We start from the raw sequence: 72,089 nt of genomic DNA, 5'->3' as shown, positions 1-72,089 counted from the left end.
GTCAAACTCGACAAGACATCGCATCTCGTGCCTACGTATCTCATCTGAACATGAGAATCAGAGTTGCCGTAGTTCGGCTGGCAGGGAAGAAGGACTCGATTGCAACTAGGGCAAGAGAAAGGGAAAGTCTCGATCGCAACGAGGGCGAGAGAAAGGATCGCAACGAGGGCGAAAGCAAGCAAGGATTAGCTGTTAGTTGTTAGTCAAACTCGGCAAGACATCGCGTCTCGTGCCTACGTATCTCATCTGAACATGAGAATCAGAGTTGCCGTAGTTCGGCCACGGAGGGAAAAAAGACTCGATTGCAACTAGGGCAAGAGAAAGGGAAAGTCTCGATCGCAACGAGGGCGAGAGAAAGGATCGCAACGAGGGCAAAAGCAAGCAAGGATTAGTCTAAACTAAACCTAACTTGCACAGGAAGCAAGTCTAAGCTAGCCTAAGAAGCAAAGCAATCACAATCACAGATAGCGCACACTATATACATACAAGAGGCTCACACAAGGGTTAGGTTTTAGTCGAGGGGTCATATCAACCTCAACAAACAAACCTCTGGAATGGGGTGAGTGTTGCTCTTAACCTTGCCATCAAGGGGCTAAGGTGAAGCAGATGAAAGGAGATGAGGGGTGTGCCTCATTGCTTCTATCCCTGGCCTGGGAGAGCATTTGACAAGAATGTGTGGGTTCAGAAAGTGGGAACCCTTCTACACATTAGATACTGACTCAACTGTGCAATTGCACAAGATCTTGGGTTTTTATCTGAAATGCATCAACACAGTGGTGTGAGCAAGACAGAAGACACACTGAATAGCAGGGGATAGATTGCTTATCCCTTGGTTCTGCCAATTGCCTCTTCACTTAGGAGGTCTTTGACTCTGTACAAGGACAAATTAAACATACACAGGCATTGCCTCTTAAGGAGGACTTCAGACAGTTTGCCCGGCCAAATAACAAGCCGGGTCTCCAGACTACATGAAGAAAAAAGAATTATACCTCAAGCAAGTCGCTAAAAAGCAAAGCAAAGCAAGTTCAGAGAACTTAAGCAACTAAGGGTACCTGAAAGAGTCAAACTAATCAGTAAACGTTTCACAAGTCAAAGCAAAAGGAATTGAATCCACAGACAAAACAGATGATCAATTGTGCAAAGCACAAGACTCAAACACATGAGTCAAACCTACAAAACAAAGGTTAGCATATGATATGTAACCACACTCAATCACATTTGTATGATCTTTGAAGCATTGGTGCTTAACCTGAAACAATGAGCTCAAACATAAGCCAGGAGACCACTAGGATTAGCCTAGGGTCAAGGATGAAAGAAAAAGTCAAAACAGCAAAGAAAAGTCAACCAAAGTCAAGTTCAAACATTTAGGAATCTATCTCAATTGGTCTCACAATCCCATCATGCATTATCCTCATTTCACAAACAAAAGAATGCAAAGCATGGCAAAAGAAAGCATATAGAAGTCAACAGCAAGACTCTATCCAAAACCCAACATAAACAATTCCAAAAATTAAGAAATAATTCATACTCAATCACAATTCATAACATAGCATGCATATGAAATTTCAGCTCAATTGGATCATGGGAAGATAGTCAAATAAAATCAGGAAGTCAAACAAGTTTCAAGTAAGCACAAAGAAGATCAACAATCATGGCTCAACTTCAAAAAATCATAACAAAATGAAAACAGATGAGAAATGGATGGGATTAACACCACTGCAAAGCTCAAGATGTCTAGTATGCACATATGAAATTTCATGATCATACAATAAGGTATGAGAATTTCCCAAATGAAATGGCAAGATGTATCACACAAAGTCAACAATTGACTAGGCAGGGGAGAAAATTCACAAACAATTAGAAAATGGCATGATTAATTCCAGGAAAAATCACACATCAATTAGACACATAAGAGAACAATCATGCAAAATTTCACACTATTTGGAAGCCAGGAAGCATGTGAACAAAAATCATGAATTTGCATATCATTGGTGTGACACAAATTGTCACACCCTACTTCAGAAAATCATATCTCACACACCACATATGATAAATGCACAAACTTTACATGGAAGCAAAGGTGAATGAGTCTAGTTTTACCACAAAAAATTTCAGGGGCAAAGGATGCATCACCATCATTTCACAAAAGGAATGGCAAAAGGTGTCAAATGAGCATACATGTTAAGAACCCTAGAGCCATTTAAAATCCAGCCAATCAAAAATTCAATAAAAATCACAACAAAATAGTAGACATTCTCATGAACTTGATGGAAAAAATTTCGTGATTTTTGGAATTGAAACGAGTGAAATATGAATTTGGAAAGATGGTGAACAAATTGTAGCAACATGAGCAACATAACATGGTTTAATGGTCAACCAAGTTGACCGAGTGGCAATGTGGTAATTCCTGCAGTCACTTATCAAAACGCACAGCTTAAGGCAAAGGGAATGAAATGTTCTCATTGGCTGTTGCCAATGGAACAGTAAACAGGCCAATGGATGTTCAAGTTTCTGGGTTCAAAAACCCTTAGGGTTTATGCAGCAGGGCATCATTTCAAGTTCATGGTTCATCATCAAACAACATATTTCAAACAACATATTCAAATAGCATGGCAATGATATTCGTGCAATCATCAAACATCAATAAATTAAACACGGTTCATGCAAACTTCTGGGTAGGCTTTAGGGTTTAACATGAACAGCATGTGTTCATCTTCATCAATCAATCATGGAAAAAATAAATCGCCCAGAAACATGAATCAATCATACCATTCGAATCTACACATAACAAGCATGACATATCCAGCAAACATAATCACTAAAACACAACAGCATCCAAGAATCGATCAAAAATTATCATGAACAAGAAAAATCAGATCCAGATATCTCATGCATTTCTTAATCATTTCATGTGATTTAAGTTGTAATGGACTCAGCCAAGCAAGCTCTATCTAACACATGGCATGGATTAGAGAATGAAGATGGTCGAAATCTTACTTGGCTGTGAAGAAAATCGAGGGACAGTTGTGTTTTGAGTGATGCAAGCTCAAACAAAGGTCCACGATGCTTGGAAATGATGAACACTTGAAGTTGTTTGGCTCAGCAAAGTTTAGAATCCTTCAAACCTCGACTTGCCATTGTTGGTCCATGGAAAAACAGAGCTTGAAAATGGAGTTCCAGCTGGGATTTTACACTTGGAAGCAGCTCACAATGATGATGGATGATGAAGAAAACAAAGGAAAGCTCGAGGGTTTTGGAAATTTTGGCAGAAAAATCCAATCGATCCAAAATGCAAGAAGGAGAGAATCAGTGTTGTTTGGTCTGTTGTAGGCTGTGGCTAGGGTTCTGAAATGTCAGAAAAGGAACTTATATAGTCTGTTTTAAGTCTGCTAATCCAATGCTAAGCTGGTTTTACTTTAATGCAGCCATTTGCAAATTTGCTAAATTTGAGCATATGGAAGTGGAGGTGTGAGGTCTGCCACGAATTGGGCTTCAAAACAGGCTGCCAATGACCCTTATTTCTGCTGTTTTGTGTCTGTTCATGAAATGCTAAACATTGCTTTTACTTATGAAGCCATTTGCAAAAATTACCAAGTTTGCACCTTTGGCCAAAATGGTGGTATGATAATAGCATGAGCACAAATTTGGGCTTGGAACATGTTGCAAATAGTCTTCCAAACAATTCCCAATTGGCCAAAAGTGTTGAAGACCTTTAATTTGAAAAGTCAACTATTGGTCAAACTTGAATTTTAATGAAACAAGTCAAAAAATGCCATTTTGATTGGCAAGGTTTTGGGGCATGAAACTTATATTTTTGGAAAGAGGAGGAAAAATGTGGTTTGTAGGAAAAAACCCCACCAAATTTGGCCTTATGGTTCATGAGATATGGCTTGTTGAAGTTCACAAATTTGTGAAAATGAATTGATCATATCTTGCTAACCATTCATGGGATTTGGGTGTTCTTTGACTTTTTGAAAATGGGAGAACAAGATCTTCAACTTTCATGTTGGGCAAAAATTCATTTGAAGCTTGTATCATGATGTAAGTTTAAGATCAAGAAGTTTCCATTTTTGGCAGTTAAAATTACAGGTCCAGTTTCTATTTTTGGAAATTTTCTGATTTTGCTTCAAATTCTTCAATGAGGTTGATTGCCATGATATATGAGGCCTATTGGGACATGAATAAGCTCTCTCAACCCAAATCCATCCATCAAAACCATAGAATCAAACACAGTTGACCAACTTTGACTTTTCTAGGGTTTTGGACTGACTGTGCACTTCTGATGAATTCCAAACCCTAATTCCTTGAGACCTTGATTTCAAGTGATGACCCAAGTTGTGTGGACTCTTGATTATTGATCATGGTGCCCAAATTCCACAAGAATGGCCACCATTCACTGCAATGACTGACTTTGACTGATTTTGACCTAATTGACTGATTGTGCATGAACTGATGCCCTATGAACATCCAACCCTTGACTTAAACACTTCAAAAGGACTCCCAAGTCATGTGAACTTGTTGGACAAACCCTAAGGCCTTGGCTCCTTGAGAAACAACCTTGCTTGATTGGTTGACTGATCTCCTGATCAGTTTGACCTAATTCTTGACTTGCTTGCTCTTGAGGCAACTGGGGACAATGCAATGCTATGCAATGGACCATGATATGCTATGACCTAATATGAAAATATATGTACAATGATAGGTGCAAATTTGAGGTGCTACAGCTGCCCCTATTCAATCAGCTGGGAACCCGAACGGATGATAGCAGTGGCTGTCAGACTTTCAGGGTAAACAGGGATTGAATACTAAGAACCATAGAAATTTGCACCGATTGGATATAATACAAGAATGCCTGTCAGGATCGGCAAAGAAACAGTCTTGAAAGAAAAATCCGTCTGGAACGGAAAAAGAAAATCGGCCTGAATACCGAAACAGAAAACGTCGACCTGGATACCAAAATAAATGGTAACACAGGGATAACCACGGCCTGAGTGTCGTAAGTACATCGACCTGATCGTCGGAAACTTCTTCGGCCTGAATACCGGAAAAACATAAGTACATCGACCTGATCGTCGGAAACTTCTTCGGCCTGAACACCGGAAAAAACAAGTACATCGACCTGATCGTCGGAAACTTCTTCGGCCTGAACACCGGAAAAAACAAGTACATCGACCTGATCGTCGGAAACTTCTTCGGTCTGAATACCGGAAAAACACATAAGTGCATCGACCTGATCGTCGGAAACTTCTTCGGTCTGAAAACCGGAAAATTGGCCTGAGTGCCATGAGTACATCGACCTGATCGTCGGAAACTTCTTCGGTCTGAATACCGGAAAAACATAAGCACATCGACCTGATCGTCGGAAACTTCTTCGGTCTGAAAACCGGAAAGACATAAGTACATCGACCTGATCGTCGGAAACTTCTTCGGTCTGAAAACCGGAAAATTGGCCTGAGTGCCATGAGTACATCGACCTGATCGTCGGAAACTCCTTCGGTCTGAACACCGGAAAGACATAAGTACATCGACCTGATCGTCGGAAACTTCTTCGGTCTGAATACCGGAAAATTGGCCTGAGTGCCATGAGTACATCGACCTGATCGTCGGAAACTCCTTCGGTCTGAATACCGGAAAATATAAGTGCATCGACCTGATCGTCGGAAACTTCTTCGGTCTGAATGTCGGAAAAAACATGAGTCATATTATCTATAGCCGTCAAAACGTAGATAATACACTCGCATGGAAGATTATCCATAACCGGGTTGTAGGTTGTTAAATGGATAAACGACAGAAAAGAAAGGCATCAGGGTACCAGAACTAGGTATGCAAAAGATGACCAATCAAAAGAGGATAAAGTTGCTTACTCGGAGCAAGTATCCAAAAAGAAGGTGAAGACCCAATGGGGACAATACTGCTTGATCAAGGCAAGTATCCAAAGGGGACAAGACCATTAATACCACAGAGAGGGGATTACATCTACCGGTTTATAGGCAGAAAACCACGGAAAAGTAACCAGTCATCATCGGGATGAGCACAAAGGGTTAATTCCAACAAGGGGAGGAAAGTGGGATTTTACAACTACCAGCTAGTGGGTAGAAAACCACAAAGATAGGACTTACAGCTACCGGTTCGTAGGTAGAAGCCAATGGAAAAGTAACCAGTCATCATCGGGATGAGCACAAAGGGTTAACTCCACCAAGGGGAGAACGTGGGATTTTACAACTACCAGCTAGTGGGTAGAAAACCACAAAGATAGGACTTACAACTACCGGTTTGTAGGTAGAGGCCACTGGAAAAGTAACCAGTCATCATCGGGATGAGCACAAAGGGTTAACTCCACCAAGGGGAGAACGTGGGATTTTACAACTACCAGCTAGTGGGTAGAAAACCACAAAGATAGGACTTACAACTACCGGTTTGTAGATAGAGGCCAACAAATTCCGCTGAGGATGAATGAGTGCCGGTTAGTGAGCGACTATTCATTTATGCCCCAGGGAAGCACAAGAGACAACCAATAGGAAGCCAATTCAGGATCGATCCAAAAAGGCGGACTGAAACAAGACTCATCCTAATGAGGAAAGAACTCAATAGGGAAGACCCATCCCGTGTAGGGAGGGAACGGAAACAACCGTCATCCACGAGGATGTATCTCAGTGGGGAAATGTCAGGAAAGGATAGACACTATCTGCTTAAGGGGTTGGCTCTACATGGAGAGATCAGACACACCCACATCTGCTAGGAGGAAAATCTACTGGAGAGATCCGTATTACCAAACAGCAGGAGGTAACAATCAACAGATATCCGGCAACAGCTGCAACATGAGTATCTGAATGCTATGATTATGCATGTATGCATTATGCATGATGAATGTATGATGAATGCTGACAAACAGACATGCTCAACACGCAGGTCCGGGAATCAACCGTCCGGAGGGAAAACCAAAGTTACTGGAGAGCAAAGAAAATCCACTGGGGACTGGGATATCGGGGAACACTCATCCTGCAGGGGAGGAAGGCCACCAGAGGCTTCCGGAGGGATCGTCGGTCACAACCGGAGAAAAGAGTTCAACATACAGGCGTATGCGCCACAACAACTCGTGATGAAAATCTGAGATACCGAGAAGCAACCAGATCTCTGATGAGGATACATAGGCATTGATAAAGCTCATCATGCCAATAACTTTGCTGGGGGATCCATCTGAGGGCATGACATAGTACTGGGATGTTGATCTATAAAATACCGAATCTTCCAAAGAAAGGTACCCATGCTGGGAGAGGAAGACTACTCTGCTGGAGAGAGGAAAGTTAAAATCTTCAGTACACCTACTGCTTGAGAACTGGCCCACGATAATGTCCGAAACAACAAACTTGCTGAGGATGCCCCACGATAGGGCTCAAACAGCACTCTACTGGGGATGCCCCATAATAGAGCTAACAGGGATTTGGAGGAAGAATCTGTACTGCCGGGAACATGAAGATGAATAACTTCAAACGACACTGCATCGGGCAACTTCACTGAGGAGAGACCATACGAGGTTCTGCAGGACAAAGATACAGTCATGCTCGAGATACGAACAATTGTCTTACCTGTTGGTAATCATACCACCCCCGGGAGAGCACTGTGGGTCTCCTAAGTATCCTTCCATCATTGTGAATGTTCACTTTGTTTAAGAACAATTTTTTTTGAAAAATTTGTTTATTTTGAAAACAATGATACTTTATCAATTAAACATGCAAAACATTTGTTGAGTTAAAACAAATAAGAGTGCAAATAATTGGGTAAAAGCTCAAATAGATGTAATGGAATGGTAGTCTGCAAAGGGCGAGACTCCATAGATCTGTACAAGTTTGAAATCGGTGATATATATTGGAGAGGGCTACATTGAACATAATGACCTTTCCTCTACCATTCTGAATTTTCGATGTATTCAAAGCTTCAGTCGATGACGAATCGAGAATCCCTGACGGATGACAGATATAGAGCACAGTCTTGTCAAGATGCAGTTACTTGCCAAATCCCTAATTTTGCCTAGATTGCCCCAGTGTGAGGTGCTCAATCTAGCGGGATGCAAATTCTTTTTTCAATGTCTCTAACTTTTGCCTGGATCGCCCTTTCGGGTTTTCAATCCACCGAGACGCTCCTTTTTGCCTAAGTCGCCCTTTGGGGTGTTCGACTTAGCGAGCTATTCTGCTTTTTTTGTTTTTAGGCGAAGTATTTCTTGACTGCATCAGAATTCACAGGACGAGTGAACTTTTCCATCCATTGTTGTAAGTGTCAGAACATTGCCTGAAGAGGCTCTCTGGACAATATATGGACGTTCATAGCTTGGAGTCCACTTGCCCCTGGAATCGGGCACGAAAGACAAGACTTTCTTGAGTACAAGGTCCCTCGGAACACACGAGGCTTGACCTTTTTGTCGAATGCTTTCATCACTCTCTGCTGATATAACTGACCATGACACATGGCAGTTGATCTCTTCTTTTCGATCGAATTCAGCATCAGTCAACTTGGGACTTTGAGGGTGCTATTTTCTTTTGTTTTCTTTTGATTTTGCTTTTGATTTCTTTTGATTTTGCTTTCTTTTGATTTGGATTTCTTTTTTTTTGATTTTGCACCCTCTTTTTTTCCTTTTTCTCTTTTTTTGATAAATGCCCCAGTTGGCTGTTCTGCTGATTCTCGAGATGCAGCTGAGTGTGATCTTCTTTTCTTGCTCAAGAAGTCGGGAAATCTCGTCAGGAATCCCTTCAACACCATCTTCTTCCGCTTCGAATACAGGGAATTCAAAATTGGGAGATGACGTCCGATCATTATGTTCAATGGGTTTGAGAAACAACCTGCATAAAGATTTTGAGTATAAAAGCTTTTTGAAAATCAAACAAGACAATCGTTATGCAGATGAAAAGATTGCTTTTATTCTTGTTTTTTAGAGGTTTTTTGTGATCACCAATTTCATGCAAAAAGCGAAAAGGGAAAACAAATGGAAAAACAAATGTTTTAACATGAATTTATTTGAATGAAAATATCATTGCACAAAATGTTGCCAACAATGCCATCACTTCTCCTTTTGGCATGGGAGAAGGGTTTTTAAACAAAGTGATTGTTACTCTGACTTATGAACAACTGTAGGAACGCCCACAGTGACCCAATTGTGACAGACACCACCAGGAATGATGAAATTGTTCAAGTCCTCTGCGTCCTCTTTCAAGATAGCAGCATCCTCTTCTTCAGGTTGATCGTCATGGATGAATCCTCCACTTGCAAACAAACCTTGCTCATTGCATGCCCCAGAACAGTAGCCAATGCTAGCCCGGGATCGGCTAACCAGGAATAAATCCATCAACAGTACAAAGTCTGGCAAATATCTCTCTGAGTTCACAATTCTCTTGCTCGGGATGATCCATCAATCTGGCAGAGACGGCTCTGGTATAATACCGGCAAAGTGCGTCTTCAAAATAAATGAAGATCGCAGGGTCAGACCACAGGACGGGAGACCGGAACAAAACACCCGCTGATGCAAATGATGCATGAAGTATTTATGCATATGCTTGTTTTTATTTCAAAGGAACTCGAGGGTTTTATTTGCAAACTTTGAAATATTTAGCATTTTGATCATATATGAGGGTATCTCATCAGATATATCAGGTGAAAAAATTTTCCCGGTTTTTTCATGTTTTGAAAATTTTTGCAAATAAACTCCTTTGAGTTCCTTGAAAATTTTCTTTCTTTTTCTGATGATATGGATGCAGATGAATGCATGAATGCATGAATGCAACAAACACACTCAAGGATCAAGCAAAGCACGCCAAACAAAGGTCGTGGGAAAGCTCTATGTATCCTTAATATCAATCATCCATTTTGGTGGATTTAGGTTTTCACCTTATCGACACCCAAGTTCCATTGATATTAACGGTACATGAACCAGCTCAAACGTCCTTAATATCAACCAGCCGCTTTGGTGGATTTTAGGTTTTACCCCTGATCCGGGATCCATTGATATTAACAATGTTTGAACGACTCAACCACGAATCATGGGTTTGTTGAGAGTCACGAGCATGGAGTCTCGGTTAAGAACCACCCAAAGGGAGTGTACTAGGGTTTAAACCTGCCAGACATGTTCTATCAGAGGTTCCCATAATCATCGTTCCATCTTTCGAATATTATCGGAGGAACGAATACTCGTATTCCAAGAATATTCTCAAGAGAAACTCTTATGAGTGTAGTATCGCGTGACAATCGCATCAGAACTGACATCTGAACGACCTCCGCACTACGGTCCTAAAAATAGGCCAAGATGGGTTTGGTAAACTAAGGTCCTTGGCTTCTGCGGCACATGATTGAAAGAATAATGCCTAACCACAAATAACTTGTGTGACATTATTAGTCCAACATGACCTCCACCAAGTGAATGGACTCGCGAGTCAACTGGCTAAGGAATACTCCACACCAGTCAACAAGACTATGCCATTCTCCTATCCTAGAGTGCACTCGAGTTCGGGTATAGAACTCATCTCACAAAGGAAAACAGACAACCAGCCAGGCAGAATGAATAATGAACATGAAGGCAAACATTAATGCACACAATCAATGCAATCAATAAATGGAATGAACAAATAATGAATGCAAAAAATAAACACAGCACAAAGCAACCAAAACCCTAATCCTAGAGAGCGCTAGGAGAGACTCGCTCAGGGAAGATGGACCAGCAAGAGGTCAACTTCTCCACATCCCCAGCAGAGTCGCCAGCTGTCGCATTACGCGAAAAACCGGCGGGAAAAGAAAGAAACAACAGAGCCGCCACCGTGCGTTATTTATCCCAAAAGAGGGAAAGGAAACGCTCAGAGTAAACCTAGGAAAGAACATGGTCTCGCGACCAAAGAGAATGGGTTCGGGAGTCGGTTATGCGAAGGGAAGGTATTAGCACCCCTACGCATCCGTAGTACTCTACGGGATCCACGCACTAAAGGAAGGAATATTGGTTGCTAAACACTGCTCAAACACACGCACACTGGCTGAAAAGAGACAAAAGAAACTGACTGAAACTGACTCGGCAGGACATCGTATCCTGGGCCTACTTAGTCTATCAGGCATAGACATCAGAGTCGAAGTAGTTCGGACTGGGGAAACGACACATGCTCGCTAGGATATCGCATCCTATGCATACGTATCTTCTCGGACGAGAGAAGAATCAGAGCATTCGTAGCTCGGCTGACACGCACACAAACAAACACAGGCAAAGGCAAACGTGGAGCCTGAATGCCAATCACTGGACTTACATCAGCATCCGAACCAACAAACACACGCAGGAAACCAACTGCCAATCGATGGACTTACGTCGGACTCCAACCAGAGCACACACAAGGGTGGTTAAGACACAAAGGGTTGAAAAAGAAAAAGGGCGCCCGGAGAGATCAGCTCAATCTCCTGCCTACATACTTCATCTGGTATGAAGATCAGGGCGATGTAGTTCCCCTACGCAGGGACAAGGATCTAGCCTAACCAGATAACAGAGGGAGACACAACTCTAGGGAGACTACGACTCGAGCCTAGATGTTGTCATGCAAAGTCAACCCTAAGTTAAGGTTTCTAGCTAAATGGCACGAGGGCCAACCTATCCTAGACACGGCTTGCACAGGAAGCAAGGGTCTCGATTGCAACTAGGGCAAGAGGAAGGGGAGGTCTCGATCGCAACGAGGGCGAGAGCAAAGAAAAGATCTCAATCACACAGGGGTGAGAGAAAAGAGTTAGTGTTAGTTGTTAGTCAAACTCGACAAGACATCGCATCTCGTGCCTACGTATCTCATCTGAACATGAGAATCAGAGTTGCCGTAGTTCGGCTGGCAGGGAAGAAGGACTCGATTGCAACTAGGGAAAGAGAAAGGGAAAGTCTCGATCGCAACGAGGGCGAGAGAAAGGATCGCAACGAGGGCGAAAGCAAGCAAGGATTAGCTGTTAGTTGTTAGTCAAACTCGGCAAGACATCGCGTCTCGTGCCTACGTATCTCATCTGAACATGAGAATCAGAGTTGCCGTAGTTCGGCCACGGAGGGAAAAAAGACTCGATTGCAACTAGGGCAAGAGAAAGGGAAAGTCTCGATCGCAACGAGGGCGAGAGAAAGGATCGCAACGAGGGCAAAAGCAAGCAAGGATTAGTCTAAACTAAACCTAACTTGCACAGGAAGCAAGTCTAAGCTAGCCTAAGAAGCAAAGCAATCACAATCACAGATAGCGCACACTATATACATACAAGAGGCTCACACAAGGGTTAGGTTTTAGTCGAGGGGTCATATCAACCTCAACAAACAAACCTCTGGAATGGGGTGAGTGTTGCTCTTAACCTTGCCATCAAGGGGCTAAGGTGAAGCAGATGAAAGGAGATGAGGGGTGTGCCTCATTGCTTCTATCCCTGGCCTGGGAGAGCATTTGACAAGAATGTGTGGGTTCAGAAAGTGGGAACCCTTCTACACATTAGATACTGACTCAACTGTGCAATTGCACAAGATCTTGGGTTTTTATCTGAAATGCATCAACACAGTGGTGTGAGCAAGACAGAAGACACACTGAATAGCAGGGGATAGATTGCTTATCCCTTGGTTCTGCCAATTGCCTCTTCACTTAGGAGGTCTTTGACTCTGTACAAGGACAAATTAAACATACACAGGCATTGCCTCTTAAGGAGGACTTCAGACAGTTTGCCCGGCCAAATAACAAGCCGGGTCTCCAGACTACATGAAGAAAAAAGAATTATACCTCAAGCAAGTCGCTAAAAAGCAAAGCAAAGCAAGTTCAGAGAACTTAAGCAACTAAGGGTACCTGAAAGAGTCAAACTAATCAGTAAACGTTTCACAAGTCAAAGCAAAAGGAATTGAATCCACAGACAAAACAGATGATCAATTGTGCAAAGCACAAGACTCAAACACATGAGTCAAACCTACAAAACAAAGGTTAGCATATGATATGTAACCACACTCAATCACATTTGTATGATCTTTGAAGCATTGGTGCTTAACCTGAAACAATGAGCTCAAACATAAGCCAGGAGACCACTAGGATTAGCCTAGGGTCAAGGATGAAAGAAAAAGTCAAAACAGCAAAGAAAAGTCAACCAAAGTCAAGTTCAAACATTTAGGAATCTATCTCAATTGGTCTCACAATCCCATCATGCATTATCCTCATTTCACAAACAAAAGAATGCAAAGCATGGCAAAAGAAAGCATATAGAAGTCAACAGCAAGACTCTATCCAAAACCCAACATAAACAATTCCAAAAATTAAGAAATAATTCATACTCAATCACAATTCATAACATAGCATGCATATGAAATTTCAGCTCAATTGGATCATGGGAAGATAGTCAAATAAAATCAGGAAGTCAAACAAGTTTCAAGTAAGCACAAAGAAGATCAACAATCATGGCTCAACTTCAAAAAATCATAACAAAATGAAAACAGATGAGAAATGGATGGGATTAACACCACTGCAAAGCTCAAGATGTCTAGTATGCACATATGAAATTTCATGATCATACAATAAGGTATGAGAATTTCCCAAATGAAATGGCAAGATGTATCACACAAAGTCAACAATTGACTAGGCAGGGAAGAAAATTCACAAACAATTAGAAAATGGCATGATTAATTCCAGGAAAAATCACACATCAATTAGACATATAAGAGAACAATCATGCAAAATTTCACACTATTTGGAAGCCAGGAAGCATGTGAACAAAAATCATGAATTTGCATATCATTGGTGTGACACAAATTGTCACACCCTACTTCAGAAAATCATATCTCACACACCACATATGATAAATGCACAAACTTTACATGGAAGCAAAGGTGAATGAGTCTAGTTTTACCACAAAAAATTTCAAGGGCAAAGGATGCATCACCATCATTTCACAAAAGGAATGGCAAAAGGTGTCAAATGAGCATACATGTTAAGAACCCTAGAGCCATTTAAAATCCAGCCAATCAAAAATTCAATAAAAATCACAACAAAATAGTAGACATTCTCATGAACTTGATGGAAAAAATTTCGTGATTTTTGGAATTGAAACGAGTGAAATATGAATTTGGAAAGATGGTGAACAAATTGTAGCAACATGAGCAACATAACATGGTTTAATGGTCAACCAAGTTGACCGAGTGGCAATGTGGTAATTCCTGCAGTCACTTATCAAAACGCACAGCTTAAGGCAAAGGGAATGAAATGTTCTCATTGGCTGTTGCCAATGGAACAGTAAACAGGCCAATGGATGTTCAAGTTTCTGGGTTCAAAAACCCTTAGGGTTTATGCAGCAGGGCATCATTTCAAGTTCATGGTTCATCATCAAACAACATATTTCAAACAACATATTCAAATAGCATGGCAATGATATTCGTGCAATCATCAAACATCAATAAATTAAACACGGTTCATGCAAACTTCTGGGTAGGCTTTAGGGTTTAACATGAACAGCATGTGTTCATCTTCATCAATCAATCATGGAAAAAATAAATCGCCCAGAAACATGAATCAATCATACCATTCGAATCTACACATAACAAGCATGACATATCCAGCAAACATAATCACTAAAACACAACAGCATCCAAGAATCGATCAAAAATTATCATGAACAAGAAAAATCAGATCCAGATATCTCATGCATTTCTTAATCATTTCATGTGATTTAAGTTGTAATGGACTCAGCTAAGCAAGCTCTATCTAACACATGGCATGGATTAGAGAATGAAGATGGTCGAAATCTTACTTGGCTGTGAAGAAAATCGAGGGACAGTTGTGTTTTGAGTGTTGCAAGCTCAAACAAAGGTCCACGATGCTTGGAAATGATGAACACTTGAAGTTGTTTGGCTCAGCAAAGTTTAGAATCCTTCAAACCTCGACTTGCCATTGTTGGTCCATGGAAAAACAGAGCTTGAAAATGGAGTTCCAGCTGGGATTTTACACTTGGAAGCAGCTCACAATGATGATGGATGATGAAGAAAACAAAGGAAAGCTCGAGGGTTTTGGAAATTTTGGCAGAAAAATCCAATCGATCCAAAATGCAAGAAGGAGAGAATCAGTGTTGTTTGGTCTGTTGTAGGCTGTGGCTAGGGTTCTGAAATGTCAGAAAAGGAACTTATATAGTCTGTTTTAAGTCTGCTAATCCAATGCTAAGCTGGTTTTACTTTAATGCAGCCATTTGCAAATTTGCTAAATTTGAGCATATGGAAGTGGAGGTGTGAGGTCTGGCACAATTTGGGCTTCAAAACAGGCTGCCAATGACCCTTATTTCTGCTGTTTTGTGTCTGTTCATGAAATGCTAAACATTGCTTTTACTTATGAAGCCATTTGCAAAAATTACCAAGTTTGCACCTTTGGCCAAAATGGTGGTATGATAATAGCATGAGCACAAATTTGGGCTTGGAACATGTTGCAAATAGTCTTCCAAACAATTCCCAATTGGCCAAAAGTGTTGAAGACCTTTAATTTGAAAAGTCAACTTTTGGTCAAACTTGAATTTTAATGAAACAAGTCAAAAAATGCCATTTTGATTGGCAAGGTTTTGGGGCATGAAACTTATATTTTTGGAAAGAGGAGGAAAAATGTGGTTTGTAGGAAAAAACCCCACCAAATTTGGCCTTATGGTTCATGAGATATGGCTTGTTGAAGTTCACAAATTTGTGAAAATGAATTGATCATATCTTGCTAACCATTCATGGGATTTGGGTGTTCTTTGACTTTTTGAAAATGGGAGAACAAGATCTTCAACTTTCATGTTGGGCAAAAATTCATTTGAAGCTTGTATCATGATGTAAGTTTAAGATCAAGAAGTTTCCATTTTTGGCAGTTAAAATTACAGGTCCAGTTTCTATTTTTGGAAATTTTCTGATTTTGCTTCAAATTCTTCAATGAGGTTGATTGCCATGATATATGAGGCCTATTGGGACATGAATAAGCTCTCTCAACCCAAATCCATCCATCAAAACCATAGAATCAAACACAGTTGACCAACTTTGACTTTTCTAGGGTTTTGGACTGACTGTGCACTTCTGATGAATTCCAAACCCTAATTCCTTGAGACCTTGATTTCAAGTGATGACCCAAGTTGTGTGGACTCTTGATTATTGATCATGGTGCCCAAATTCCACAAGAATGGCCACCATTCACTGCAATGACTGACTTTGACTGATTTTGACCTAATTGACTGATTGTGCATGAACTGATGCCCTCTGAACATCCAACCCTTGACTTAAACACTTCAAAAGGACTCCCAAGTCATGTGAACTTGTTGGACAAACCCTAAGGCCTTGGCTCCTTGAGAAACAACCTTGCTTGATTGGTTGACTGATCTCCTGATCAGTTTGACCTAATTCTTGACTTGCTTGCTCTTGAGGCAACTGGGGACAATGCAATGCTATGCAATGGACCATGATATGCTATGACCTAATATGAAAATATATGTACAATGATAGGTGCAAATTTGAGGTGCTACAGTTGGTCCCCAGAATCCCATTATCCCTCGGATAGATTCCCCAGTAGAGTGGCTTAGGTGGCAGATGCTACTTGTGCATTAAACTCTTTTCCCCAGCTGTGACTGATAATTCATCCCCCGCAGAGATATTGTTGTTCCCTGGTATCTCTGATCCCCGGCAGATTGGATACTCTCCGGTGATTCTGGCTTTTCCACCTCGAGATGTAGTACCGGGTGGTGGATTTCTGGACCTATGTGTGTTAGATATGTCTGTTTGTCAGCATTCATCAAGCATAAACCACGCATATACATGCATAATTATAACATTCAGATATTCATGTTGCATTCTTTGCCATATATCGTTGTTTGTTGTCTCCTGCTATTTGGTGATACATGTCTCCCCTAGCAGAGGTGTGCGTCTGATCTCTCCATATAGAGTCAGCTTCATAGGCAGAAAGTGTTTATCCTTTCTTCCATATTCCCCACCGAGCTATATCCTCGTGGATGGTGGTTGTTTCTGTTTCCTCCCAACTAATATATTGGGATGGGTTCCCCTGTTGAGTTATATCCTCACCAGGACGAGTCTTGATTCTGTTTGCTTTTTTGATTTGATCCAAAATTGGCCCCTCGAAGCTGTTTCCTTTGTTTCCCCGCGGTATAAATGAATAATTACTTAATAATTAGTAATCATTCATATTATCCCCGGCGGAGTCTTTGGTTTTCTACCCTGATACCGGTAGTTGTAAACCCTGTTTTCTCCTCTTTCCAGGGTTAACCTTTGGTTCATCATAATCGATGACGGTTACTTTCCCATGGTTTCCTACCCAATTTCCGGTAGGTGTAATCCCCTCCTTGATGGTTATCTTTATCCAGTTTTCGGTGTTGATATTCCCTCTTTCGCCTGGATAATTGCCCTGTTTACGCAATTTATCCCCAGCAGGTCATTTCTCGTTTACCCTGTTGTTGGTAACGATTGTTTCTCTCCTGAATTGGTCATCTTTATATACCTAGTTTCGGTATCCCGATGCCTTTTCTTTTCGGTTGATTTATCCTTTATTAACCCAGTAACCGGTTGGGGATAATCTCCCATGCGAGTATATTATCTACGTTCTGACGGTAATAGATGGTATATCTCATGCACTCTTCGGTCGAAGCTTTTTGTTCTTCCCCAGTTGAGTAAGATTCGTTTCCCCTTTGCGGAGTCGAATGTCCATCCTGTAATCGAGTTTGCTTTTAGCCCTCTTTCGGATGATGAGTGTCTTGGGAATATTCCACAATTCATGCTTTGGTTGGTCACCTGTTATATGCCCAGTAACCGGTATCCTTGGTGTTCCTCCCTTTCTGCTCCCTGTTATGACTTTTAGTCCTCTGTGGAGTCAGATTTCCCTGAGTTGAAACATATATTTTAGGTCTTCCTCAGATGTTTCGGAGTTTTAATATCTCTCACCCTTATACCGGTCTTAGATATTCCTTTCTTCCCGAGCATGTTGTATCTCTGACCCTTATGTCGGTGTTCAGATCATATGTCTCATTGAGCTTGTTACCCAGTAACCGGTAACACCTCATCTCGCTGCTTCCCCAGGAAAGTCTTTTTAGACATCCCCAGCGAGGTCCCTTAGTGGATTGTTTTCGTCCGGATTTTTATCTGAAGTATCCGTTGTGGATAGTTTCGCTGTATTGGCATATTCCCCAATACAGGCGTATTCGAGTCAGCTCGAGTCTTTCCATTGGTTTATCCCCTCCGGAATTCTGCTCCCCAAACTTTGAGTCGTGCCCTGCTCACCCATTTCTTTTTATCCCCATAAGAGTCCCCGGGATTTTTGCCCCGCGGAATGTATCACTCATATGGATTGTCAATGTCTCCAGATTGTCTTTACTCCTTTGTAGACACATATCCCCACAGAGTGTTACCTTTTGCATACATACATCTGCATCATGAGGTCTCTTAGGGACCAAAATTCGTCTCTTTGTTGTTATTTAAGCCCATTCTATCTCGTCGAGACGAAGATTTTAACCTTCCCTTCTCCGGCTAGAATGACCTTAAATAGGGGCATCTGTAAGACCCTAATTTTGTCCCTAAGATCCCTCATGGTATCATAACATTGCATGTGCATTGTCTCAAGGATCATTAGCATCTTGGTTCCCTTTGCCTTTAGTTGGGACTTCTTATGAGTGGTTTGAGATCACCAAGCATGCTTGAATTCTATATCATTGCTTTCCCATCTTATTTACTAACCAAAAGCACAAAAATATGTCACTAACATTTGTTGTTTGTAGCTTGAGCAAATCACAAAGTTGAAAGCTTCTAGGAGATCATTGGTACAAAGACATGGCCAAGAAGAGGTAAAGCAAGCATGGTAATGGTTCCCAAAGCTCTCATCCATCAAATATGCCTCCCTAGCATCTCAATTCATCATTTTGATCAAAGCAAGTCAAAGGATTTGAGGTTTGTTCCCCAGAGAAACCCTAATTCATCTATGCACCACAATGCCTTACTCATGAAGCAACCTCAGCACATGATCAAATACAATAAAGGGAAGTGCTTTAACTCTTCATTTCATGCATATTTCAAATTATTTGAGTATCCTCAATCATCAATTCATCAATATATGAGGCATGGACTTGAGAAGTTGATCAGTCAATTCATCTAACTATTTTGAAATGCACTGACACCTAACTTTTTATGTGTTGGTTAAATGAAGATGGTTCCAAAATAAAACATGTTCTGAAGGACAATATGAACAACTTTCATGTTCATCAAAATTGATTTGAAGCATGGAAAACCATCTGCCATTCCAATACATTATAGGTCATTTTGAATGAAACCCTAATTTTGGGTCAACTTTCCAAAGACATAACTCATTCATTTTTTACGATTTTGAGGTGGGATCAAATGCATTGGAAATCTTGAGATGTCTACTTCAAATGTTATGTTGAACACAACTTCAAAATCTCAAAGGAAATACATGTGATAATGCAAGACATTATAGGTCCTTTTGTGTCAAAGGCATTAAAAGTCAAAAAAGTTCAACTTCAAGTGCCCATAACTCTTTCATCAAAAATCCAAATGATGCAAAATTTAAGTCCATTTTGATTGGCTTGAAAAGATCTACAACTTTGATGTTGGAGGTGTTTTCATTTGAAGCTTGCATAATCAAAACAGAAAGGCTTGAAAGTTGGCCAATTTTAGAAACCTTGCCTTGGCATGTTTTGCACATCACACTTTAAATTCAAAATCCATAAATTTCCACACTTCAAATGAGTTTTTGCACAACATAACATTTGTTCCTCATACCAAGACATTTCCAACCATTACCCATATGCCTATGCTTGGATTTTCTAAATGGTATTTTCGAAGAAGTGAATGATTAGGTTCAATTGTGGAATTCATGTTGAAATCTTATTGCACAAACCAATTCATAGCAAATTACACGTCCAAAGCCTTGGCATTTGAACTCAGCTTGCATTTGGCATTGCTTTTGGGCCTTGTGCATGATCATGCAAGCCCATGCAAGTGGTATCCAAATTCATGCACACAGATTCTTTCACACTTCCCTTGCCACTTTCTCTATAAATAGAGACTTCATTCCCTCCATTTCACACCCTAATTTCAACCTGAAATGCTGCAGAATTCATCCCCTAACCATCACTAAAGAAGCAAATTTCATTTCTCTTAAAATTTTCAGATCTAGAATTCAGCTTCATCTGGTTGTATTCTTGGATCTAGTGCTTCTAGACCTTCACCATACACTTCATTAAACTTCTGTTTTGATAAAGCAAGCAAGGTTTCAAGCTCAAATCACCAGAACTCAAGCTCACACTCCAACTGGTATTTTCTTCTATTCTCCTAATCCTTTGACCTATTGGCTGTGATTTTGTGTTGGCTGAAGTCCTCTCAATAGAGGAATCATGTTTATGCTTTCAATTTTTACAATTCATTGAGTTCATGATGAACACCAGATTTTTCAACTTCTGATTTCTCAAATCATAGAGATCTAGAATGAAAATGGATGGTATAGGGATGATGTACATCATCCCAACTTTCTATTGATGTATAGATCGCATGTTTTGGTTGCCTTTTGAGTTTCTGCATTTTGGCCGGAATCTGGAAGCTCACCGGAGAAGACGGTGGCTCCGGTGGCTTCATCAACTCCAGTTTAAATCTGGATCGTTTGATCTATTTTCCAGATTCAATCAGGATCATTCATTGTTATGACTTTTAATTCTTTCCCATGCACACGCATTGACCAGAGACCACCATAGGCGCACGGCTTATGAGCGTGTGATCTGCCAGCTCAATTAATGAGCTCAGATCCAACGCTCCTCCTTTTTTTGCATTTTGTAATTTCTGTTTTTATTTTCTTAAATTCCTTTTATTTCAAAAAATCATATCTCTTTCATTTTTAATCCAAAAATTATGGGACCAATTGCATTATTTCCCAAATAATTTCTAGTTTCTATTTCTGATTTTTAATATTTTTTATTTAGTCATTTGATATCTTTTGTGAATTTTCTCTTTTCTGGTTATTTTTAATTCATTTTAAATAGTTTTTGATATTCAAAAAATGCAAAAATATTTTCCTAACCTATTTGAATGATGATGGATCTATGAAAAATATTCTCATCAATTTTTGAATTGATTTGAGATTTATTTGAGATTTTAGTTCATTTAGGTTATTTTTATTCACTTTTAATTGATTAAAAATAGTTTCTGACTTTTAAAAATGCTGAAATTTTTTGTCAAACTTTGTTTGACCTTGTTGAACTTAGGATAAATCACTTGGAGCTTTCAAGGTTTATTTGAAGTGATTTTGAAGTTTCACCTTTCCATTTATTTTTAATTCAAGTTTCTTTTTGATATTAAAAAATGCCAAAAATATGTTATTCTCTTCTTGACTTCCAATCTTCATCTCACTTCTATTTTTGATTGTTTGACCTTGACTTTCAATGTTGATTGGTCAACATATGGGGATTGGTACATTTTATTCCATTTAATGCACTTCAATTTTGTCATTTCCATTTCTCATATCCATCTCCTTCTTCTTCTTCTTCCTTTTTCTTTTTGATCAATGAGTTGAAGGTTGATAAGTTAGCATTGATTAGGGAGATTTAACCTTCCTTGATTCAAATCTAATTCATCTTGATCAATTGATTAAGTGAATGGCTTTGCATTAAGGATAGGTTGTCTTTTAAATCATGCAAAAGGCTTAAACCAATACAAGATCAATTTTCCTCTCCTTTTTGGCATGGCAAGTTGTTAGGACTTGGTTCACTAATCAAGACTCCTAACTTGTGTTTGTTGCCTACATTATTATTGACCGATCTCAGATAGTTGTGACTTCTACATAAGTCCAATTACGATTGCTTAACATAGCGCTAAATTTGCCTTATGGCACACTAACTATTGACAATTAACATATACTTTATGCAATTTACTTTAATGCAATTTACTATTCTTGTACATATTATTCATTTGTTTTTTCCTTTGCACACTTGAGCACATGTTTATGTTAATGCCATTTGCCTTTTGCTCACTTGAGCACATAATTGTGTATATATTATTTTGCTTGTGTTTTTGTTTTGATTGTTGTGAACCAAATGCAAAGAAATGGACTTAGTTTCTAGGACTTTCCCTATGCAAAGAAATGGAGATTTGGACTTAGTTTCTAGGACTATCCTTATGCAAAATTGGAATAAAAGGATCTTAATGATGAAGATGGATTGGGAGAACCAAATCCCTAAACTCACTCTTGTCCATTCTTGTTTTACTTCATGGAACTTTTGAGGTGTGTGCTTTTGTGCTAGGATTTCCCATTTGAGCTTAATTGGAGGACCATTGCCATGTTCATCTAAAGAAGGAGATGCCAAAGCCATTGAAGGATTATTAGAAGCATTTCCATTGTGTTTGATTGTTTGAAATATTTGCTTTTTGGTTGCTTTGTTCCAAAGGATGGGAGTTACTTGGATCATCAATATGATCTCAAGAGAGGAACTCCTAGTGAGGTTTCATTTCTTATCCCTCACCTTTTATTTTCCTTAGGACTTAGCTATTCTTCTTCTTCTCTCCACTCTAAACCAAGCCAAAACTTTTTTGTGCAAACATTTCACTTGTTTTCAACATTAGAAACCTAAGCCTTATGCTTTTGATTTTCAACTTTCTTTTCATAACACTTGTTTTGAATTGAATCTTTAAGTCAACTTTGACCATTTTGTATATACTTCTAATTGGTAAATATAACCCACTCAAACGTCCTTTTGTGGTTCCAATGGCCACTTCCTTAATCAAATTTTCATAACCTATAGCTATTAGGTTTGAGTTATCCTTGTGGTAGATGTAATACTCACCTATATCCTTAGTGATGGACAATGAGCCTTCCATGCTTATTATAGGGTTAACCCCTCACTAGCATGTTGAAGTTATCCTCACATGGTGGATTTGTGGTTTGGTTTAGTTTTCTCCCTTTGATAACAAAAGACTTTAAGGCTTTTGGACCAATCAATTCACCAACTTATTTTGAGATTTCTACCCCGAACTCCGAGGTTTTGATCCTAATCTTTTTATAAGATGGTACGTAGGCAATGGGTTTATCCATCCAAACACAAAAAATGTAAATAAACTTGTATATTCTTTCCTCATCTCTTCAGTCATGTTTGCACAAATAAATTTTCACAAAATACCAACCTTACAACAAGTATGAAAAGGGCTCCCTAGGAGTACCTAGGATGTTTTGGGTTCCTAACACCTTCCCATTGCATAAGCAACCCCCTTACCCAGATCTCTGTTTCTTTTACTAGTTTTTGTTAAAACTATTAGGTTTTTGTTCGCTTTCTAACCATTCCTTTGGATAAATAGAAGTGCGGTGGCGACTCGACTTGCATGATTTACCTTGGATTTAGTCAATATCTCTAATGGTAACGAATACCCCGCTACATATGCCAATATAGAAAATTATCCACAATGGATACTTCGAATAAAAATCCGGACTCGGGTGGGAATATCCACTAAGGGATTCAGCCGAGGAAGAAACAATGAGATATTACCGGTTACTGGGTAATAAACTCAAAAAGAGACATGTGATCGCACACCGGTATAAGGGTGAAAGAATAACACGCTCAGGGAGAAAGAATATCTAAGACCGTTATAAGGGTGAGAAATATCAATCATCCAAAACATCTGAGGAAGACCTAAAAGGTATATTTTAACTCATGAAAATCTGACTCCACAGGGGACAAAAAGTCACAATAGGGAGCAGATGGAAGGAACACCAGGGATACCGGTTACTGGGTGTAACACCTCAAAATTTGCCCTCCTCTCTTGGGACTAGCTTAGCATATTGCATTTCATTTTTTAGGGCATTAGGCATTTGCATATTGCATATCATGAGAGAATAAGCAGGTCATCCTCCTAAGTCTTTCTCAGAAGATAGAGAGGTTAAGAGATGCAAGCATGAGGGTCTCATAAATTGATCATTAGCCATCTAAGGGTTGCTCTTCAATTAGGGTTTCTTGGTTCCTCAAGGAGGTTTGAAATGGTACATCATCATCATCATGGTTCATTATTTCTGATCATGTTCTTTGGGATTAGGGTTTTGACTTCTGGTCAACCCTAATCAGTTGCATTCTACCAGTCAGGGTTTTTCAAGGAGATGAGGTCTTTATTGAGATGGAGATCATCATATGATTTTATTGAGCTTGTATAAGCTAGGGTTTCATTTTGAAGTTATTTCATCAAGTGGTTGAGGCCCAAAATCATCTGTGCATGTTCAAGTCATCTATCAACCATAAAAGTCAACTGTGCAAGAACTAAGGGCTAGGAGGTGGAGTAATGAGTTTCAACATCTCATTCGTGTTCAAAAGAGTCTTATTAATCATGTCAAATGCCTATCTTGAAGAATTTGAGGTCAGATCAAAATTTTCTAAAAATGGAAAGTGACCTGTAATTGAAAGTTTCCCAAAATGGAAAGTTTTTGGTTCAAATTCAACTTGATCTTGCATCATCAACGAAGCTTCAAATGAATTTTTGTCCAACATGAAAGTTGAATATCTCTGTCTCCCATTTCTAAAAAGTCCAAGATCATGAATTTATGATGAATGGTTGAAGAGATATGGTCAAATCATTGCCAAGTGTACATGGAATTTCAAATGGCCATAACTTTTGATTCATAACTCCAAATTTGGTGGTTCTTTTTGCAAAATGCTTGTCATGACATGAAGTTTCCAAAACATCCATCACATTGCATGAAATTGGAACATATGATCATTTGCTTATTCATGAAGATTTTGGAGGGAAAATCATAAATTTGAAATTGGTGCATCATGGGAACAAATGACCATTGCTAACATGTGCATGGGAGGATTTTGAGTGAAAATGAGCTCCATATGGCACTGTTTACGCAGGTATTAGACATGCACCACCAAATTTCCAATTTTTGCCATGCACCCTTATTTTGCTTAATCTCTAATTAACTTTGATTAATTTTGATTAAAATAGGATTAAGACATGGTATATATAGATAATTGTAACCTAATTTGGAGAGGTTAATCACAATTCACCATTTCTAGATCTAAGAATTTTTTCCCTCCAAAATTTTCTTTCAATGTTAATTCAAATTTTTCTCACATAAACCTTGAATCTTCTTCCATATTCTGGTTCTCTAGTGTTGATTTAGCAGAGATCAAGCCTTGGATCATCAAGTTTGGACCAGAATTGTGCATGTGAAGCTCAAGAACATAACCATGGCATCGGAGATTTAAGCAAGATCTACATGTTTCCAAGCCTCAATTTCATCATCAAACTTCATAACAAGTGATTTGGAGTGGATTTGCATGCTTGCTTGGCCTTGGATCTACAGAATTCGCCAACTGTTCTTCTAGAGGTCACATTTTTTATCCTCTTAATTCTCTGTTTTATGTACATAATCTTGTAGATCTTGTTGTGGTGAGAATTCTGATATAAATTTTGTGGAATTTGGATGAAAATTGAGTGAGATATGATGATTTCAAGTTTAGATCTAGAAACTTCTTTGCTTCGATTCAGAAAATCCATGGAGATTTAGGCTTAGATAATATGATATTTGAATTCTACATTGAAAGAGCTTTCCAACGGTATATAATTTGTAAAATTCTGAGCAATTCTGGAAAATCTGGAAAAATACGTATGAACATTCATCATCTTCATCTTCATCTTCATGAAGAAGATGAAGATCTTCATGCAAATCCGTCACTACCAGCCTAGCGTCCGTTTTTTTCCGTCGCTAGTGAATGTTAGGGTTTTCGCTCATGTTTGAATTCGTACCAGGCTCGATTCCCGGCGCTAGCACTTTCTCAATTTAACCTTCATTTCCTTTTTCCCTCCTATTTCACATGCTATGTCACATTTTAATTCCATTTTTTTTGCTAACTTTAAAAATTCATAATAAATTGAAAAATGATCCAAAAAATGCCTGGTGTTTTGCTACTTGTTCCTTAGGATGTCTAGTTTTTCATCATGATAATTGCTGAAGTTGTGCATGGCTGGAAATTAAATGGTGCTATAATATGTGATCATGTGTGCATTTGTGACCTTGCCTTGTTCTTTCTATTGTGAAATGCTTGATTTTAATCCAATTGCCATGAAATTTTGCATGATGATTCTGGACATATTGATGGATGTTTTAGGCTTGGTTTGGTATTTTTCTCATTTACCATTTCTGTTTTACATACATGTTTGCATGGTGTGACAATTTGTGTCACACAATTTGATGATCAACATGTGCAATTTAATTTCCATATCAAATGACTTGTAATGTTTCTGATTTTTTGTATCATGGATGTTGTGGATGTGTTGAATGCTCATGAATTTTTCCAGAATTATTTGAATCATTTCTGTTTTGATTGGGAATTTTCATTTATGATGATCATATGTATGCCTTGAATTGGTCTTTGACTTCCTTTGCTCATGAAATGAACTTGCTTGTTGATTTTGGTTTGGTCCTTTTTAGGACTTGTTCTTGATTGTTTAAATATGATTTGTGTTGAATATCAAGTTCTGTTTTGGCTTTTTAATCCACCTTTGACCCAAGGCTTTGACCTAGTGGTATGTTACTTACATTTGAGTTGTGAATTTCAGGTTCAAGTATGCATCTCCATGATTGATATTGCTCCTTCATTTGAGCTTGGTCATTTGTTATTGTTGGCTAACACTTGCTGTTTTGTAGGTTGAGGATAATTCATTTGTGTTTGCCTTAGGGCTTACTCATTGTGCATATTGATTTGTCTGTCTGTTTGATAGTGACTGTTGACTGTTGTCTGAGTATTGTACTGATTGGTTTAGCTGTTTCCACAGGTACCTAAGTTGCTTTAAGTTCATTTGAACTTTGCTTTGTTTGCTTGTGGTTGGCATACCACTTAGGTAAATTCCTTAATCTTCATGTAGTTTGGAAGACCTGTCCTGTTACTTTGGCAGGCACCTGTCTGAAGCCCTCCTTAAGAGGCAATGTTTGTGGTTGTTTAATTTTGTGCCAAGCAGGTTAAGTCCTCTTAAGAGGCAATTGGTAGATAAAAGGGATGTGCAATCCATCCCCTGCTATTCAGTTGTGTCATTCACTTTGCTCACACCATGTGTTGATGCAATTTGAATAAGAACCCAAGATCTTGTTGTGTCAGTCATGTGGAGAAGAGTTCCTACATTCTGAACACCCACACTTTCTATTTGATTCAAGCTCTCCCAGGCCAGGGATAAGAGCTGTGAGGTCTTACCCTCACTTCCCATTTCATCTGCTTCACCCTAACTCTCAATGTTAGGGTTAAGAGCAAACAACACCCATTTCCAGTTGGCTTGTTTGTCGAGGTTGATGTGACCCCTTGACTAAAGCCCAGCCTTGTATGAGCCACTTGTTTGCATATAGTGTGTGTGTTTGCTCTATTGTGAATGCTTGTTTGTTGTTTGTCTGCTGTTTTCAACTTGCTGCCTGTGCGAGTTAGGTTATGTTAGAAACCTCAACCTACGACTATTGTGGATCGCATGACAACTATTAGGCTCGAGTCAGCCTCCCTTTTAGTTTGTTATTACCAGGTCTCTGGTTAGGAGAAAGTTTCTCCCCTGTTAAGGGGAACTACGTCGCCCTGATCCTCATACCAGATGAGGTACGTAGGCAGGAGATCGTGCGAGATCTCTTCGGGCACCCTTTTCCTTTTTTGTGTGTGTTTGCTTGACATATAGCAGGCTCGAGTACCAGACTACTTGTTAGCTTGTTTGTTCACCTTTTTTGTTATTTTTGACGACTCAGCGTCCGATTAATCTCTTGTTTGCTTGGAGTCTGACGTAAGTCCAGCGATTGGCAGTCGGTTTCCTTGTTTGTGTTGGTTTGTTTGGAGTCTGACATAAGTCCAGCGATTGGCAATCGGTTTCCTGTTTGTGTTTGTGTGCTTGGAGTCTGACGTAAGTCCAGCGATTGGCAGTCGGTTTCCTTGTTTGTGTTTGTTGTTTGGAGTCGGACGTAAGACCAGCCATTGGCAATCTGTTTCCATTTGCGTGTTTCTTTTGACGTTTCAGCGTCTGTGCGTGTGTTTTGTTTCGGCGTGCGTGAGCCGAACTACGGTAGCTCTGATTCTCATTCCAGATGAGATACGTAGGCATAGGATGCAATATCCTAGCGAGCCCGTTCCCCATTTCCCCGAACTACGTTGACTCTGATGTTTGTGTCTGACAAACTACGTAGGCCCAGGATCCGACATCCTGCCGAGTCCGCCTCCATCTCTTTCCGTCTGTGTTTTATTATTCCAGTATGTGTGCATTCTTTTTGAGCAGTTATTCAGCAACCTTATTCTATTCTCTTGAGCGTGGATCCCGTCGAGTACGACGGACGTGAGGGGTGCTAATACCTTCCCCTTGCGTAACCGTCTCCCGATCCTTATAATCTCCGGTCGTAAGACTATTTCCTTTCCAGGTTTACTTCGAGCGTTTCCTTTCCCTCCTTTGGGATAAATAACGCACGGTGTCGGCTCTGTTTGTTTGTTTTTCCCGCCGGTTATTTTTCGCGGATGCGACACTGGGCATATAATAGGTGACCAACCAGGCGTGAATTGGGAAGAAATCCAAGACACTCATCATCCGAAAAGGAGGGCTGAAAAAGCAATCTCAATTTACAGGATGGGCATTCGATTCTATAAGGAAACACGAATCTTACTCAACTGGGGAAGAAAAAGACTTCGAATGAAGAGCGCATGAGATACATTATCTATTACCGACAGAACGTAGATAACATACTCGCATGGAAGATTATCCACAACCGGTTACTGGGTTAATGAAGGATAGATCGACCGAAAAGAAAGGACATCGGGATACCGGTTACTGGGTATAAAATGATGACCAAAATCCAAAGGAGAAACAATCATTACCAATCAAAGGGTAAATGAAAGATGACTCGCTGGGGATACATTGACAAGAGCAATGATCCCAAAGATATATCACCGGTTACTGGGTGGTATACTCAAAAAATGAAGGAATATCAATACCGATTATTGGATAAAGATAACCAACAAAGAGGGAATTACATCTACCGGTTACTGGGTAGAAAACCACAGAAATATGACTTACAACTACTGATTACGGGGTAGAAGGCCAAAGAAGTCCACTGGGGGAAGGTGGACAGTTACTGGTTATTGAGCAATTGAACAACTAAACCACAGGGAACTGCAGGGAAATAACAAGAAAGGAGTCGATCCAGGAACAAACCAGAAAGACACAATGAAACAAGACTCAACCCAATGAAGATATAACTCAGGGGAGTAATTCCATCCCAATACAAAATTAGGGAGGAAACTGAAACAATAATCATCCACGAGGACATAACTCAGTGGGGAATAGAAGGAAAGATAGACACTTCCTACTGTAGCACCTCAAATTTGCACCTCCCATTTTGTACATACATTTTCATGTTAGGTCATTAACATTACATTGTCCACTGCATAGCATTGCATTGTCCATTTGCCTAGTGCAAGTCATTAGTCAGGACTGGTCAGGAGATCCAGTCAAGCAAGCAAGCAAGTGCATTCTCTATTGAAGCAAAGCCCTAGGGTTGGTTCAACAAGCTCATATGACCTAGGGATCATTTTGAAGTGGTTTGGCTAAAGATTGGATGTTCAGAAGTCATCAGTCATTGATCAATTCATCTGAAACCCTAGAAAGTCAACCAAAGTCAACTGTGCATGAAATCATGGATTTGAAGGTGGGAGATGGTTTGAAAGGCCTCATTCATGTCCATACAAGTCTCATTTGACATGTCAAAGATCAAGAATGAAGAATTTGAGCTCAGATGAAAAGTTTCCAAAAATAGTAAGTGACCTGTAATTTCAAACTGCCAAAAATGGAAAGGTTTTCTCCTCAAGATTACATGTCCAAGGATGCTTCAAATGAAATTTTGTCCAACATGAAAGTTGAAGATCTTGCTCTCAACTTTCCAAAAAGTCCAAGAACATCCATTTCTCATGTGTGGTTGGCAAATTATGATCAAATCATTATCAAGAAAATTTGAAGTTCAAGAAGGCATAACTTTTGAACCAAATGGCCAAATCATGTGGTTCTTTTTGGAACATTTCACTCTTGGTCTCCTCTATCCAAATCATGCATTACCATTCATCAAATCTCATCACAAAAATATTGCATTTTTCATGTGAATTGAATTTGAATTTTGGAGGGAAAAGTTGAATTTGAAAATTAAGCATTTTCCACATTTCCAATCACTTGCATTTGGTCCTAAACAGCATTTGGAGTGTGTTTGGTTCATAAAACGTGCACTGTAGCATCATTCCCATGCACATAAGGTGAATTACCAATTTTGCACAAACACTTGCATTTTCATTAATCTTGCATTTTGGCTTAACCTTGATTAACAAAGATCATTAACAGCACATATATAACTCTAATCCTAACTGAATTCACCATGAACACATCATTTGAACCAGATCTAGATCCAAACACAAAATTGCACAAACTTTTTCTCTCCACTTTTCTTCAAAATTCTCCAAAAACCTTGCATTGATCTTGATATATCCTTGATCCATAAGCATTTTGGAGTGGAATTGAAGCAAGATCTCATCATTTTCGTGTTGTTTCAAGAACTGTCAAAGTAAGCTTCATCAATGGCAAATGGAAATTTGAGCATCATCAAGGACAATTGAGCAACATTCCTTCATCCATTCATCTACCTGAGCATTAAAGAACTTCTGTTTCAACTTTCCAAAGCCTGAAAAACACGATTCCAGTTCTGCAATCCTTTGAAGGTTAGAATTCGATCCTTGCAACTGTTGAAATTATGCTATGCTTTTTGTAGATCTTGTATCCATGAGTATTCTGAGCTTTGTGGCATTGATTTTCATCAAGAATTGTGAAAGTTATGTTGATTTTAAGTTTGAGATGTGAATTTTCTTTTGTTCGATCCAGACATGTTAGCACGAACTAGGTTTAATTGATCATGGATTGTTAATGTGCATGCTAAGACGAAGCTATTGGTGTATTGTTTGTTGATTTTGGTGACATTTGTTCTTGACCTGGAATTTTGATGATGAACGCGATGAACAAATTAGGTTTTCATTCCAGAATGCGTATTTGATCTTCATTCGCCCTTGCTGCATGAGTTTTCTTGTTAGCGCTCATGCATTGGCTGCATGGAGCCAGCGTGTCCATTTGATTGGTCACGAGCGTTTCTCCTTGCCACCTCACCTTTAATGAAACGCGGCGTTTCATTGTGAGGGTGCTCCATCCAAAAACCAACACGGTTCGATCCTGGTCCAAGGCAGTTCAATTTTTGCTTTTGGCATTTTAGCTCATTCATCCATCCATGTTCATGTACCATTGTTCATTGCATTTTTAATTTTTTCCTTCATTCTAAAATCCATATTTTCATGAATAATGATCCAATTGATGTGAGATTTTTTGCACAATGTTCATCATGATCTCTACTATTTTTTGATATTTTTTCCAGAAATTGTGCACATGTGGATTTTTATTTTGTCTAGAGAATGTGTATACATGTGCTAGCTTGTACCTTCCATGCCATTTTGATTGTGAAATGATGAGCTTTTATCCAACACTCTTGAAATTTTGCATGCTTAAAGTAGACATCCTAAGGAACATTTTGGCATTGAGTTTGCAATTTTGCATTTCTGGTTTGTGAGATATGATTTGTTGAAGGTAGGTGTGACAATTTGTGTCACACCTTTGCTTGCTTGCCTTATGGAATTTATTTGGCATGCCATATGAACTTCAATTAATCTGTTTTTTTTGCATGTTGATTCTTCTGGATGTTAAGTTTGATCATGATTTTTTGTGGATTTTTTGAGTGCATTTCCAATTTGTTTGAGATTTTCTTTTCTGATTGGTCAAGTTTGGACTTTTTGAGAGTCATGAACTTAGATGATTTGTGAAATTCTTGATGTTTACTGGATGAGCTTGATATTTTGCACATGTATTCTAGACACCTTGAAGTTTGCCATGGCTTTGGTTTGAGTCATTTATCTTGTACCAATTCTATTTTGTGCTTGTGTGAAGTTGATGCATGATTTTGTGCCTTCATTTGAGTTGCTTTATGCATACCTTGCTTTATGGATTTTATTTGACAAGCTTCCACTTATCCAAATGACTTGAATTTTGGTATGATGATCATGTGATGTATGCTGTTTAGCCATGATTTTTCTTGGGATTTATTGAATTATTTTTGAGTTGATGTGGATTGGATCATTCTGTTTGGTTCTATGAGCCTTCAATTTGCATGCTTTGCACTAAATGCTTCATGAAATGAAATTGGTGCATGATATGAATGTGAGATCTTTTGGATTTTGTTCCTAACTGATTAATATTGATTCTTGATAATTTTCATGTTCTGTTTTGGTTTATTGCTCCCATTTTGACCCTAGGCCTTGTCCTAGTGGTTAGTGCTTAATGTTTGAGCTTTGTTTCAGGTCAAAGAGCACAACTGCTTATACTTGATGATGTGCACTCAATTGGAGTTGGTCCATTGCTTGTTTATGACTAACCTTGAGTTTGTTTTGTAGGCTTTGAGACTTGTACTTAGGCCTTGTGGCTTGCACCTTTGTGCATTGCTTTGCTTGATTGTTGTTTGACTTTGTACAGTTAACTGTTGACTTCTAATCTGTCTGTTTGACTTTTGTTTGAGTTGTGTACTGATTATGTTGGATTGTTTTCAGGTACCTTAGTTGCTATAGTTTGTGAACTTGCTTTTGCTTTGCTTGATAGCTTGAGCATTGAGGTATAATGTCTCTAACTCCATGTAGTTTGGAAGACCTGGCCTGTTATTTGGTCAGGCACCTGTCTGAAGTCCTCCTTAAGAGGCAGTGCTTGTGATTGTTTATTTTTGTCCCCAAGCAGGAAAAGACCTTTGATAAGGCAATTGGCAGATAAAAGAGATGTGCAATCCATCTCCTGCTATTCAGTTGAGTCATCCCTTTGCTCACACACCTGGTGTTGATGCATTGTGGACATTAACCCAAGATCCATGTTGAGTCAGTCATAAGTGTAGAAGGGTTCCAACTTTCTAAACCCACACTTTCATCTGTCTAAAAGCTCTCCCAGGCCATGGATAAGAGCTGTGAGGCACACCCCTCACTTCCTATTTCATCTACTTCACCCTAACTCTCAATGTTAGGGTTAAGAGCTAACATCACCCTGATATAGTGGCTTGTTTGTCGAGGTTGACATGACCCCTTGACTAAAGCCTAGCCTTGTTTGAGCCCCTCTGTTTGTATATAGTGTGTGTGCTTGCTTTGCGCTTCTGTATGACTGTTGTGTTGTTTAGGATAGCTTGCTCCCTGTGCAAGTTAGATAGCAACCTTAACTTAGGGACGATTTGCATGATAACATCTAGGCTCGAGTCGTAGTCTCCCTAGTTGTGTCTCCCTTTGTTATCTGGTTAGGCTAGTCCTTTATCCCTGCGTAGGGGAACTACGTCGCCCTGATCCTCATACCAGATGAGGTACGTAGGCAGGAGATGAGCTGATCTCTCCGGGCGCCCTTTTTGTTTTGTCTTTGTGTGAGTAGGAGATGGATGTAAGACCAGCGATTGGCATTCCGTATCCTCTTGTTGTGTGCTTGGAGTCCGATGTAAGTCCAACAATTGGCATTTGGTTTCCAGTGTGCGTGTGTTTGGTTCGGAGTCTGATGTAAGTCCAGCGATTGGCATTCGGTTTCCATGTTTGCCTGTTTGTGTGGAGTCTGACGTAAGTCCAGCGATTGGCAGTCGATTTCCTGTGTTGTTTTGTTTGGCGTGCGTTAGCCGAGCTACGAGTGCTCTGATTCTTCTTTAGTCCGAGAAGATACGTATGCATAGGATGCGACATCCTAGCGAGCACGTTTCCCCTAGTCCGAACTACGTCGACTCTGATGTCTATGCCTGATAGACTACGTAGGCCCAGGATGCGATATCCTGCCGAGTCAGTTTCTTTTGTTTTCCTGTGTCTCTTTCAGCCAGTGTTTGATGTTTATTTGAGCAGCGTTTAGCAACCATATTCCTTCCTTTTGTGCGTGGATCCCGTCGAGTACGACGGATGCGTATGGGTGCTAATACCTTCCCTTCGCATAACCGACTCCCGATCCCATTCTCTTTGGTCGCGAGACCATGTCTTTTCCAGGTTTACTTCGAGCGTTTCCGTTCCCTCCTTTGGGATAAATAACGCACGATGACGGCTCTGTTGTTTCGTATTCCCACCGGTTTTTCGCGTAATGCGACACCTGCCTATGGGGCTGACTCTATATGGAGAGATCAGACCCAAACATCTGCTTGGGGAAGAATATTTCACCACTAGAAGGAGATAACAAGCAAAGATATATGGCAAAGAATGCAACATGAATATCTGAATGTTATGATTATGCATGTATATGCGTGGTTTATGTATGATTAATGTTGTCATACAGACATATCTAACATAAATAGGTCCGAGAATCAATGGACGGACATCCAGTATAACATCTAAAAAGAGAATGGCCAGGCCCACAGGAGAAACCAAATTTGGTGGGGAGCATCAAATACCAAGAAACACCAATCACCGCTGGGGACAAAAGACCAACGTTGGGGATCAGAGACCGCTGTCGGGGATCAACAAAGGTCACAACTACCAAATGTTGGGGATCTTCCAACAATTATCGGGAACATGCTGAGATATCAATAAGATTTGTCATAGCAGAAATCCACAGGGGATCTTATCAGGAAATAATATGAAATTCTGTGGGGAACAACCACCATACAGAAACACATCAATCAATCATTCTCTTCTAACCGCTGAAGAAACATCTCTACCGCCGGGAGAAGGAACAAACTACTTTGCTGGGGAAGCTACAGAGTCACCTCCAGGGATTTTCTGCTAAACAAACAAAAGATCCATCGTAGAGGAAACTCTACTGGTGAGCTCAACACGGATAAGATTCCATCGTAGAAGAAAATTTACTAGGGAACTTATCAAGGAATGATATGAAACTCTGTGGGGAACAAACACCAAACAGAAGTTCTAACAACCAAAACATTCTTCTCAATAACTGGAGAGACATCTCTGCTAAGGGGAGAGAGAATCAATGCTCCGCTGGGGAAGGACACAACATCTTCACCACCAGCTCAATTTAGAGGAAGCTTTTCAATAAGGAGGGGAAAACCAAATAATAGACTCTAATCAGGCAACTTCACTAGGGAAAAACTGAAGACAATCATACTAGGGAAATTCTGTTGTAAGTAGCCTATCAGGGATGTGTAAGACCCCAATTTTGTCCCTAAGATCCCTCATGGCATCATAACATTACATTTGCATAGCCTCAAGGATCTTTGAGCATCTTGGTTCCTTTTCCCTTTGGGTGGGACTTCTTGAGAATGGTTTGAGATCACCAAGCATGCTTGAATTGTATATCATTGCTTTTCTCATTTTGTTTACTAACCAAAAGCACAAAAATATGTCACTAACATCTTTTGTTTGTAGCTTGAACAATCACAAGCTCAAAAGCTTCTAGGAGATCATTGGTACAAAGACATTGGCCAAGAGGAGATGAAAGCAAGCATGGTAATGGTTCCCAAGGCTCTCATCCATCAAATATGCCTCCCTATCATCTCAATTCATCATTTTTATCAAAACAAGTCAAAGGGTTTGAGGTCTAGTTCTTCAAAGAAACCCTAATTCATCTGTGCACCACAATGCCTTGCTCATGAAGCAACCTCAGCCCATGGTCAAATATAATCAAGGGAAGTTATTTAATTCATCATTTAATGCATATTTGAACTTATTTGAGTATCCTCAATCATCAATTCATCAAGATATGAGTCATGAACTTGAGAAGTTCTTCAGTCAATTCATCTGACTATTTTGAAATGCACTAAGACCTAACTTTTTATGTGTTGGTCAAATGGAGATGGTTCCAAAATCCAAAATGTTCTTAAGGACAATATGAACAACTTTCAAGTTCATCAAAAATTGATTTGAAGCTTGGAAGACCATCTGCCACTCCAATACATTATAGGTCATTTTGACTGAAACCCTAATTTTCGGTCAACTTCCCAAGGACATAACTCACTCATGTTTTATGATTTTGAGGTGGGATCAAATGCATTGGAAAGCTTAAGATGTCTATTTCAAATGTTATGTTGAACAAAATTTCAAAATCTCAAAGAAAATACATGTGATAGTGCAAGACATTATAGGTCCTTTTGGGTCAAATGCATTAAAAGTCAAAAAAAGTCCAACTTCAAGTTCCCATAACTCTTTCATCAAAAATCCAAATGTTGCAAAATGTAAGTCGATTTTGATTGGCTTGAAAATATATACAACTTTGATGTTGGAGATTTTTCCATTTGGAGCTTGCATCATCAAAACAGAAAGGCTTGAAAGTTGGCCAATTTTAGAAACCTTGCCTTGACATGTTTTGCACATCACCCTTCAAGCTCAAATTTAACTAATTTCCAAGGCCCAAATGAAGTTTTTATCAACATGACATTTTTTCCTTATGAAATAAGCTTTCCAACCATTACTCATAAGCTTGCATTTTAATTTTGGACATGGCATTTTCGAAGGCTTCAATGAAATAGTGCATTTTTATGAAAATCATTCCAATTGCCATGCATGATCCATTAACATCCAATTTGCACGTCCAATTCATATTTGGCGATGTATATCTTGCAATCCCAATCAGAATTGGGCCCTCCATGCGCCTGTACAGGCCCATGCATGGAGGCCCTCTTCTCCCATGCACACGAGTTTGATGATGCTTACAGCTCCCTCCATCTATAAATACAATGCCTTGCCCTCTAAATTCTTCAACCTGAAGGCGCCTGAACCTCTGTTGAATTGGATCCCCACCCTCACACCAAAGGAACTCTCTCTTTTCTCTAAAAATTTCAGATCTAGAATTCAGTTTCCTCGACTCTTTTCTTTGATCTAAAAGTTCCTAGACCTCTTCACCTTGATCCATAGAACTTCTGTTTTAGCAAGGCAAGCAAGGTTTCAAGCTCAAATCACTAGAACTCAAACTTGAACTCCAACTGGTATTTGCTTCGATTCTCTTCATCCTTTGACCTATTGGCTGTGATTTTGTGTTGGCTGAAGTCCTCTCAATAGAGGCATCATGTTTATGCTTTTAATTTTTGTAATTCATTGAGTTCATGATGAACACCAGAATTTTCGACTTCTAATTTCTCAAATCATAGAGATCTAGAATAAAAATGGATGGTATAGGGATGATGTACATCATCCCATCTTTCTATTGATGTATAGATCACACGTTTTGGTTGTCTTTTTCATTTCTGCAATTTGGCCGGAATCTGGGAAGCTCACCGGAGAAGACGGTGGCTCCGGTGGCCTCATCATTGCCAGTTTAAATCCTTGGTCGTTTGATCCATTCTCCATATTGGATCTCGTCCCTTGTTTGTTATGACTTTTAATTGTTTCACGTGTGCACGCATTGACTTGGATCTACCATACGAGCGCGCTTCCTGGCCTCTTGATTTGCCAGCTCAATTAATGAGCTTAGATCAGACGATCCACGCTTTTTCCAATTTCTATTTTCTGTTTTATTTTCATTTTATTTTCTTTAATTCCAATTATCTTCAAAAATTAATATCTCTTTCATTTTTAATCCAAAAAATATGGGACCAATTGCATTATTTCCCAAGTAAATTCTAGTTTCTATTGCTGATTTTTAATATTTTTTATTTCATCATTTGATATTTCTTGTGAATTTTCTCTTTTCTGGTTATTTTTAATTCATTTTAAATAGTTCTTGATATTCAAAAAATACAAAAATATTTTCCTAACCTATTTCGATGATGATGGATCTATGAAAAATATTCTCATCAATTTTTGAATTGATTTGAGATTTATTTGAGATTTTAGTTCAATTAGGTTATTTTTATTCATTTTTAATTGATAAAAAATAGTTTCTGACTTTTAAAAATGCTGAATTTTTTTGTCAAACTTTGTTTGACCTTGTTGAACTTAGGATAAATCACTTGGACCTTTCAAGGTTGATTTGAAGTGATTTTGAAGTTTGACCTTTCCATTTATTTTAATTCAAGTTTATTTTTAATATTAAAAAATGCCAAAAATATTCTATTCATTTCTTGACTTCCAATCTTCATCTCACTTCTGTTTTTGATTGTTTGACCTTGACTTTCAATGTTATTGGTCAACATATAAGGATTGGTACATTTTATTCCATTTAATGCATTTTTTTTGTCATTTTCATTCTCCATTATTCATCTCTTTCTTCTTCTTCTTCTTCTTTTTTCTTTTTGATCAATGAGTTAAAGGTTGATAAGTTAGAATTGATCATGAAGACTTAACCTTCCTTGATTCAAATCTAATTCATCTTGATCAATTGATCAAGTGAATGGCTTTGCATTAAGGATAGGTTGTCTTTTAAATCGTGCAAAAGGCTTAAACCAATACAAGATCATTTCTCTTCTTCTTTTTGGCATGGCAAGTTGTTGGGACTTGGTTCACTAATCAAGACTCCTAACTTGTGTTTGTTGCCTACATTATTATTGACCGGCGTCAGATAGTTGTGACTTCTACATAAGTCCAATTACGATTTGCTTAACATAACGCTAAATTTTCCTTATGGCACACTAACTATTGACAATTAACATTTACTTTATGCAATTTACTTCATACAATTTACTTTTATGCAATTTACAATTCTTGCACATATTATTCATTTGCTTTTTCTCTTTGCTCATTTGAGCACATGTTTATGTTAGTGCCATTTGCCTTTTGCTCACTTGAGCACATAATTGTGTATATATTATTGTGCTTGTGTTTTGTTTTGATTGTTGTGGACCAAATGCAAAGAAATGGACTTAGTTTCTAGGACTTTCCCTATGCAAAGAAATGGAGAATTTGGACTTAGATTCTAGGACCTTCCTTATGCAAAATTGGAGTAAGGGGATCTTAATGATGAAGATGGATTAGAAGGACCAAATCTCGAAACTCACTTTTGTCCATTCTTGTTTTACTTCATGGAACTTTTGATGTGTGTTTTCTTGTGCTAGGGGATTCCAAACTTGAGTAACTTTGAGGAACCATTACCATGAGCATCCAAAGTGTGAGATACAAAAGCCACTGGAGGATTCATGAAGCATTCTTTGCTTGATTGATTGCTTGAAGTATTTACTTGTGATTGCTTGTTCCAAAGGATGGGAGCTACTTGGATCATCAATATGATCTCAAGAGAGGAACTCCTAGTGTGGTTCATTTCTTATCCCTCACCTTTTATTTTCCTTAGGACTTAGCCCTTCTTCTTCATCTCTCCACTCTAACCCCAAGCCAAAACTTTTGTGCAAAAATTTCACTTGTTTTCAACATTAGAAACCTAAGCCTTATGCTTTTGATTTTCAAACTTTCTTTTCATAACACTTATTTTGAATTGAATCTTTAAGTCAACTTTGATCATTTTTGTATATACTCCTAATTGGTAAAAATAACCCATTCAAATGTGCTTTTGTGGTTCCAATGGCAACTCTTCTTAATCAAACTTTTTCATAACCTTTAGCTATTAGGTTTGAGTTATCTTTGTGGTAGATGTAATACTCACCTATATCCTTAGTGATGGCCAATGAGTCTTCCATGGTTATTATAGGGTTAACCCCTCACTAGCATGTTGAAGTTATCCTCACATGGTGGATTTGTGGTTTGGTTGAGTTTTCTCCCTTTGATAACAAAAGACCTTAAGGCTTTTGGACCAATCAATTCACCAATTTGTTTTTTTTGAGATTTTTACCTCGAACTACGAGGTTTTGATCCTAATCTTTTTATAAGATGGTACGTAGGCAATGGGTTTATCCATCCAAACAAAATGTAAATAAATTTGTATAGTCTTTTCTCATCTCTTCAATCATGTTTGCACAAACAAAATTTTCACAAGACAACAACCTTCACAAGTGTGAAAAGGGCTCCATAGGAGTACCTAGGATGTTTTGGGTGCCTAACACCTTCCCATTACATAACCAACCCCCTTACCCAGATCTCTGTTTCTTTTACTAGTTTTTGTTAAAAAAAATAGGTTTTTATTCGCTTTCTAACCATTCCTTTGGACAAATAGAAGTGAGGTGGCGACTCGACTTGTATGATTTACCTTGGATTTAGTCAATATCTCTAATGGTAACGAATACCCCGCTACAGAAAAGTGGCGACTCTGCTGGGGACTCAGTGCCTAGTGGGTTTTGCCAACTTTTCATGCTTGTTGTATTGTATTATCTTGTGACATATTTTTGTGCAATTTGGGATTACTGTATTGTATGTAATGATTGATTTGCCTGATATTAATTCCTTGTATGCTTGGTGATCTTTGTGAGATGAGTTCTATACCCGGACTCGAGTGCACTTAGGATAGGAGAAGGGCATAGTCTTGTTGACTTGTGAGGAGTTGATCCTTAGCAAGTTGACTTGTAAGTCCATTCACTTGGTGGAGGTCATGTTGGGATCAATAATGTCACACAAGTAAGTTGTGGTTAGACATTACTCTTTCCAATATAGACCTTAGAAGCCAAGGACCTTAGCTTACCAAGCCCATCTTTGCCTTTTTTTAGGATGTAGTGCGAAAGTCGTTCAAGTGTAAGATTTGATACGATTGTTACGCGATGCTACACTCATAGGAGTCTCTCTTGAGAATATTTTTGGAATACGAGTAGTCGTTTCTCCGATAATATCCGAAAGATGGGATGATGACTATGGGAACCTCTTGTAGAATATGTTTGGTAGGTTTAAACCCTAGTACACTCCCTTTGGGTGGTTCTTAACCAAGACCCCATGCTCGTGACTTGCAACAAACCCTTGATTCATGGTTGATCCGTTCATATATCCTTAATATCAATGGAAACGGGGTGTTGATAGGGTGTAAACCATAATCCACCAAAATGGATGATTGATATTAAGGATAATATGATCCATCCCATGACCTTTGTTTGGTGTGCTTTGCTTGATCCTTGAGTGTGATTATTGCATTCATGCATCCATTTGCATCCATATCATCAAAGTAATAAGAAAATTTTCAAGGAAACTTAAGGGGTTTATTTGCAAATTTTCAGACATGGAAAGACAAAGAAGGAATACAAAGAAGTACAGTTTCAGACAACCAGATTTGAAAGAGTTAAGGAATCTGACATCCTATGTACTAGATCCCTTGAGTTTCAAAGCTCGTTTTGGGAAGCTTCTTCCTCTTTTGACTACTCAGGTGGATGAAGGATTGATGGGCGTGTTGGTGCAGTTTTATGATCCCTTGTCACGTTGCTTCACGTTTCCGGACTTTCAGCTTTTGCCTATCCTTGAGGAGTATGCTTATCTTGTGGGGATACCTATTCTGGATCAGGTGCCGTTCAGTGGCTTGGAGAGTATTCCTACTTCGCAAGAGATAGCAGACATGTTGCACATAGATGAATCTCTGGTTGGTACTCATATGACTACCAAAGGTGGAATTCAAGGTCTCCCTTCTGAGTTCCTCATTGCTCAAGCTACTGTATATGGGAAGGCCATGAGTGAGGATGCCTTTGAGGCCATATTTGTACTTCTCATCTATGGGTTAGTATTATTCCCCAACATCGACAAGTTTGTGGATGTGAATGCTATTAGGATCTTTTCTACTCTTAATCCCGTCCCGACTCTGTTGGGTGATGCTTATTTCTCTTTGCATATGAGGAATGCAAAGGGTGGTGGCACCATTGTGTGCTGTTTGCCTCTGTTGTATAAGTGGTTTATTTCCCACTTACCTCAGACGGTCGCTTTCAAGGAGAACAAGGGATGTCTACGGTGGTCCACGAGACTTATGTCTCTCACTAATGACGATATCTCTTGGTATAATCGTGTGTATGATGGTGTGCAAATTATCGACTCTTGTGGCGAATTCTCCAATGTGCCTCTTCTTGGTACATGTGGTGGGATTAACTACAACCCTATTTTGGCACGTCGTCAGCTTGGGTTCCCCCTAAAGGATAAACCTAGTAACATTATGTTAGAGGGTGTGTTCTTTCAGGAGGGTAAAGATCCCCAAGGCTTGAAGGGCAGAATGGTCCGCGCTTGGCGCAAGACTCATAAGAAAGGAAGGAAGGAGTTGGGTCCTAAGAATTGTGTTGCTATGGAGTCGTACACCGCTTGGGTTAGGAAGAGAGCGTCCAAGTATCTCATGCCTTACGAGTATCCCAGACCTACACCTATGATTGTGGCTGGGCCTTCAACCCTCCCTAATCAAGGAGTAGAGGAGTTGAGAGACGAAGACCTGTCACGTGCCTGGATTCGTGAAAGAGAATAGTTGCTTCAGCAGATTAAGGAGAAAGATGTTTTGATAGAGTTCCTCGAACATCAGGTTATTGATGATCCTGATGATGCATCGACTTCTCTACTTCCTCGGTCTTCTAAGTTCTGGAAGAGGAAGTACGACCGACTCGCCAAGGAGAAGGCAGATATGGAGGCAGCCTACGAGAGAGAGGTGAAGAGGCTTCGTGCATCCTATCTTCCTGTGTCCCGAGCTTTAGATGATTGTTTCTAGGGATCCATAGGATGATTATTTTCCTTTTCTCCTGTATATGATTGACAATGATGTACTTCTTTTCCCTGATATCATTTTATGAGATATTTCTATATGAGATAAATGTTTAATATTTCCAAAATTTGCAAATAAAACCCTAGAGTTCCTTTGAAATATAAAAACAAATCATGTGCACAAGCATCACATGCATCATGTGCATAAGCAGGTTTTGTTCCCGGTTACTTGTCTTGTGGTCTAACTTTGTGCTCTTCATTTATTTTGAAGACAAGCTGACTCACCGGTACTACACTAGAGCCAACTCTGCAAGACTGATGGATCAACTAGAGCAAGAGAACCGCGAGCTGAAAGAGGAAGTGGCTAGACTGAGTGCCTTGATGGAGTCATTCATGGCTGCCCAGAGCCAGTCCTCTCCGACACCTTCAACTCTTCCCCAGAGGACAGTTATCCCTGAGATTGTCTCCTCGACTGTGCCTGCAGCTAGTGCGCACTTTATTGCAACGACCATGCCAGCCGGATTCCCATGGGGGATGCCTCCCAATTTCATGCCCGAGGGTCCTGCTCCCACCTTTGCTTCTAGGCCGGCATCTAGCTCAGTCCTTGCTGTTCCTCCTCCTGTCGTGCATATTTTGCCCAGGGTAGACGACACCCTCTATCATTCTGAACCGTCTGAGGGCCCAGATGTCTATGAGAAGATGGACACTATGAACGATCAATTTCTTGAGCTTCGCAAGGAATTGAAAACTCTCAGAGGAAAGGATCTTTTCGGCAAGTCTGCTGCCGAACTATGTTTGGTTCCAAATGTGAAGATTCCTCTGAAATTCAAGGTCCCTGACTTTGAAAAGTACAAGGGGAATACTTGTCCTCTCAGCCACCTGGTCATGTATGCCAGGAAGATGTCTACCCAGACTAATAACGACCAGTTGCTCATCCACTACTTTCAGGACAGTCTGTCCGGTGCTGCTATGCGTTGGTACATGGGGTTAGACAGTGCGAACATCCGATCCTTCAACGACCTTGGCGAGGCCTTCGTCAAACAATGAAAGTATAATGTGGATATGGCTCCCGATAGGGATCAATTGAGGGTCATGTCCCAGAAGGACAAGGAAACGTTTAAAGAATATGCCCAGAGGTGGCGAGAGGTGGCAACACAGATCGTGCCTCCGCTAGAAGAGAAGGAAATGACCAAGATCTTTCTTAAGACCTTGAGTTCATTCTATTATGAGCGGATGATTGCTAGCGCTCCTTCTGACTTCACCGAGATGGTGAATATGGGGATGCGTTTAGAAGAAGGGGTTAGAGAAGGACGTCTAACCAAGGAAGAAGGATCTTCTGCCAAACGTTATGGGGCGTTTGCAAAGAAGAAAGATGGAGAGGCACATGTAGTGACCTCCCATATGAAACCTAGAAGACCCTCTATGAGGAGGAAGACTGCGCGTCCCGCCAGTAACCAGCATCAGGTGGCTCATATAGCACATGTTTTCAGAGACAATCAACATAACAATAATCAGCAACCACCTCAGCAATATCAGCAACAACACCGTCTGCAACAGCAGGCCTACCAGCCTCGAAACAGTAGTCAAACCAGCACTAGTTACGAGAGGAAAAGGGTCACTTTTGATCCTATTCCAATGACGTGCGCAGAGTTATATCCCTCTTTGATAGAGAGGAAGTTGATTACTCCGAGAGACCCACCGGCTATACCGGCCAACCCTCAGTGGTGGTATAAGCCCGAATTGCATTGTGTATACCATTCTGGTGCTCCCGGCCACGACGTGGAGAATTGCTATCCTTTAAAGACCAAGGTTCAAGACCTTGTGAGGTGTGGCATTCTGTGTTTTGAAGACGTAGGTCCTAACGTGAAGAAGAACCCATTGCCCGAGCATGGGAAATCTGTCAACATGGTCCAGGGCTGCCCTGGAAAATACAAGGTCAAATATGTCAGTCATATCTGACAGTCTCTGGTCGAGTTGCATCGTTTGCTATGCGAGTTCAGTCACTATGAGCACGACAATGATAGATGCTGAATCTGCCCTGTTAACCGATTGGGTTGTCGCCAGGTGCGGAAAGATCTTCAGGAAATGCTGGACGAATGGGTCATTGAGATTCTTCAGAATAGGAATGTTGACGAAGATGAGCCTGAGGTCAACGTGATTTCCCCGGTATTCCGGATGCCCGAACCCGTTATCATTAAATACGATGGTAGCAAGCAGAAGGTTTCTCCTTCCCTGATCAGTAAGCATGTCGGTCCTGTGTCGTACTCTTCTGAAAAAGCAATCCCCTTCCGTTACAATGTTGTTGCTGTAGAAAATGGGAAAAAGGTGTCTTTACCATCCTCCTCCGTTGTAAACATCGCTGATGTAAGTGGTTTGACCCACTACGGTCGTGTGTTTTCAGCACCACCAAAGCCTCAAGCTAATGCTGATTTTGTGGAACGCCCGATTGGGAATGCAGTGAATTCTCTGAATCCGGCACTTGCTGTTAAACCCTCCTCTACATTGATAACTCCTGCTTCTGTTGGCCCGAGTGGCAATGTGAAAGAAGACTGTGATGAGATTCTGAGGCCCATCAAGAAGAGCGAGTACAATGTTGTAGACCAACTTCTACAAACGCCATCAAAAATATTCGTGTTATCATTACTACTGAATTCAGAACCACATAGAGAGGCTCTGCAGAAAGTTTTGGATGTGGCATATGTAGATCATGATGTCACGATAGAACAATTCGGTAGCATTGTTGCAAACATCACTGCTTGTAACAATTTGAGTTTCTGTGACTCTGATCTCCTTGAGGAGGGAAGAGACCACAACTTGGCTTTACATATCTCCATGAACTACAAAGACGACGCCATGTCCAATGTGCTGGTAGACACTGGGTCATCCCTGAATGTATTATCGAAATCCACCCTTTCAAGACTGACATATCAAGGGCCTCCCATGAGGCAGAGTGGAGTTGTTGTAAAAGCTTTCTATGGGTCGCGTAAGACTGTGATTGGGGAAGTTGATCTCCCAATCAAGATTGGACCAAGTGATTTCCAGATTACCTTCCAGGTTATGAACATTCACCCATCATACAGCTGTCTCTTGGGCAGACCATGGATTCACGAGGCTGGCACCGTGACATCCACCCTACACCAGAAGCTGAAATTTGTGAAGAACAAGAAACTGGTAGTGGTAGGGGGAGAAAAGGCTCTCTTGGTTAGCCACTTGTCTTCCTTCTCATATATAGATGCAGAGGATGAAGTTGGAACTCCTTTCCAAGCTTTATCTATAGCTGAGCCAATTGAGAAGAGAACTCCTTCATTTACTTCCTATAGAGATGCAAAGTTGGACATCGAATGTGGTGCAACTGCTGGATTAGGAAAAATGATCGAGCTAGAAGACAATAAGTCTCGGGCTAGCATTGGCTTTTCTTCTGGGGTATTCAACGCACAAGGATTGTTCAAGAGTGGAGGTTTTATCCACACTGGTCCGGATGAAGAAGCTGCTGCTGTCTTGGAAGAGGATGTAGAGGACTCTGACAATTTCATTATCCCTGGAGGGGTCTGCAACAATTGGGCCGCTGTGGATATTCCTACAGTTATCCACAAGTCAACGTAATAATCACTTTGTTTAAAAACCCTTCTCCCATACCAAAAGGAGGAGTGATGACATTGTTGGCAACATAAATACAATGATATTTTCATTCAATAAATTCATGTTAAATGTTTGTTTTTCCAAATTATTTTCCCTTTTTGCTTTTTGCATGAAATTGGTGATCACATAAAACCCTAAAAATAGAATAAAATCAATCTTTTCATCTGCATAATAATTTGCCTTGTTTGAATTCTAAAGCCTTTCATATCCAAAATCATTATGCAGGTTGATTTCTAGACCCATTGAACATAATGACCCAACGCCGTCTCCCAATTTTGAATTCCCTGTATTTGAGGCAGAAGAAGATGATGTTGAAGATATTCCTGATTAGATCACCCGTCTACTTGAACACGAAGAGAAGATCATTCAGCCACATCTTGAGAATCTGGAAACAGTCAACTTGGGGTCTGAGGATTGTGTGCGAGAGGTGAAGATTGGGGCACTTCTGGAAGAATCTGTTAAGAAGGGGTTGATTCAATTGCTACGAGAATATGTCGACATCTTTGCTTGGTCGTATGAATACATGCCTGGTCTAGATACTGATATCGTGCAACATTTCCTGCCTTTGAAGCCAGAGTGCGTGCCTGTGAAGCAAAAGCTCAGAAGAACTCATCCTGATATGGCAGCGAAGATCCAAGAGGAAGTGCAGAAGCAAATTGATACGGGGTTTCTGGTGACTTCTACATATCCTCAATGGGTGGCCAATATTGTGCCCGTACCTAAGAAAGATGGAAAAGTCTGGATGTGTGTGGATTGTAGAGATTTGAATAAAGCTAGTCCGAAAGATGATTTCCCTCTACCACATATTGATATGTTGGTAGACAATACAACTAAATTCAAAGTCTTCTCATTTATGGATAGATTTTCCGGATATAATCAGATTAAGATGGCACCCGAGGATATGGAGAAGACAACATTCATCACACCTTGGGGAACATTCTGTTATCGAGTGATGCCCTTCGGGTTGAAGAACACTGGAGCCACGTATCAACGAGCTATGACTACCTTGTTTCATGACATGATGCACAAGAAGATTGAGGTATATGTTGATGATATGATTGCTAAGTCAAGAACGGAAGTTGAACATGTAGAGCACCTGTTGAAGCTTTTTCAGTGTCTGAGGAAGTATAAGCTTCGACTGAATCCCAACAAGTGTACATTTGGAGTCCGTTCTGGCAAGTTATTGGGCTTTATTGTTAGTGAAAGAGGTATTGAGGTTGATCCTGCAAAGGTCAAAGCAATACAAGAGATGCCTGCGCCCAAAACTGAGAAGCAAGTCCGAGGTTTTCTTGGTCGCTTGAATTATATTTCCAGATTCATATCCCACATGACTGCCACATGTGCGCCGATATTCAAGATCCTCCGGAAAGATCAGTCTCATGATTGGACCGAGGATTGCCAGAATGGATCCAATCAAGTACATATTTGAGAAGCCTGCTTTAAATGGGAAGATTGCCCGTTGGCAGATGTTGTTGTCTGAGTATGACATTGAGTATCGAGCTTAGAAGGCTATTAAAGGTAGTATCTTGGCTGACCATTTGGCACATCAGCCTATCGAGGATTATCAGTCAGTTCAGTATGACTTCTCAGACGAGGAGATTTTGTATTTGAAAATAAAAGATTGCGATGAACCTACACTCGATGAAGGGCCAGAGCCTGGTTCCAGATGGAGTATGGTGTTTGATGGCGCTGTAAATCAGTATGGAAATGGTATTGGGGCAGTAATCATTACTCCTCAGGGCACACATATTCCTTTTATAGCAAGGCTAACTTTCAAATGCATGAATAATATGGCTGAGTATGAGGCTTGCATTATGGGATTGGAGGAATGCATCGATCTAAGGATCAAGCATCTCGATGTTTATGGTGATTCGGCCCTCGTTGTCAATCAGATTAAGGGTGAATGGGAAACGAATCAGCCTGGTCTCATTCCATATAGGGATTATGCGAGGAGGATTTCAACTTTCTTTACTGAGGTTGACTTTCATCATATTCCTCGAGATGAGAATCGGATGGCAGACGCTCTTGCTACACTAGCCTCAATGATTGTGGTTAAATATTGGAATGAAGTTCCCAATATCACTGTGATGCGCTTGGATAGACCAACTCACGTATTTGCAGTAGAAGAAGTAAAAGATGATATGCCGTGGTACTATGATATCAAGTGTTTCCTTCAGAGCCAGATTTACCCACCTGGGGCATCTGTGAAAGATCGGAAGACTTTGAGGAGATTATCTGGAAGTTTCTACCTCAATGGCGAAGTGCTTTATAAGAGAAATTTTGATATGGTTCTGCTCAGATGCGTGGATAGACACGAAGCGGACCTGTTAATGGCAGAGGTCCACGAGGGTTCATTTGGTACTCATTCCAATAGACATGCCATGGCTAGAAAGATGTTGAGAGCAGGCTACTATTGGCTGACAATGGAGTCTGACTGCTGCAAATATGTGAAGAAATGCCATAAGTGTCAGATTTATGCAGATAAGATTCATATTCCCCCGACACTTCTGAATGTGATTTCATCACCATGGCCCTTCTCCATGTGGGGAATTGACATGATTGGCATGATAGAGCCGAAAGCGTCCAATGGACACAGATTCATTCTCGTAGCAATTAATTACTTCACCAAGTGGGTTGAAGTTGCGTCATATGCAAATGTGACCAGGCATGTGGTTGTAAAGTTTATCAAGAATCAACTCATATGCCGAAATGGTGTGTGAGATAAGATCATTACTGATAATGGATCTAACTTGAACAACAAAATGATGAAAGAGCTGTGTAGTGATTTCAAGATTGCACATCATAATTCTTCTCCTTACAGACCCAAGATGAATGGGGCTATTGAAGCTGCTAATAAGAACATCAAGAAGATTATCCAGAAGATGGTTGTTACGTACAAGGATTGGCATGAGATGTTGCCGTTTTCTTTACATGGATATCGTACCTCTGTCTGCACTTCAACAGGGGCAACCCCTTTCTCTCTTGTTTATGGCATGGAGGCTGTACTCCCAGTAGAGGTGGAGATCCCATCAATGAGAGTCTTGATGGAAGCCAAGTTGATTGATGCTGAATGGGTTCAAAGTCGTTACGACCAATTGAACTTGATAGAAGAAAAGAGATTGACTGCCATGTGCCATGGTCAATTGTATCAGCAGAGGATGAAGAAAGCCTTTGATAAGAAGGTCAAACCTCGTGTGTTTCGAGAAGGTGACCTTGTGCTCAAGAAAGTCTTGTCTTTCGCGCCCGATTCCAGGGGCAAGTGGACTCCAAACTATGAAGGTCCATATGTTGTTAAGAGAGCCTTTTCAGGCGGCGCTTTGATGCTTACAACTATGGATGGGGAGGATTTCACTCGTCTTGTGAATTCAGATGCAGTCAAGAAATACTTCGCCTAAAATAAAAACAGAATAACTCGCTAAGTTGAAAACCTGAAAGGGCGGCTTAGGCAAAAATGAGCGTCTCGGTGGATTGAAAACCCGAAAGGGCGGTCCAGGCAAAAGTTAGAGACATAAAAAATAAATGAATATTTGTATTCCGCTAGATTGAGTACCTCATCCTGGGGCAATCTAGGCAAAAATTAGAGATTTGGCAGGTAACTGCATCCTGACAAGACTTTGTTCTACAATCATCATCCGTCAGAGATTCTCGTTCATTCGTCATCAACTGAAGCTTCGGATACATCGAATTCAGAATTGGTGGAGAAATGGTCATTATGTTCATTGTAGCCCTTTTCCAATATATATTACTAATTTCAAACTTGTAAAGATCTATGGAGTCTTGCCATTTGCAGACTACCATTCCATCAAATAAATTTGAGCCTTTATCCAATTATTTGCACTCTTATTTGTTTCTATTCAACAAATGTTTTGCATGTTTTAATTGAGAAAATATCATTGTGTTAAACAAACGGATTTCTTCATAAATTGTTTTAAAACAAAGTGAACATTCACAGAGACAAAAGGATACTTAAGAGATCCTCAGTGCTCTCCCAATGGTAGTATGATCTCCAACAGGGTAAGACTCCTGTTCATATTCCTGGCATGACTGTATCCTCGTCCTCCAGAATATTGTAATGATTTAGCCCACCAAGTGGGGTGCTGGTTGAGATTATTTACCTCTATTCCCTTCAGCAGAGCGGTGATCTTCCCTCCTTAGCAGATGTGTCCTTTCTGGAAGATTCGATTTTTGGTGGTTGGCCCCCATAATCCCTTTATCCCTCGGATAGATTCCCCAATAGAGTTGCTTATGTGGAAGATTCTACCGGCGCCCTAAACTTTTATCCCCAGCTGAGACTGATGATTCATCCCTGCAGAGATATTATTGTCTCTGATCCCCGGCATATTGGATACTCTCCGGTGATCCTGGCTTTCTCTCCTGAGATGTAGTACCGGGTGGTTGATTTTTGGGCTTGTGTGTGTTAGATATGTCTGTTTGTCAGCATTCATCAAACATAAATCACGCATATACATGCATAATTATAACATTTAGATATTCATATTGCATTTCTTTGCCATATATCGTTGTTTTTGTCTCCTGCTATTTGGTGGTATATATTTCCCCAAGCAGATGTGTGCGTCTGACCTCTCCATATAGAGTCAGCTCCATAGGCAGAAAGCGTCTATCCCTTTCTTCCATATTCCCCACCGAGATATATCCTCGTGGATGATGATTGTTTCTGTTTCCTCCCAACACATGTATTGGGATGGGTTCCCCTATTGAGTTATATCCTCATTAGGACGAGTCTTGATTCAGTTTTCCTCTTTGATTTGATCCTAGATTGGCATCTTATGATTGTTTCCTTTTGCTTCCCCGCGGTATAAATGAGTTTTGCTCAGTAATTAGTAATCATTCAACTTATCCTCGGTGGAGTTTGTGGTTTTCTACCCTGATACCGGTAGTTGTAAACCCTATTTTTTCCCCTTTGCAGAGTTAACCTTTGGTTCATCATAATCGATGACGGTTACTTTCCCGTGGTTTCCTACCCTGATACCGGTAGGTGTAATCCCCTCCTTGGTGGTTATCTTCATCCAATATTCGGTGTTGATATTCCCTCTTTTGCCTGGATAATTGCCCTGTTTACGCAATTTATCCCCAGCGGGTCATCTCTCGTTTACCCTGTCGGCGGTAACTTTTGTTTATCTCCTGAATTGGTCATCATTATATACCTAGTTTCGGTATCCCGATACCTTTTCTTTTCGGTCGACTTATCCTTTATTAATCCAGTAACTAGTTGTGGATAATCTTCCATGCGAGTATATTATCTATGTTCTGACGGTAATAAATAGTATATCTCATGCACTCTTCGGTCGAAGCCTTTTGTTCTTCCCCAGTTGAGTAAGATTCGTATTCCCTTTGTGGAGTCGAGTGTCCATCCTATAATCAAGTTTGCTTTTAGCCCTCTTTTTGGATGATGAGTGTCTTGGGAATATTCCCCGATTCACGCCTCGGTTGGTCACCTATTATATGCCCAGTAACTGGTATCCCTGGTGTTCCTCCCTTTCTGCTCCCTATTATGACTTTTGTCCCCTGTGGAGTCAGATTTCCCTAAGTTGAAATATACCTTTTTAGGTCTTCCTCAGATGTTTTGAAGTTTTGATATCTTTCACCCTCATACTGGTCTTAGATATTCATTTCTTCCCGAGCATGTTGTATCTCTGATCCTTATATCGGTGTTCAGACCACATGTCTCGTTGAGCTTATTACCTAGCAGCCGGTAATATCTCATCTCGCTACTCCCCCCGGGAGAGTCTTTTTAGAAATCCCCAGCGAAGCCCCTTAGTGGATTGTCTTCGTCCGGATTTTTATCCGAAGTATCCTTTGTGGATAATTCCGCTGTATTGGCATATTCCCCAATACATGCATCTTTGAGTCAGCTCGAGTCTTTCCAATGGATTTATTCCCTTTGGAAATTCTTCTCTCCAAGCTTTGAGTCGTGACTTGCTCACGCGGTTTCAGTCCCTTACTCCCCAGTAAAATCTCTGCCCCATAGAATGAATTATTCATGAGAGTCGTCAATTTCTTCTTAATCTTTATCGTTGTGGACACATATTCCCCATAGAGTATTACCTATTGCATATATACATCTGCATCATGAGGTCAGTTAGGGACCAAAATTCGTCTCTTTGTTATTATTTAAGCCCATTCTACCTCGTCGAGACGAAGATTTTAACCTTCACTTCTCCGGCTAGAACGACCTTAAATAGGGGCATCTGTAAGAGCCCAATTTTGTCCCTAAGATCCCTCATGGCATCATAACATTACATTTTCATAGCCTCAAGGATCTTTGAGCATCTTGGTTCCTTTTCCCTTTGGGTGGGACTTCTTGAGAATGGTTTGAGATCACCAAGCATGCTTGAATTGTATATCATTACTTTTCTCATTTTGTTTATTAACCAAAATCACAAAAATATGTCACTAACATCTTTTGTTTGTAGCTTTAGCAATCACAAGGTCAAAAGCTTCTAGGAGATCATTGGTACAAAGACATTGGCCAAGAGGAGATGAAAGCAAGCATGGTAATGGTTCCCAAGGCTCTCATCCATCAAATATGCCTCCCTAGCATCTCAATTCATCATTTTGATCAATATAAGTGAAAGGGTTTGAGCTCTTGTTCTTCAGAGAAACCCTAATTCATCTGCGAACCAGAATGCCTTGCTCATGAAGCAACCTCAGCCCATGGTCAAATATAATCAAGGGTAGTTCTTTGATTCATCATTTCATGCATATTTGAACTTATTTGAGTATCCTCAATCATCAATTCATCAAGATATGAGTCATGAACTTGAGAAGTTCTTCAGTCAATTCATCTGACTATTTTGAAATGCACTAAGACCTAACTTTTTATGTGTTGGTCAAATGGAGATGGTTCCAAAATCCAAAATGTTCTTAAGGACAATATGAACAACTTTCAAGTTCATCAAAAATTGATTTGAAGCTTGGAAGACCATCTGCCACTCCAATACATTATAGGTCATTTTGACTGAAACCCTAATTTCGGTCAACTTCCCAAGGACATAACTCACTCATGTTTTATGATTTTGAGGTGGGATCAAATGCATTGGAAAGCTTAAGATGTCTATTTCAAATGTTATGTTGAACAAAATTTCAAAATCTCAAAGAAAATACATGTGATAGTGCAAGACATTATAGGTCCTTTTGGGTCAAATGCATTAAAAGTCAAAAAAAGTCCAACTTCAAGTTCCCATAACTCTTTCATCAAAAATCCAAATGTTGCAAAATGTAAGTCGATTTTGATTGGCTTGAAAATATATACAACTTTGATGTTGGAGATTTTTCCATTTGGAGCTTGCATCATCAAAACAGAAAGGCTTGAAAGTTGGCCAATTTTAGAAACCTTGCCTTGACATGTTTTGCACATCACCCTTCAAGCTCAAATTTCACTAATTTACAAGGCCCAAATGAAGTTTTGATCAACATGACATTTGTTACTTATGCAATAAGCTTTCCAACCATTACTCATAAGCTTGCATTTTGATTTTGGACATGGCATTTTCGAAGGCTTCAATGAAATAGTGCATTTTTATGGAAATCATTCCAATTGCCATGCATGATCCATTAACATCCAATCTGCACGTCCAATTCATATTTGGTGATGTATACCTTGCAATCCCAATCAGAATTGGGCCCTCCATGCGCCTGTACAGGCCCATGCATGGAGGCCCTCTTCTCCCATGCACACGAGTTTGATGATGCTTGCAGCTCCCTCCATCTATAAATACAATGACTTGCCCTCTCAATTCTTCAACCTGAAGGCGCCTGAACCTCTGGTGAATTGAATCCCCACCCTCACACCAAAGGAACTCTCTCTTTTCTCTAAAAATTTCAGATCTAGAATTCACTTTCCTCGACTGTTTTCTTTGATCTAAAAGTTCCTAGACCTCTTCACCTTGATCCATAGAACTTCTGTTTTAGCAAGGCAAGCAAGGTTTCAAGCTCAAATCACCAGAACTCAAACTTGAACTCCAACTGGTATTTGCTTCGATTCTCTTCATCCTTTGACCTATTGGCTGTGATTTTGTGTTGGCTGAAGTCCTCTCAATAGAGGCATCATGTTTATGCTTTTAATTTTTGCAATTCATTGAGTTCATGATGAACACCAGAATTTTCGACTTCTGATTTCTCAAATCATAGAGATCTAAAATGAAAATGGATGGTATAGGGATGACGTACATCATCCCAGCTTTCTATTGATGTATAGATCGCACGTTTTGGTTGCCTTTTTCATCTCTGCAACTTGGCCGGAATTGTGAGCAAATTCTTTACTTTGAATAAATTTTGAATGATAGCAAACTGTGTGATCATCATCCAAATATTGGCTGTGCATTATCCTACATGATTCATCTATATTTTTATTCCATTCTAGTGTTGCATGAACGTACATAAAGACCCACATTGATACATCTCTTAAAAGAACTCATAAAATCTATTTTGTGTCAGTACGTATCAACACATAATCCTATGCATCGATACATACAGCATGTTGAAACCCACAAAATTGTTTTGTTCAGTATGTATCGATCCATACGAGTCATGTATCGATACATGGACAGGAAAAATGCTCTATGGATCGATCCATACGAGCCTTGCATCGATCCATGTTAATTGAAATACCCTATGTATCGATACATACGACTTAGGCATCGATTCATGTTAGTTGAAAAATCCTATGTATCAATACATACGAATTATGCATCGATTCATGCTTACTTAAATTCCCCAAAAACTCATTAATCTTACAGTATGTATCGATACATAACTTCATGTATCAATACATAAGTTTGTTTCATGATCTAACAGCTTCTGTTTTGCATATATAAGAAATGTTGTGACAGCAGTGAAAAAAGCGAATTCAGAAGAGAAAAACAGTTGAACACAAGATCAAAGGAGTGTGTAGCAGCAATTGTTTTGAGTAGATAGAAACCTGAAAGAGACTTCATCTTCTCCATCTTCTCAATCTCTTTTCTTCAAGAACATCAACACATAATCATTCTTGTTCTTTGGATTAAAGGATCAATGAGATGACATTCAGTGGTACGATCAAGGATCTAGCTGAGGTGTTCAGTGGAACGATCGAGGATCTAGCTGTGTTGAAGATTGAAGGGGGTTTCAAGGAAAAACCAACTGGTTTGTCCTTCAAGAACTGGAGTGTTCTTGAGGGTTTGTTAGTCACGTTTGCAGAACAGATTCAGCCGCAGCGTTGCGTTTGGAAATCGGTGGATTTCGGAAACAGGTCGTGGAACCGGTGAATTGTTTGCAATTTCTTGCAGGAAATTCTTGATCGAGCTCAGATCAAGTGGAGGTTTCATACAAGAAGAAGTTCTTGAATGTTAGAATTCTGTCTGTGTATTAAAACCTTGTATCAACGGATTCGGCATTATTAATAATTACAGTTCTCAATTTCATTTGAAATTGAGAGGGAGACGTACCCACACGCGAGGACGACGTGGGGAACTTCCTTACCAAATCTCTGCGTATCGTATTCTCTCCTTACTTCTCTTTACGTTTTCATCAGTTTTGCAATATCAGTTTGTGTGGTGTGGCTGTACCCTTTGCGATACAATAGTGGCAAGAAAACTTTCAAACTAAAGTCCACCATTGTTCATCATTAAGCACATACACACCAACTGTTCGACAAAATTGTTAGCTAGGTTTTATTCATTGGAAATAGACTTTAATGATAAGTGCATTCAACTAGCTAAGATTCTGGTGTTAATAATTTCTGTCATTCTTATCCAAATCCAGCATTAAACTCGCGTGTCCGGTTTTCTAGTAGCGGTTCAAAATACACGGAAGTCGATTCGGGACTGAAATTTTCCGCCAAGCGTAAAAGCTCTGATAAAAGTTTAAATCCGTTCAATTTTAAAAAGGTGATCTATTCACCCCCCCTCTCGATCACTAGCCACACCGTCTAACAAGTGGTATCAGAGCGCCGGTTCGCTGGAGCTCTGTGGCTGCCTTAACAGTATGGATTCTGAACCAAAGGGGCGTATAATAGAGCGCCTATTTTCAACGGTGAAAATTACAGCTACTGGAAAGACTGCATGCGAGTTCATATAAATTCTGTGGATAGGCTAGTATGGGCTGCCATCGAAAATGGTCCTTTTCAAATTACTATGACAAATGCGGCTGGCGCCAATTTCAGCACTTGGTGTTGATGAGTATTATCGGGTATCCCATTGCACGACAGCTAAAGAAATGTGGGATGCTTTAGAAGTTGCCCATGAGGGTACTACTGAAGTAAAACAGTCCCGCATTAACACACTCAATCAAGAGTTTGAGCTCTTTCGCATGAAACAAGGAGAATCTATCTCCGACATGCAAAAGAGATTCACTCATCTCACTAATAGGTTGAATGCTCTTGGAAAACCTGTTTCCAATGAAATTGCTACTAATAAAATTCTGAGGTGTCTTAGCAGGGAGTGGCAACCTAAAGTAACAGCAATTAAGGAAGCCAACGATCTAACGAGACTTACAATTACAACTCTGTTTGGAAAGCTGGAAGAACATCAGCAAGCATTAGAAAGTCTTGAAAAGTTTGAGAACAAGAGTAAGAAAGAAAAGGAGAAGAAAAGAGACAAAGAGGGAGAGAAGAAGCCAATAGCTCTTGTGGCCTCTAGCTCTAAGTCCTCACGAAAAGAGCAAAGCGACAATGATTCAAGTAGTGACAAAGATTCGGATGATGAGGAGATGGGACTGTTTGTAAGGAGATATAATAGATTCATTCGAAAGAATGGAGTCAAGCATTCCGACAAAAATCTCATGAAGTTTCAAAGACAATCTACAGATTCGAAACAGGAAGAGAACAAGAAGAGTAGAGGAAGAGGATCTTGTTTTAATTGTGGTAAATCTGGACATTATAAAACGGACTGCCCTATGAAGTATAAGGATCAAAGAAAAGCTTCACCAAAAGGGTACATCAAACAAAGAAGAACGTACATTGCATGGGAAAGTGATAGTGATTCATCAAGCACACAAAGCTCAAGTGATGGTGATGAAGCCGCAAATCTGTGTCTTATGGCTCACACGAAAAATATGTCCTACCACAAGAAGAAAATCAATGACAAAAAGGTGAAACAAGCCTATTATAATAATTTCTCTTCTATGTCTTTTTCCGAATTGAAAATAGCTTTTGAAAAACTGCATAACAAAGCTATAGATGCTTTTAAAAGATTATCTTCCGGTAAACAAATTTTTTCATTTTTGGAAGGTAAAGTATACAAAGCTGAAACAGATTTAGAAAAGTTAAAAGCTAGTATTGCAGAAAATTCAAAAGCTATTGACATTGACGGATGTAGTAAAGTTAGGTACTGTGAAGCTTGTCACATTTGGCAAAAAGAGGTAAACACTCTCAAGGTCAAATTGGAAAAAGCTTTACAACCTAAAGTTACTTATGCCGTTAACTCTAGGTTGTTTAAGAAGTCATTAAATCCACCATATGCAAAATACTCTTTTATTCTAAAGGATTTAATGAACAAGAAACAACAAACACATCATCATGGTTTATGTCATTATTGTTGTCATGCTGGCCATACCATTGAGAAATGCAAGTTTAGGAGATTTCTTGTTCCTAAAGGTATTTATCAATGGAAGACAAAAGGCAACCATGTTAGCACTTACCCACTTGGACCCAATGAAAATTGGGTACCAACTTCTCTCTTTTGATATTGTAGGATGAGTGTCTTGCTTCCGTAGATAGAAGATGGTTTCTTGACAGCGGTTGCTCAAGGCAATTGACCGGTGACATATCGCTTTTCATAGACTTCAAAGCAAAGAAGAAGGGATATGTTACTTATGGAGACAATAACAAAGGAGCTATACTCGGCAAAGGTAGTGTAGGTAATCCCTCCACCACTACTATTTCTAATGTCCACCTTGTAGAGGGACTTAAACATAATTTGTTAAGCATAAGTCAATTGTGTGACATGGGCTATAAAGTTTCTTTCACAAAAACTTGCTGCATAATTGAACATGCTGAACAGAACGTTGTGTTTAAGGGAATAAGAGTAAACAATATCTATATGCTTAACCTTTTTGATGTATCTTTAACAAGTACTAAATGTCTAGTTACCTTGAATGATGATTCTTGGCTTTGGCATAGACGTCTAGCGCATGTTAATTTCGATTTGCTTAATAAGGTTGTATCTAAGGATCTAGTAGTCGGTCTTCCAAAAATGAAATTTTCAAAAGACCACCTATGTGACGCGTGCCAAATGGGAAAGCAAACAAGGGTCTCTTTTAAATCTAAAAATATAATTTCAACTTCACGACCCCTTGAGCTTCTCCATATGGATCTCTTTGGACCTTCTAGGACAAAGAGCCTAGGTGGAAATTACTATGGCTTTGTAATAGTTGATGACTACTCTAGATTTACTTGGACTATATTCCTTCATAGCAAAGATGAAACTTTTTCTGCTTTTAAGAATTTTGCAAATCTGTCCCAAAACAAAATGAATTCCAAAATAGTTATAATTCGTAGCGATCATGGCGGTGAATTTCAAAACTATCACTTTGAGAAGTACTGTGACAAGTATGGTATTGAGCATAACTTTTCAGCTCCTCGAACTCCACAACAAAATGGCGTTGTGGAGCGTAAAAATCGTGTTTTATAGGAGTTGGCAAGAACAATGTTAAATGAGGGTGGATTACCAAAATACTTTTGGGCGGATGCTGTTAGCATAACTTGTTATGTTTTAAACAGAATCTTAATTCGCCCTATTTTAAATAAAACTCCTTATGAACTTTTAAAAGGAAGAAAGCCAAACCTGTCACAACTTCACGTATTCGGTTGTAAGTGTTTTGTTTTGAATAACGGTAAGGAAAATATTGGGAAGTTTGATGCAAAAGAGGATGAAGGTATCTTTCTTGGATACTCACTGTCGAGTAAAGCATATAGAGTGTATAATAAGCGTTTACTTACTGTTGAAGAATCTGTTCATGTTTCTTTTGATGAGTCTTATCCGAAAAATGTCGGAAAAGGTATTTCTTTTGATGACGCAGGTGTATCTACAGAAGACATACTCAAGGAAGCTGTTGAGGAAACTGATCAGTCCAAAACAGCTGCCCATGAGAAGGAGGAAGATACTAGTCATGAAGAAAATGAGGAAGAAAAGACAGCTGAAGTGAATGATCTTCCAACAGCTTGGAAATCCTCAAAATACCATCCTATTGACAACATCTTGGGAGACATTTCAAAGGGAGTAATGACTCGTTCTAAGATAAGTAATTTTTGTTCTCACTTCGCTTTTGTTTCACAAGTAGAGCCTAAAAATGCCAAAGAGGCCTTAATTGATGAATTTTGTCTAATGGACATGCAAGAAGAGCTTAATCAATTTAAAAGAAATGACGTTTGGGAACTTGTCCCTCGTCCGCGAGATCATCATATCATAGGTACTAAATGGGTTTTTAGAAATAAGCTTGATGAAAACGGAGTGATAACTAGGAACAAGGCACGTTTAGTAGCACAAGGGTATAACCAAGAGGAGGGCATAGACTATGAGGAAACTTATGCTCCAGTTTCTCGCCTTGAAGCTATACGTCTCTTGCTTGCCTATGTGTGTTCTAATGATTTTAAGCTTTACCAAATGGACGTAAAGAGTGCTTTTCTTAATGGTGTCATAAATGAAGAGGTATATGTCTCACAACCTCCTGGTTTTGAAAATGCTGAAAATCCAGATTATGTTTACAAATTAAAACGAGATTTGTATGGTCTTAAACAAGCCCCTCGGGTTTGGTATGAAAGGCTTAGCAAATTTCTAATTGATCATGGATATTCAAGAGGTAAGGTGGATAATACTCTCTTTATTAAACACAAGGGAAAGCACATACTTCTAGTCCAAGTCTATGTAGACGATATAATTTTTGGTTCAACTAACATACACTTGGTCGAAGAATTCTCTAAGGTTTTGCAGGGTGAATTTGAGATGAGTCTCATGGGGGAGCTGAATTACTTCCTAGGACTGCAAATTAAGCAACTTGATGAGGGTACAGCAGTATGTCAAACAAGATACTGCAAAGAACTACTCAAGCGCTTTGGAATGAATGACTCAAAATCAATTGACACACCTATGCCTACCAACGGAAATCTAGATAAGGATGAGCATGGTAAGTGTGTAGATGTCAAAAAGTTCACAGGTATGATTAGATCTCTCTTGTATCTTTCTGCTTCTATACCTGACATCATGTTTAATGTTTGTATGTGTGCACGCTATCAATCAAATCCTAAGGAATCACACCTAAAAGTTGTTAAGCGCATATTTAGATATCTTCATGGAACACCTAAATATGGGCTTTGGTATTCCAAAGGAAGTGATTGTAGTTTAGTAGGGTACTCCGATTCTGATTTTGCTGGCTACAAATCAGATAGGAAAAGCACAAGTGGTACATGTCACCTGTTTTCATATTCTTTGGTAAGTTGGCATAGCAAAAAGCAGGTATCTGTGGCTTTGTCAACTGCAGAGGCAGAATACGTTGCAGCCAGTAGTTGTTGCGCTCAGATTCTATGGCTAAAGCAACAACTACAAGACTTTAACATTCAACTCAAACGTATTCCAATAAAATGTGACAACACTAGTGCCATAAACCTTACTAAAAACCCTATTTTACACTTACGCACTAAACACATAGAGATTAGACATCACTTTCTTCGCGACCATGTTGAAAAGGAGACGTTGTATTTGAGCATGTTGACTCAAAGAATCAGCTTGCTGATATATTCACTAAACCTTTGGCAACGGAACCATTCTTCAACATTTGTCGCGAATTAGGAATCTTAGATCTCTCTCAATTGATGTCCTAAGCATGTTTCTTCTTATTTATATTATGCCTCACCATGTTTGATGAGATTTGTTTTAGAGTACACTTATTCCTCACAAGGTTACACCAACAGAGGTAATATCACTCCTTTCTACATCTCATTTAGAACTATGTGATTATGTATGTTAGAACAATTTTTTTTTGTGTTTATGTAAATGTCTCTGCTTATATTGTTTAAACATTAACTGTCATGACATACTTCATAATGCATATCCATACTGCACCAAAATTCATTAAAATCTGGTTTAACATCAGTATGTATCGACACAAAACATGTATGCATCGATCCATATCTTTTGCATTTTAAATTTGTCAAAAATGGTTCAGGATGTATCGATACATCCGTCGTTTGTATCGACACATAAACCCTTTAAAAACAAAATTGCATGCTCTGCATCGATCCATGGCCATATGCATCGACACATACTGACTGCCACTTGAATTAAATGCATCTTTTTCTCTCTCATGCATTTCACTGCATTTCATCTCATACTGCTCAAGTTTTATTTGAATTGTTGCATAATATATGCTTTAGCTTCTGTAATTCTTAAACTCGTTCTACTTCTTAAATGCTTTTCACTTTATGTTTACCTCTATTTGTTATTGCCCTTATTTGTCATGCTTTGTGAGTGATTCTTTACTTTGAAGCTTCCTTCTTTGTGATTGCTAGCTTTTTATCAATATTTTTGCCATGTCCTGCTACAACATGTTGCCTTGTTACACCTGTTTCTTCCTCTTTTTGATGTTGACAAAGGGGGAGAAATGCAGATATGCACAAACTCAGGGGGAGTATCACACATCTAGCCAAAAATTTGCCATCATCAAAAAGGGGGAGTTTGTGAGCAAATTCTTTACTTTGAATAAATTTTGAATGATAGCAAATTGTGTGATCATCATCCAAATATTGGTTGTGCATTATCCTACATGATTCATCTGTATTTTTATTCCATTCTAGTGTTGCATGAGCGTACATAAAGACCCACATTGATACATCTCTTAAAAGAACTCATAAAATCTAGTTTGTGTCAGTACGTATCAACACATAATCCTATGCATCGATACATACAGCATGTTGAAAACCACAAAATTGTTTTGTTCAGTATGTATCGATCCATACGAGTCATGTATCGATACATGGACAGGAAAAATGCTCTATGGATCGATCCATACGAGCCTTGCATCGATCCATGTTAATTGAAATACCCTATGTATCGATACATACGACTTAGGCATCGATTCATGTTAGTTGAAAAATCCTATGTATCAATACATACGAATTATGCATCGATTCATGCTTACTTAAATTCCCCAAAAACTCATTAATCTTACAGTATGTATCGATACATAACTTCATGTATCAATACATAAGTTTGTTTCATGATCTAACAGCTTCTGTTTTGCATATATAAGAAATGTTGTGACAGCAGTGAAAAAAGCGAATTCAGAAGAGAAAAACAGTTGAACACAAGATCAAAGGAGTGTGTAGCAGCAATTGTTTTGAGCAGATAGAAACCTGAAAGAGACTTCATCTTCTCCATCTTCTCAATCTCTTTTCTTCAAGAACATCAACACATAATCATTCTTGTTCTTTGGATTAAAGGATCAATGAGATAACGTTCAGTGGTACGATCAGGGATCTAGCTGAGGTGTTCAGTGGAACGATCGAGGATCTAGCTGAGTTGAAGATTGAAGGGGGTTTCGAGGAAAAACCAACTGGTTTGTCCTTCAAGAACTGGAGTGTTCTTGAGGGTTTGTTAGTAACGTTTGCAGAACAGATTCAGCCGCAGCGTTGCGTTTGGAAATCGGTGGATTTCGCAAACAGGTCGTAGAACCGGTGAATTGTTTGCAAATTCTTGCAGGAAATTCTTGATCGAGCTCAGATCAAATGGAGGTTTCATACAAGAAGAAGTTCTTGAATGTTAGAATTCTGTCTGTGTATTAAAACCTTGTATCAACGGATTCGGCATTATTGATAATTACAGTTCTCAATTTCATTTGAAATTGAGAGGGAGACGTACCCACACGCGAGAACGACGTGGGGAACTTCCTTACCAAATCTCTGCGTATCGTATTCTCTCCTTACTTCTCTTTACGTTTTCATCAGTTTTGCAATATCAGTTTGTGTGGTGTGGTTGTACCCTTTGCGATACAATAGTGGCAAGAAAAATTTCAAACCAAAGTCCACCATTGTTCATCATTAAGCACATACACACCAACTGTTCGACAAAATTGTTAGCTAGGTTTTATTCATTGGAAATAGACTTTAATGATAAGTGCATTCAACTAGCTAAGATTCTGGTGTTAATAATTTTTGTCATTCTTATCCAAATCCAACATTAAACTCGCGTGTCCGGTTTTCTAGTAGCGGTTCAGAATAGACGGAAGTCGATTCGGGACTGAAATTTTCCGCCAAGCGTAAAAACTCTGATAAAAGTTTAAATCCGTTCAATTTTAAAAAGGTGATCTATTCACCCCCCCTCTCGATCACTAGCCACACCGTCTAACAGGAATCTGGGAAGCTCACCAGAGAAGACGGTGGCTCCGGTGGCCTCATCATTGCCAATTTAAATCCTGGTTGTTTGATCCATTCTCCAGATTGAATCTCGTCCCTTGTTTGTTATGACTTTTAATTGTTTCACGTGTGCACGCATTGACTCGGATCTACCATACGCGCGCACTTCCTGGCCTCTTGATTTGCCAGCTCAATTAATGAGCTTAGATCAGACGGTCCACGCTTTTTCCAATTTCTATTTTCTGTTTTATTTTCATTTTATTTTCTTTAATTCCAATTATCTTCAAAAATTAATATCTCTTTCATTTTTAATCCAAAAAATATGGGACCAATTGCATTATTTCCCAAATAAATTCTAGTTTCTATTTCTGATTTTTAATATTTTTTATTTCATCATTTGATATTTCTTGTGAATTTTCTCTTTTCTGGTTATTTTTAATTCATTTTAAATAGTTCTTGATATTCAAAAAATACAAAAATGTTTTCCTAACCTACTTGGATGATGATGGATCTATGAAAAATATTCTCATCAATTTTTGAATTGATTTGAGATTTATTTGAGATTTTAGTTCAATTAGGTTATTTTTATTCATTTTTAATTGATTAAAATAGTTTCTGACTTTTAAAAATGCTGAAATTTTTTGTCAAACTTTGTTTGACCTTGTTGAACTTAGGATAAATCACTTGGACCTTTCAAGGTTGATTTGAAGTGATTTTGAAGTTTGACCTTTCCATTTATTTTAATTCAAATTTATTTTTAATATTAAAAAATGCCAAAAATATTCTATTCATTTCTTGACTTCCAATCTTCATCTCACTTCTGTTTTTGATTGTTTCACCTTGACTTTCAATGTTATCGGTCAACATATGAGGATTGGTACATTTTATTCCATTTAATGCATTTTATTTTGTCATTTCCATTCTCAATTATTCATCTCTTTCTTCTTCTTCTTTCTTTTTGATTAATGAGTTGAAGGTTGATAAGTTAGCATTTATCATGAGGACTTAACCTTCCTTGATTCAAATCTAATTCATCTTGATCAATTGATCAAGTGAATGGATTTGTATTAAGGATAGGTTGTCTTTTAAATCATGCAAAAGGCTTAAACCAATACAAGATCATTTCTCTTCTTCTTTTTGGCATGGCAAGTTGTTGGGACTTGGTTCACTAATCAAGACTCCTAACTTGTGTTTGTTGCCTACATTATTATTGACCGGCCTCAGATAGTTGTGACTTCTACATAAGTCCAATTACGATTTGCTTAACATAGCGCTAAATTTGCCTTATGGCACACTAACTACTAACACTAACTATTGACAATTAACATTTACTTTATGCAATTTACTTCATGCAATTTACTTTTATGCAATTTACAATTCTTGCACATATTATTCATTTGCTTTTTCTCTTTGCTCATTTGAGCACATGTTTATGTTAATGCCATTTGCCTTTTGCTCACTTGAGCACATAATTGTATATATATTATTGTGCTTGTGTTTTGTTTTGATTGTTGTTGACCAAATGCAAAGAAATGGACTTAGTTTCTAGGACTTTCCCTATGCAAAGAAATGGAGAATTTGGACTTAGATTCTAGGACCTTCCTTATGCAAAATTGGAGTAAGGGGATCTTAATGATGAAGATGGATTAGAAGGACCAAATCTCTAAACTCACTTTTGTCCATTCTTGTTTTACTTCATGGAACTTTTGATGTGTGTTTTCTTGTGCTAGGGGATTCCAAACTTGAGTAACTTTAAGGAACCATTACCATGAGCATCCAAAGTGTGAGATACAAAAGCCATTGGAGGATTCATGAAGTATTCTTTGCTTGATTGATTGCTTAAAGTATTTACTTGTGATTGCTTGTTCCAAAGGATGGGAGCTACTTGGATCATCAATATGATCTCAAGAGAGGAACTCCTAGTGTGGTTCATTTCTTATCCCTCACCTTTTATTTTCCTTAGGACTTAGCCCTTCTTCTTCATCTCTCCACTCTAACCCCAAGCCAAAACTTTTGTGCAAACATTTCACTTGTTTTCAACATTAGAAACCTAAGCCTTATGCTTTTGATTTTCAAACTTTCTTTTCATAACACTTATTTTGAATTGAATCTTTAAGTCAACTTTGATCATTTTTGTATATACTCCTAATTGGTAAAAATAACCCATTCAAATGTGCTTTTTTGGTTCCAATGGCCACTCTTCTTAATCAAACTTTTTCATAACCTTTAGCTATTAGGTTTGAGTTATATTTGTGGTAGATGTAATACTCACCTACATCCTTAGTGATGGACAATGAGTCTTCCATGCTTATTATAGGGTTAACCCCTCACTAGCATGTTCAAGCTATCCTCACATGGTGGATTTGTGGTTTGGTTGAGTTTTCTCCCTTTAATAACAAAAGACCTTAAGGCTTTTGGACCAATCAATTCACCAATTTGTTTTTTTTGAGATTTTTACCCCGAACTACGAGGTTTTGATCCTAATCTTTTTATAAGATGGTACGTAGGCAATGGGTTTTTCCATCCAAACAAAATGTAAATAAATTTGTATATTCTCTTCTCATCTCTTCAATCATGTTTGCACAAACAAAATTTTCACAAGACAACAACCTTCACAAGTGTGAAAAGGGCTCCCTAGGAGTACCTAGGATGTTTTGGGTGCCTAACACCTTCCCATTACATAACCAACCCCCTTACACAGATCTCTGTTTCTTTTACTAGTTTTTGTTAAAACTTTTAGGTTTTTGTTCGCTTTCTAACCATTCCTTTGGATAAATAGAAGTGCGGTGGAGACTCGACTTTAATGATTTACCTTGGATTTAGTCAATATCTCTAATGATAACGAATACCCCGCTACAGGATGAATTGCAGGCAAACCCGCCGGAGAGCAGCTACAAGCCAACCTGCTGAGGATTTCCACTCATGCTGGGAATTCCTGCTCACTCTGAGGGAGATTTCCGTTTATGCTAAGGGAAAGACCAACTTCCTTGAAAATAGATAGCATTTCAATTTTTATTAATCTATAAGGGATTTTAGGTCAGTCCACACAAGGGATGACAACCTTATAATTGATAAAACACAGATGCTAGACTCAGACTCACTAGGGATCTGAGGGTGGAGGTATACACATCTCCCAAAAGATCAAGGCCAAAACTCCAGACTTTCTGGGGACTTGATGATGTATTATCTTCCTCTGTGCTCATTGGGGAGACAACCTGAAAGATGATGAAAGAGGATAAAAACATGCCAAAATATGAACAAATGTCTTACCCTTTTGGAGATCGTACTATCCTTGGGAGAGCACTGAAGACATTCCATTTATCCTTTCAGTCACTATGAATGTTCACTTTGTTTAAAAACAGTTTATAAAAACTTTATTTGTTTAAAAAAATGATATTTATCAATTAAAACATGCAAACATTTGTTAAACAGAAACAAATAAGAGTGCAAAGAATTAGATAAAGGCTCAAATTTATTTGATAGAATGGTAGTCCGCAAATGGCGAGACTCCATGGATCTTTACAAATTTGAAATTGGTGATATATACTGGAAAAAGGGCTACATTGAATATAATGACCATTTCTCCACCAACTCTGAATCCAATGTATTTGAAGCTTCAGTTGACGATGACTGAGCGAGAATCTTTGACAGACGACAACTTGCAGAACAAAGTCTTGCCAGGATGCAGTTACTTGCCAAATCCCTAAATTTTGCCTAGATTGCCCCAGGGTGAGGTACTCAATCTAGAGGGATATATATTCATTTTTTATGTCTCTAACTTTTGCCTGGATCGCCTTTTCGGGTTTTCAATCCACCGAGACACTCATTTTTTCCTAAGTCACCATTTCGGGTTTTCAACTTAGCGAGCTATTATGTTTTTATTTTAGGTGAAGTATTTATTGACTGCATCTGAATTCACAGGACGAGTGAAATCCTCCCCATCGATAGTTGTAAGTATCAAAACACCGCCTGAAAAGGCTCTCTTAACAACATATGGACCTTCACAGTTTGGAGTCCACTTGCCCCTGGAATTGGGCGCGAAAGACAAAACCTTCTTGAGCACGAGGTCACCTTCTCGGAGCACACGAGGCTTGACCTTCTTATCAAAGGCTTTCTTCATCCTTTGCTAATACAACTGACCATGGCACATGGCAGTTAATCTATTCTCTTCAATCAAATTCAGTTGGTCATAACGACTCTGAACCCATTCAGCCTCAGTCAACTTAGCTTCCATCAAGACTCTCATTGATGGGATCTCAACCTCCATGGGGAGCACAACCTCCATGCCCTATACAAGAGAGAAAGGGTTGCCCCTGTTGAAGTGCAGACAGATGTACGATAGCCATGCAAAGCAAATGGCAGCATCCCATGCCAATCTTATATGTAACAACCATCTTCTGGATAATCTTCTTGATGTTCTTGTTAGCGGCTTCAACAAACCCATTCATCTTGGGTCTATAAGGGGAAGAATTATGATGCGCAATCTTGAACTCGCTACACAGCTCTTTCATCATCTTGTTGTTCAAGTTAGATCCATTATCAATAATGGTCTTGTCTGGCACACCATAACGGCATATGAGTTAATTCTTGATAAACTTCACAACCACCTGCCTGGTCACATTCGCATATGATGTCGCTTTAACCCACCTGATGAAGTAATCAATTTCTACGAGAATAAAATGGTATCGTTTGACGCCTTTGGCTCTATCATGCCAATCACGTCAATTCCCCACATGGAGAAAGGCCATGGTGATGAAATAACATTCAGAAGTGTCGGGGGAATATGAATCTTATCCGCATAAATTACACACTTGTGGCATTTCTTCACATACTTGCAGCAGTCAGACTCCATTGTCAGCCAATAGTAGCCTGCTCTCAACATCTTCTTTGCCATGGCATGTCCATTGGAATGAGTACCAAATGAACCCTCATGGACTTCAGTCATCAAAAGGTCGGCTTCGTGTCTATCCATGCATCTGAGCAGAACCATGTCAAAATTTCCTCTTATAAAGCACATCACCATTGCGGTAGAAGCTGCCAGATAATCTCCTCAAAGTCTTCTTGTCTTTAATAGATGCCCCAGGAGGGTAAATCTAACTTTGGAGAAAGCACTTGATATCATAATACCATGGCTTATCATCTTTCACTTCTTCAACTACAAATACGTGAGCTGGTCTATCCAAGTGCATCACAGTGATATTGGGGACTTCATTCTAGAATTTCACCATAATCATTGAAGCAAGTGTAGCAAGAGCATCTGTCATCTGATTCTCATCTCGAGGAATATGATGGAAGTCAACCTCAGTAAAGAACGTTGAAATCCTCCTCGCATAATCTCTATATGGGATGAGGCCAGGCTGATTCCTCTCCTATTCACCGTTAATCTGATTAACAACAAGGGCCGAATCACGATAAACATTCAGATGTTTGATCCTAAGATCAATGCACTCTTCCAATCCCATAATACAGACTTCATATTCCACCATGTTATTCGTGCATTTGAAAGTTAGTCTTACTGTAAAAGGAAAATGTGTGCCCTGAGGAGTAATAATCACTGCCCCAATACCACTTCCATATTGATTAACAGCGCCATCAAACACCATACCCATCAAGAACCAGGATCTGGCCCTTCATCGAGCGTAGGCTCATCACAATCTTTCATCTTCAAATACAGAATCTCCTCATCTGAGAAGTCGTACTGAACAGACTGATAATCTTCAATTGGTTGGTGTTCCAAATGGTCAGCCAAGATACTACCTTTAATAGCTTTCTGAGCTCGATACTCGATATCATACTCAGACAACAGCATCTGCCAACGGGCAATTCTCCCAGTTAAAGCAGGCTTCTCAAAGATATACTTGATTGGATCCATTTTGGATATCAACCAAGTCATATGATTCAACATATATTGGCGTAAACGCTTAGTGCCCCAAGCCAAAGCACATCATATCTTCTCAAGCATTTAGTACCGAGACTCACAATCAGTGAACTTCTTACTCAAGTAGTATATTGCATATTCTTTCTTCCCTGATTCAGCTTGCTGACCTAATACACAACCCATAGAGTCATCAAGCATTGTCAAGTACATAATCAATGGTCTCCCTTCAACGGGTGGAGACAGAATCAGAGGCTCGGACAGATACTCTTTGATACTGTCTAAGGCTTTTTGGCAATCCTTGGTCCAATCATGACGCTGATCTTTCCGGAGGAGCTTGAATATTGGCGCACATGTGGCAGTCATGTGGGATATAAATCTGGAAATATAATTCAAGCGGCCAAGAAAACCTCAGACTTGCTTCTCAGTTTTGGGCGCAGGCATCTCTTGTATTGCTTTGACCTTGGCAGGATCAACTTCAATACCTCTTTCGCTGAAAATAAAGCCCAATAACTTGCCAGAACGGACTCCAAATGTACACTTGTTCGGATTCAGGCGGAGTTTGTACTTCCTCAAACGCTGAAAAAGCTTCAGCAAGTGTTCTACATGTTCAACTTCCATTTTCGACTTTGCAATTATATCATCAACATATACCTCGATCTCCTTGTGCATCATATCATGAAACAAGGTAGTCATAGCACGTTGATACGTGGCTCCGCCGTTCTTCAGGCCGACGGGCATCACTCGATAACAGAATGTTTCCCAAGGTGTGATGAATGTTGTCTTCTCCATATCCTCGGGTGCCATTTTAATCTGATTATAATCGGAAAATCCATCCATAAATGAGAAGACATTAAATTTAGCTGTATTGTCTACAAACATATCAATGTGTGGTAGAGGAAAATCATCTTTCGGACTAGCTTTATTCAAGTCTTGATAGTCCACACACATTCGGACTTTTCCGTCTTTCTTAGGGACGGGCACAATATTGGCCACCCATTGAGGATATGTAGAAGTCACCAGAAACCCTGCATCAATTTGCTTTTGAACTTCTTCTTTGATCTTCACTGCCATATCAGGATGAGTTCTTCTGAGCTTCTGCTTCACAGGCACACACTCAGGCTTCAAAGGCAGGAAATGTTGCACGATATCAGTATCCAGACCAGGCATGTCTTCATACGACCAGGCAAAGACGTCGACATATTCTCGTAGTAACTTAATCAACCCCTTCTTGACAGACTCTTCATGGAGTGCCCCAAACTTCACCTCACGCACACAATCTTCAGACCCCAAGTTGACTGTTTCCAGATTCTCAAGATGCGACTGAATGATCTTCTCTTCGTGCTCAAGCAGACGGGTAATCTCATCAGGAATCTCTTCAACATCATCTTCTTCAGCCTCAAATACAGGGAACTCAAAGTTGGGAGAAGATGTTGGATCATTATGCTCAATGGGTTTGATCAACCTACATAATGATTTTGGATATAAAAGAGATTTCAGAATTCAAACAAGGCAAATCATTATGCTGATGAAAAGATTGATTTTATTCTCTTTTTGGGTTTTATGGTGATCACCAATTTTATGCAAAAAGCAAAAAGGGAAAATAATTTGGAAAAACAAACATTTAACATGTAATTATTGAATGAATATCATTTTATTAATGTGCCAACAATGTCATCACTTCTCCTTTTGGCAAGGGAGAAGGGTTTTTAAATAAAAGTGAACACATTACGTGGACTTATGGCTATCTGTTGGAACATCAACAGCGACCCAATTATTGCAGATTCCTCCTAGGATGACAAAGTTGCCCAGATCTTCCTCTGCATCATCTGCATCATCCTCCAAGGAAATCAAAGGCATATGGCTAGGTTTCTAGTTTTGAAAACAATGTCAATGTTTGAACAAAATGAGTTTGGCTTGGGTTAGAGTGGAGAGAAGAAGAGAATGGCTAGTCCTAAATATGCAAAGATAAGAGAAGAGATAAAACCCTTGGAGTTCCTTTCTTGAGATCATAAAGATGATCCAAGATGCTCCTTTCCTTTGGACTTAGCAAGCAACAAGCAATCAAAACAATTAAACATTCAAGCTCCTAGGATCTCCATTTGGCTTGTCTTTCTTAACTTGGCTATTCATGACAATGGTCCTTCTTACTATCTCAAGTTTGGAATCCTTATCACACAAGAACAAACAATCAAAAAGTTCACAATGCAATAAGAGAAATAGACAAAGAATGAGTTTAGATTAGAGGTCCTTTCAAGTCAACTTTCAAGATTTAGCATTCTAAAGGCTTGAGGCCTAGTTGCTCTTCAACAAATTTAGCATTCTAAAGGCATGAGGCCTAGTTTCGCTTGAACTCCATTAAGCATAGGTAAGGTCCTTATTCTATGTCCTTTCTCCTTTTTGCATTGGGTTCACACAAACAATCACAAAACAAACAGAAAGCCACAATATATTTATACACAATAATGAGCTCAAGTGAGCAAAAGGAAAATAGCATAACCATAAAATATGAGCTCGAGTGAGCAAAAGGAAAAAGGCAATATGAATAAATGAGCAAGAAATTAAATTTCATTAAAGTAAATTGCAAGAATTAAATGCTTGAATTAAAGTTAGTGTTAGTAGTTAATGTTAGTGTGTCATAAGACAATTTAGTGCTATGTTAAGCAATCGTAAGTAGACTAATATAGTAGTCACACCTATCTGAGGCCGGTCAATAAAAATATAGGCAAATAAACACAAGTTAGAGATCATGACTAGTAAGCAAAGCTCCTACAA

The sequence above is a fragment of the Lathyrus oleraceus genome, chromosome 1, assembly GCF_024323335.1.
Source record: "Lathyrus oleraceus cultivar Zhongwan6 chromosome 1, CAAS_Psat_ZW6_1.0, whole genome shotgun sequence".
NCBI lineage: Eukaryota > Viridiplantae > Streptophyta > Magnoliopsida > Fabales > Fabaceae > Lathyrus > Lathyrus oleraceus.
Note: the sequence above shows the minus strand (reverse complement) of the source record.